The 72,089-nt window shown below is 36.6% G+C and overlaps 3 protein-coding genes across 3 annotated transcripts; all 3 read left to right on the forward strand.

Moving 5' to 3' along the window:
* Positions 1-18,317: 18,317 nt before the first annotated feature.
* LOC104227855 (uncharacterized) lies at positions 18,318-21,088 on the forward strand. The gene is made up of 3 exons (XM_009780211.2): positions 18,318-18,561; positions 18,693-18,756; positions 20,476-21,088. Exons 1-3 carry the CDS (start codon positions 18,488-18,490, stop codon positions 20,761-20,763), a joined length of 426 nt encoding a protein of 141 aa, XP_009778513.1. The 5' UTR covers positions 18,318-18,487; the 3' UTR covers positions 20,764-21,088.
* A 3,968-nt stretch (positions 21,089-25,056) lies between these two features.
* LOC104227856 (uncharacterized) lies at positions 25,057-29,980 on the forward strand. The gene is made up of 2 exons (XM_009780213.2): positions 25,057-25,128; positions 28,222-29,980. Exon 2 carries the CDS (start codon positions 28,224-28,226, stop codon positions 29,310-29,312), a length of 1,089 nt encoding a protein of 362 aa, XP_009778515.2. The 5' UTR covers positions 25,057-25,128; positions 28,222-28,223; the 3' UTR covers positions 29,313-29,980.
* A 455-nt stretch (positions 29,981-30,435) lies between these two features.
* LOC138878555 (uncharacterized) lies at positions 30,436-35,265 on the forward strand. The gene is made up of 5 exons (XM_070158244.1): positions 30,436-30,978; positions 31,078-31,611; positions 31,845-32,843; positions 32,949-33,450; positions 35,261-35,265. Exons 1-5 carry the CDS (start codon positions 30,436-30,438, stop codon positions 35,263-35,265), a joined length of 2,583 nt encoding a protein of 860 aa, XP_070014345.1.
* Positions 35,266-72,089: the final 36,824 nt, after the last annotated feature.

The following is a 72,089-nucleotide window of genomic DNA, read 5'->3' on the forward strand; positions in this document are numbered from 1 at the left end:
AAAAGTTTTTCTTTATTTCCAAAATATATATGTATATCTTTATTAGTTGCAAAAAATATTTGTCTTGCCAAAAGTCTAGAAAAGTTTTTTTTAGACCCCCAATTTTCAAAACAAAAAATCCAAAAATATTTTCCATTATTGACTTCTTTAGAAAGTTTTTTTTTAATTATTTAAAAAAAAAAAATAATAAAATAAAAAATCCGAAAATATTTTGATTATTCTTTCAAAATTGAAAAGAAAATTCAAAATTCAAAAAAATATTTTTAGAAGCATTTCTTTAATTAAAGGTAAAATTCCGAAAAATATTTTCTTTTTTCTTTAGAATAAGAAAAAAAAACAAATGAAAATTCAGAAAAAATATCTTAGAAGTCTTTCTTTAAAAAGAAAATAAAAAATAAAAAAAACTTCCTTTCTTCTTTTAAAGTAGTTCTTTCACAAAAAAAAAGAAGAAGAAGTTAGTTCATTTATTTATTCTTGATCTACCCGAACTACGCGGGTTTGATTCTCACCGGATGTGAGATACGTAGGCAACCCTCATCGGGTCCAACCCCCTTTATTGCTAAAATAGCCAAAAACCAATAAATAAATAAAAAATGTGTCAAAATTTTAATTTTTGTCATAAATACGTCGGGCGGTGTCCAACCTCCCCATTTGCTAAAAAATAGCCAAAAAAAATATATGTCAAATTTTAATTTCGTCATAAAGAAGTCGGGTGACGCTCTTTTATCAAGACATAACCGAATGTTCCCGAAAAGGACGCTGGAAGGCTGACTTTGCATAAACAACCACCTCTTGGGTCATGTTTAGGATTTTTGATCCAGTTGACCCACACAGCCTTAAAAATCTTCGTCCCCGAGGCGCTGAAGGGCCGTGTTTGCAACACCTGGTTTTTATTGCAATTTGAAAGAAAAAAAAGAGTCAACGGTCAGGTGAATACCGTTTGTTTTTTTTTAGTCAAAATAAGTCGAGCCAGCTTCGGTCGCGTCTTAAACCGTTCTTGCCAAAATAGCCTTAGAGTATCTTTCAGTTGTCGAAAGGCTATTTTCGTAAAAGAACAGACAAGTGTGTAAAGTGTCATAAAATAATCCTCTCCGGCCTCAAAATTTGGAAAGGGCCGCATTTGCAAAAATAACCGTTTGGTTGCATTTGTCAAACGGAGAAAGGAAGCTGGCCGTTTGTTTTTTGTAAAACTTTTGATTATAATATGTGGGTCATTTGATTTTCAAGTTTGTAGGTCATTTTTAAACCTTTGAAACCCAATATGAAAATTGAAAAAAAAATGATTAGTATTGCTTATCTTTTATTGGTCCGAACTACGCAAGGTCTGATTCATGCGGGGTCATGATACGTAGGCAATCTCTATAAGATTCGACCACCACTGAAAAAGAAAAAAAAGGGAAGAAAGAAAAATAAAGGAAAGCGCAAGTGCATCGCATTTCTGATAGAACAGTTTAACTGCTTAGGTGCATTGCATCTCTAATATATGATTATCTGTCAAATGCCCTGACACTAATGTGCTGGCTTCCTTTTGTTGTGTTCATATATAGAAAAGTGGTTGGTTGTGGTAACTCCTCCCTGCAAAGCAAATGACACAGAACATCAAAACAGGATGGGTCGGTACTGATGACCGACAACAATTGGTCGAACAGAACAACGGGTTGGTAGAAGAAGTGAAAATGCTTAGACAACATGTGGCAGACATGTATCAGGCATGGATAACTGGGAAAGCACCACCCCCACCACCGCCAAGCTTTTCAAACTCTGGCATTACCCATCCCCCATACTCTCCATCCCAACCCACTTATGACAGCTTTCCTAGCTACCCGAGTAGCTCCATCACTCGTCCACGCTACTCCCCTCCCCAATGCTACTTCTCTCCACGAGGTTCCCAAAGATGGGCTTCACTTTCCAAATACCCAGCTCCACAGAAGGCCTATCCACCCTCACAAGCCTACCGGAAGCCCCCTAGATCAGGTTTCCGGCCCAATCAAGCATTTAGGAACGAAAGGTTGCTGAAACGAGGAAAGGCTCTCACCCCTATCGGAGTATCTTATGCAAGTCTGTTTGAAAGGCTAAAGCATGCTGGCTTGATTGAGCCGCTCCCCGCATATACTCCAGATCCACATGCAAGAAACTTTGATCCGGCAGCGCAATGCGCGTACCACTCCAATGTCATAGGGCACAACATTGAGAGTTGTCGTAATTTGAAAAGGGAAGTAGAGAAAATGATCCAAGAAGGGCGGATTGTGATCGATAACAGTAACATGGAGCACTCAAACCCTATCGAGAACTTGTTGACGGAGGTTGATGATATGGAAGCTGATAATGGTCTTGGCAATACTAATGCAAAGCTTAGTGGCTAAGATGCCAATTTTGATAAAATGGGAGGACGCTCCGTTCCTTGGTTAGCAAGAGAGAAGCTGTTGGTGGTTTATTTTGTTGTCATTTCTGTTATCCGGATTATTCTTAGGGTTGTAATCCGAATATTGTCTTGTGTCAAACCTTCTTATCTTTCCATTTTTGTCGTATCAGTTTGTTTAAGTCTCGTTGATGTTGTGTTAAGATTTTATTCTGGTTGTTTTGTTTGTTTTTCTAACCATTTCGCCGGAAGTCTAATACAAAAGCCGGTCTTTTATTATTTCCAGTCATCTTTTTATTTAGTCCTTTTGTCATTTTCGTTCAATGCCGATTCTAGGGACATGACATGCGCACACAGTTTGGGCCTAGTCTTTAAAGTTAATCATAAAACCCTGGAGAGGTGATCAAAGCATTTAAGGGAAATAAGAACAGTTTGATATTATTTGAAACCCGAGCCATGTGGAACTGGGGCAAGTAAAACATAAAGAAAACCGTTAAATGCAAGATTCGCCAAATTGGCATGAGGGTCATGCATGAGAGTGAGAGTGTCGCCCAGCAGTGCTTTAGAAATGACAAATGAAAAAGCAAGTGTTTAACATAATTGTCAAGTCCAGCACCATCGGAAGAGACTATAAATCTATGTTCAATTGTGTTGTTTGCACTTGGCATGTTTTGAAGACTGGAATGACGAAGGCATTTTGTTCTGCTACCTAAACACTTTATCCTTCGTTACCCCTTTTGAGCCTTATTTATTTTCTTTCATACCCCTCGTTCGGAATCAATAGCAATGACTAGGAAATACGAGCCTGGAAGGTAAAGAAAAAATCAAAAAAAAAACGAAAAAGAAAAAGAAAAATGAAAAAAAAAATAAAAGAAAGTCAAATGAAAAGAGGAATTGGGAACTACGTTTGACCTGATTCCTCAAAGAGGATACGTAGGCGCTTCACAGCTCGGTCATAGGGTGCATAGTGCGCATAATGTGCGTAATATGCATAGTGTAACAAAAAAATTAAAAAATATATATAATAAATAAATAACCCCCAAGCAAGAAACTGGGGCAAGGGTTGCGCTTGTTATAAACAAATATGATTTCGAATGTTGTAATTTTGAACCCCAAATTGATTTGTTTTTTAGCCTTTAATACCCTTTCTTTCTAAGCCTATCCAAAAAACCCACATTACGGTCCAAAGAAAGACCTTCTGATCAGTCTGCAAAAGATGCCAAGTCAGACAAATGAGAATCTTACCGACGAACATAACATTCTGTTCCACAGCAGAAAGGACTCTAATCTCCAGCAGAGAGAGTCATACCGGCAACACTCCAAATCCCCAGCTGGAAAGTGATACAAATGAGAGAGTCTTATCGGTGAAAATTTTTACGGACACCATAAGGCGACGCAAGCTGAGAGAAAAACCAAAATGAGAGAGGCTTGATAGTGAAAACCCTTCGGGCACTACAGGTCGAATAAGATTGGGAATCAGATGGGGGATAGTCAAGGGAAGACCTCGAAAGACGATTGATGACGAAGGATAGGCCACATATGCATGTCATGACCATTAGAGTCAGTGTTTTCGTTTGATAGGTTTTTATTTATAGTTTCTTTTGTTAAAGAGTCATTTTTTTCCTTTGTCTTTTATTCTGTTCCCTTTTATCTTTTCCTTTCATAGAAATTTCCCCAGTAGAGTCTGTTTGGTCAAGACCAGTGGGAAATGACTTCAAAGTAGACCATCAGCTTTCCAAGATAAGATCTGACTAGTACATCCAAGTGATATAGTCAGGAAGGAACAAGCGCGAGGCCAGTGTCAAGAAAGATATCCCCAGCAAAAGGATTGACGAGTGTCAAGAGGGATATCCTTGCCGAAATCAAAGGTTATTAAACCTCAAGACCAGAGCCCGTGGACAAAACAAGAAAAACAATAAGCATGATTTGGGAAATTCATGCGAGACTAAAAGGTCGGGAAAATGCAAGTTTCCGAGCCATGCCACGAAAGAAGAGGGATATCCCCAGCAGAAAAGGATTATCCCCAGCAAATAATATCATCCCCAACAAGTTGTGGAACGCAGAGCAAGGAAGGGAAAAGGGAAAACCATCCCAGTGGGAGTATCACAACCAACCACCACGTTTTAAACTAACAAATTTTGTTTGATTTGAAACAGGTAAAGGGAATGGCATTGATGACAGAAATGCATGCCATAAGGGAGACTGTAAAACTGGGGCAGAAAATTTTCCTTTGGAAGTCAGGTACCCACTCGAGGAAGAATAAAGATAACACCAGTCTCAAGGGAAGTGGTCATTGAACCAGTGTTGCCCCCGACATAATAAGTTTCCAATGAAGGAAGTTGTTCCCCAGCAGACAGAACAAAGGGATGACATTTGTGCTCAGAAAAGCAAAAACCATTATCATCCCCAGCAGCTTCCAGAAGAATGAAGCATCGATTTGAAGGGATAAAATTCCCCAGCAGCATTATCCTCAACAACGTTATCCCAAGAAGATAACACTTTTATCCCCAGCAGTGTTGAGAGAAAAAAAAATTGAAGAAAAATAAAAAAAAATTTGAATTTGAAGGAGGGGAAGAAAGGAGACTCCCACAGTGGTATTATCCCCAGCAAGCAAGAACAAACCAGAGCGAAGGAAAAAGAAAAGAAAAGAAGAAGTCAGGCGTCCACCTGGAGAATGAGGATGAAAAAATTGAAGAAGAAATCAGGCGTCCACCTGGAGAATGAGGATGAGAATTAAGAAGAAATCAGGCGTCCACCTGGAGAATAAGGATGAATAATTAAAGAAGAAATCAGGAGCCCGCCTGAAGAGAGGAATGACGATTTATTTTCAAAGTTGTGGTTGAAGTCAGGAGCCCGCCTGAAGAGAGGAAAGGCATTTTTAAAAGTTGTTGAAATCTCGCCAACCTAAAGAAAGGAATGGCGATATATTGGTTGAAGTCAGGAGCCCGCCTGAAGAGAGGAATGGCGATTATTTTCAAAGTTGTTGTTGAAGTCAGGAGCCCGCCTGAAGAGAGGAAAGGCGTTATTAAAAGAGTTGTTGAAATCTTGCCAACCTAAAGAAAGGAATGGCGATGTATTGGTTGAAGTCAGGAGCCCGCCTGAAGAGAGGAAAGGCATTTTTAAAAAAATTGTTGAAATCTTGCCAACCTAAAGAAAGGAATGGCGATGTATGGTTTGAAGTCAGGAGCCCGCCTGAAGAGAGGAATGGCGATTATTTTCAAAGTTGTTGTTGAAGTCAGGATCCCGCCTGAAGAGAGGAATGGCGATTATTTTCAAAGTTGTTGTTGAAGTCAGGAGCCCGCCTGAAGAGAGGAAAGGTGTTTTTAAAAGTTGTTGAAATCTCGCCAACCTAAAGAAAAGGAATGGCGATGTATTGGTTGAAGTCAGGAGCCCGCCTGAAGAGAGGAATGACATTTAATTTTAAAGTTGTGTATTTGAAGTCAGGAGCCCGCCTGAAGAGAGGAATGGTAGTTTATTTTCAAAGTTATTGTTGAAGTCAGGAGCCCGCCTGAAGAGAGGAATGGCGATTTATTTTCAAAGTTGTGGTTGAAGTCAGGAGCCCGCCTGAAGAGAGGAAAGGCATTTTTAAAAGTCGTTGAAATCTCGCCAACATAAAGAAAGGAATGGCGATTTAGTGGTTGAAGTCAGGAGCCCGCCTGAAGAGAGGAAAGGCATTTTTAAAAGTTGTTGAAATCTTGCCAACCTAAAGAAAGGAATGGCGATTTATCGGTTGAAGTCAGGAGCCCGCCTGAAGAGAGGAATGACGATTATTTTCAAAGTTGTTGTTGAAGTCAGGAGCCCGCCTGAAGAGAGGAAAGGCATTTTTAAAAGTTGTTGAAATCTTGCCAACCTAAAGAAAGGAATGGCGATGTATTGGTTGAAGTCAGGAGCCCGCCTGAAGAGAGTAATGGCGATCATTTTCAAAGTTGTTGTTGAAGTCAGGAGCCCGCCTGAAGAGAGGAAAGGCGTTTTTAAAAGTTGTTGAAATTTTGCCAACCTAAAGAAAGGAAATGCGATGTATTGGTTGAAGTCAGGAGCCCGCCTGAAGAGAGGAATGACGATTATTTTCAAAGTTGTTGTTGAAGTCAGGAGCCCGCCTGAAGAGAGGAAAGGCGTTTTTAAAAGTTGTTGAAATCTTGCCAACCTAAAGAAAGGAATGGCGATGTATTGGTTGAAGTCAGGAGCCCGCCTGAAGAGAGGAATGGCGATTATTTTCAAAGTTGTTGTTGAAGTCAGGAGCCCGCCTGAAGAGAGGAAAGGCGTTTTTAAAAGTTGTTGAAATCTTGCCAACCTAAAGAAAGGAATGGCGATGTATTGGTTGAAGTCAGGAGCCCGCCTGAAGAGAGGAATGGCGATTATTTTCAAAGTTGTTGTTGAAGTCAGGAGCCCGCCTGAAGAGAGGAAAGGCGTTTTTAAAAGTTGTTGAAATCTCGCCAACCTAAAGAAAGGAATGGCGATGTATTGGTTGAAGTCAGGAGCCCGCCTGAAGAGAGGAATGTCGAATAGGATATTTGGGTTCATCCGCCCTCGAATAGGATATTTTGGGTTCATCCGCCCTCGAATAGGATATTTCGGGTTCATCCGCCCTCGAATAGGATTTTATTTTTTAAAGTTGTTGAAATCAGGAGCCCCCTCTGAAGAACAGAATGGCGATGTATTGGTTGAAGAGAGGAATGACATTCATTTTTAAAGTTGTTGTTGAAGTTGGGAGCCCGCCCATAGAACAGAGGCATACATTTCAGTCTTTAATTTTCAAGCATTGAACTTGGGAGCCCGCCCAGATAACAGAGGCATACATTTCAAGTCTTTAATTTTCAAGTATTAAAATTGGGAGCCCGCCCAGATAACAGAGGCATACATTTCAAAATCAAGTCAGAGGACAATAAAACAGAGGGTTACAATAGGAATCCCCAGCAGGAAACAATAAAATTCCCCGGCACCGGGAAACAGAAGGTTGCAACAAGAGGTCACAGTACAAACTCAAGTACATGTGTCAAAAGAAGAAAAGCACCGGAAGAAATGCAAGCAGACAAGGAAGCAAGGCAACAAAAACAAATTGTACTCTAGCCTAGCTTCTTGTTTTCTTTTAAGCATGGTGTAACAAGGAGATCGGTAAGCAGTGGTAATAGCATGCAACAACAGTAACAATGCAGTCCCACGGTAGTCCCAGCTACCAAAATTTCCCGAACTACATTGACCTGATTCCTGTTTAGCCCAGGATATGTAGGAAACCTTTGAAGCAAAGGTTCGGTCAAATCTTTTTCAAAAAATGCTTCAACGGAGTACTCGGATGGGCAAAAATCGCTCGCTTTATCTTTGCACGAAAACCCTTCGTGTCTCCGGGCAAAGAGGGGCAGCTGTAAGCACGTGATTTTTGCCCTATATGAGAATTACTCCCAAAAAATTCAAAAATAAAATGATTTTTCTTTGGTGTGCAATTTTGTGATATTTTGAATAATTATTTGTATTTGTCTGTGCGTGTTTATTTGCTAAATTAATAAAAAATACAAAAATATGTCGCATTTTGCATGTAGGATTTAATTCTACAATTGTTAGTAATTAAGTTTGTTTTACAAAAATTAAAAATTACAAAAATAGGCATCTTTTGCATTTTTAGCATTTAATGTCCAAATATACAATTTTATGCTTAATTATTACTTAATTGTGCGTTAATTGTTATTGGGAGTTAATTTGCGCTTTTATAACTTAATTTAGTTCTTAACAATAAGTTAAGTATTTTTATAATTTAGTTTTAGAGAAATAAAAGAAGAAAAGAGAGCAAAAATATAAGGAAAGTCGGAATTGGGCCTCTTCTTCGATTTCAAGCCACAGGCCCAAAAAATGGCCCAATCTTCCCTACGACCCAGTCCATTTCGAACTGGGTCGACCCAGTCCATAACCCAAAAGACCCAAACCCCCTTTGTCTTTCATTTTTTACAAAACAAAAACAAAACAAAAAAAATAAAAGAAGAAAACCCTAGACTAAGTCATCTGCCCCCACCCCTCCTATCTTCTTCTTCTTCCTCTCTTTCTCCTCCTACCCCAAGCTCCTCCCATGGCATCCCTTCCCCCTCACACCCCTGCCCCCTCACGTCAACACACACACAACACAACCACTCTCACCCCCACGACATCCCCTCGCTGCCATGACTGCGTTTTTCAAATTCGTCGAGCAACTTTTACGCCACCATTGTTGCCCGTAGTTGCTTCTCCTCCTGCTGTTGCGTTTTCTTCTTCTCCGACACTGCTGCTGCTTCAGAACCCCACGTTGCCAAACACCCCTCCGTCGAGAATCGTCTACTGTTTAAGTTTCCGGGCAGATTCGAGTCGATTTTGGTGCGATAATCGCTTCCGGGCAGATTTGTTTTGTTCAAGTTCATCGTTGATTCATCTCCGGTTAGTTGTTTTTGAGTTTTATTTTTGTCCATATCTTGTTCGTTGTTTTCGGATCCAAAATCGCTAAATATTTGATTCTTGTTTTGTTCGTTGTTCATCGTTAAAATAATTTTCTAGTTTGTTCATATGTTTTGTTGAATTAATTTTCAGATTTCAAATGGAAATTAATTAATTTGTATTTCATGTTTATTTCATGTTTGTTTTGTTGTTTAGGTAAATAGTTGTTAGTTTAATATTGGTTAAATACAAAATGAAGTTTAATTAATTTGTTTCATGTGTTCTCCGGAAATTGTTAATATTGTTAAGTTCAAGTTTAAATTCATAATTGTTTCTTCTTAGGTTTTGTTTTGTCATTTGCCTAAAAGAATTTAGTTGTAATAAGGGAAGTATGTTGGTTTTAATCATTTGAATCCGTCGTTTTTATTTTTAGATTTAATTCATGTTCATATTATGTTTGTTTGATCTTGAATCCGAAATGTGTATAGTTTGATTTCTTGTTTACCATTTATGATTATTTCTTGAATTGGTCTCATAATCTTGTTTAAAGTTTAATATAAGAATTGTTTGTTGTAATGTTGTTAGAGTTGATTTTAAGTTCAATATGATTGAATTTAGAAATCTAAATATACTTGTTTGTTGTTGTTGTTGAATCCGAAAATAGGATTGTTTGTTGCTAAAATATTGTTCAATCAAATTTTAGTTGTTCTTTGTTGTTCAATTTGTGTTCATGTGATTTGTTGTTGAAATGTTGAAGAAATCATGTTCATGTGATTTGTTGTTGAAATGTTGAAGAAATCATGTTCATGAAATTTGTTGTTTGAACATTGTTAGAAATTAATCATATTGTCTATATTTTGGTTAAGTTTGATTAATTGATGTGTTATAGCTGATGGGTAGTTTGGTAATTTATAGTACTTTCGGGGGTAAAATAGTAATTTGCAATAGGGTCGGAGGGGTAGTTTAGGAATTGTACATTTTGTAATTGTTTATATGAAGCATGAGGGACAAAATGTAATGGGGTGGGTTGTGATATAATTGTTTAATATAAAGGGGGGACAAGACAAAATTTAGTGGGAGGAATCTTGTATTATTTTATGTTAGGCATGGGGGACAAAATATAATGGGGTGGTGTGATATGTTTATTTAATGTAATGGGGATGAGTGAGAAGATAATAGGTTGGGTAGAGAAAAAGTATTGATTTTAATTAATTGAAAGATTTATGGGATGGGTTATAAGAAGTTTTGAAATCAGAATAGGGAGACAGACAAGAAAAAATACACATACAGATAGAGAGAAAAACGGACCGAGAATAGAAGAGAGAGAAAAAAAAAGAGCTGAACATTTAAGAGAAAGAAAAAATTCCGAAAAATATTTAAGCTTTCAAAATAAAAATAAAAACTAAAAAATCTTCTGCTTTCTTTCTTTGTTTGAAATTAGTATTAATGGTTGTTGTTTCATTCAAAGCTTAAAGCTTTTGTTTTTGGGATTACTACTCCACCGGTCTGTTACTAGGTTGTTACTGTTGCTGGGCAGTTGTTGCTGTTGTACTGTTATTACTATTGCTGATTCTCATCTTCATTTTCTTTTCCTTCCAATATCAGGTATATATCTATAAACTCATGTCATGCAAAGCTTTCTACATGACAAATAAATGAAGTCGAATTGTAATTTTGTCTTTTATTCATTTAATTTCGTTAGTTTAAATTTCAGCTTTGTTTCATGTTGGTTAACTAGTAGTGAGTTCGACACGATGGCTATAAGTTAATTGTCTTATTTTGAAATTCGTATAAAAGCTTTGTAATAATGTTATCCATTTCGAAATCTCATTAGTATAGTTATATTTGAATTGTCAAAATAGGGAACATGGCAGAAAGTTGGCCATTAATTTTATTTTGGGATGTCATTAGCTAAGTAAAGAATAGTGTAGAAATATCAAAAACTATATTATTAGCCTATTTTGTCAAATATCATATTTTGTTTAAGGCTAGATAATGTTAATGGTATTTCGTTCAGATACGGCATAATAACGGTTATATGAATAGCCATGGTAGAAATGTGAATTGATATAATCCGTCCCGTTTATGATTTTGGAATATGATGAATGGTTCGTCTTCTTCCATTACGTTGCATGTGATGTCATTTTATTGAATCGACTTGTAGAATAATTCTCTTTCTTACCAACAAAGGGTCCTCCTATTTTAATTCACTTCTTAAAAAATAATGTATAAAAATAATGTCAATAATTCTTACCAAAGGTACATTTAGTGACTATAAATAGCATGCGTAGGCCGAGAATAAAAATTGGTTTGATTTTATCTGTCATCATAAGCATATTAACCGAATAATTATAACTTTGGACTAAAAACAAGTAGATGAGAAGGAGATATAATTTCTTCGAAAACTGTTAGTTTGTTTATCAAATTAATTCTTTTTCCTAGTTTTATATGCAATTCACTTTTTGGGTATGCATATATTGTATTTACGGAAAAATGGTATTATTAATCCCACATTTATTTCTACCCTTTTAAATTTGAATGGCTTGGAGAAATATAATTCTTACGCAAAAAAAAAAAATATAATTTGCGGTCAACATTCAACAATTTGTGGAAAATCTATACTACTATTAAGAATATTTTGCGTGATTAGGGATGCGTTCGCGTAACCTGATTATATTTCTAAAAGCAATTCGGATTATGCGTTCGCGCAACTTCGAGCGAACATTTAATAAAAAGGGGGCTCATCGGAGAATATCAATATTAATTTCATATAACCCGAGATGTGCAGTTCACTATTTAATCATACAAGAGCGACAGACGTTCTTAATTTTATTTTAAGCACAATTTCGAACTTAAGTCTATTTTTATAAAAAAAAAAATCGAAAAAAATAATTATTATATTATCAATATCATTGTGTATATGTACGCGTGACACGATTTTTCACGTTAAAAAATATATAATATATAAAACGAATACACGTACGCGTGATTCGATTCGAAGAAGGGTCTTTAATTATAAACAATCTAAACAGAAGCAGTAACAAAATCATGCAATAAAAATGTAAAATCGAGATAATTAAGCCAAGAATAAAAACAGTTAAGCGACCGTGCTAGAACCACGGAATTCGGAAATGCCTAACACCTTCTTCCGGATTAACAGAATTCCTTACTCAGGATTTCTGGTTCGCAGAATAATAAACAGAGTCATATTCTTCTCGATTCAGGGATTAAAATTGGTGACTTGGGACGCCTTAAAAATCCCAAGTGGCGACTCTGAAACAAACAAACAAATCCCGTTTCGACTGTCCTGTAATTGGAGAAAACTCCCTACGCCCCTCGCGGGCGCGGAAAAAGGAGGTGCGACAATTCCTGTTTTTTTTAAACTCTTATCTTTAAGACCTTAAATGTGCTTGAGACATGCTAATTACATGTTTACTTGTGGAGGGATTTGTGAGCCACTTATTCGCCTTTGTATGATTCCTTTATGTGTAGTCCTATTTGTTATGTATGTCGCCTAGCATTTTGTCCTTTAAACCTAAGGGTTCAGCCTAGTCCTTACCTCGTAGGAATAGTGGTCCTAAATACCCTCTAGGACTTATAGGATGGGACATGTACAACACGCAATAAGCTTTTGTGATCCAATCACGCGTTTAAATAACCTTTACGGGATGGTAAGAGTAGAATATGGAGATGATGACCGATGCGTTAATATCACGTGCGACCCCTCTTTTGAGGAGTGATTGTTGGGTATTGCATTGAAGTGATCCATATTAATCACAAACCTAGGACCCCTTTCCCTTTACTTGTTAATCTTTAAGCTTTCTTTTAAAACTAATTTTCTATACTCTCTACTTCTTCAACTCTTAAACTTGTTTGCAAAACTATGTGAAGCCCTTTGCTTTATTTTTCTACTTGTCTTCTTAAAGTCACAATTGTAGCATGGCCGGGAACCACACTTGTGGATCCTGAGGGGTGCCTAACACCTTCCCCTCGGGATAATTTCTAGCCCTTACCCTAATCTCTGGTCTCTTCATCTCAAACTCTTCTAAAAAGTGTCCTAATGCACTATAATCATTAGGTGGTGACTCTTGAACTTCTAAACCCAATTCTCGAAAGGGAATAGAGTTGTCCTCTTAATATCGTATATTCGATTTCTGACCCCACGGTTAGAGAAAAAGGGGGCGTCGACACTCTACTGCCTCAGTGTCTGTAGCATGCATCACTCGAAATATCTTCTGAACCTCATCAATGAAGTTTTGCGGATCCTCATCCTTTTTGGACCCTGTGAAGACGGGAGGTTTCATGTTGAGGAATTCCCTAGACCTGGAACTACCTGTCTCATGAACATCACTTGTTCCTTGCCTTTGAGCCTGAGTAGCAACAATTTGGGTGAGCAATTGGATAGCTCCCCTGACATCCATGTCTGAAACACTAGGCACTGAGCCCGGTGCAACCCCCTGGGCCGGAGTGTCCTCCTCTTGAGCAGCATTAGTTGTGGGCCCCTGGCTAGTAGCTGAGGCCCTCCTGGTGTACTTTCTTTTAGCAGGCATTTTTCTGAAATACGCAATTCGCACGGGTTAGAAAGATTCCTAAAAGCATAGCTCTAACTGCACGATCTAGAGTATGAAAGAAATGGAACAATCCTAGATGTCTTGGTGGTCAACTATTTACATGCATGGCATGCACACACACATAAAAGAGACTCCACTGGACTCGACTTCATAGAATCCATAGGACTCTTGAACCTAGGGCTCAGATACCAAGCTTTGTCACGCCCCGAACCATGGTCTGGGCGTAACACGACACTCGGTGCCTGACTGCATATGACCGAGCGAACCAACTGCATGGCTGGATCAACATGTGGTATAACTATGAGCTAGAGGTAAATATAAAACATGGTAATCTACCAAGGAGTCTGACTGAAATACCATAGATGCGGAAAATACTGAAAGGTCTGCCAGTATAAACAAGTAGCCGACAAGGCTAACACATGAAAGCCTACTAATATCTGACTGACTGGGTTATAGTCTACGAAGCCTCTAAAGATATACTGAAAATACTAACTATTTATCGGGACAAGGTCCCCGGTATACCTTATTAACTGAAATACTATAATGACTAAAACAAAAGAGAGATAAGGCCTCAGAAGACTGGGGCTCATCAATAGCTGATACGATGTCCTAGCAAGCAGAATCGTCAACCTAAAAATCGTTACCTGCATCGCGAGATACAGGCCCCGGGCAAAAGGGACGTCAGTACATTTGAATTGTACTGGTATGTAAAATAGCTGAACAAAAGAACTGTAAATACTGAAACTGAAACTGAACTGCTGGCTGATAAAGTGATAACTGAATAAGGAAGTAAGGATGTGAATACTCCCTCTTCTGAATAATGAACAACCTGTTTAACTGAATATTAAACTGCGGCCTCAGGCCCAATATGTATATATATATATGCACAACTGCGGCCTCAGGCCCATGTATACATATGCATAACTGCGACCTCAGGTCCAAAATGCATAAAGCATAAACTGTGACCTCAGGCCCAAATACAGGTGTTCAACATTCAAGAATATAAAATCAGGAACTGAGAATCATATTACAATACATGATACTGAAATAATGAGCCATACCAAGTTACATGATACTGGATTAGTGATAGGATTGACTGAGATGAGTATTCATAATAAGTTGATTTATCATAACTAAAACTCATAGAATATCGAATGATTATGAGACTATGCCATCTAGAGAATAGAAGTTCTACTACTATTCAGGGAGCTGAGGCATAGTTATTTTCTGAGGAAACTGGTAATGGTCATAATGAATGGGACGTAGGGAGAATCATGGACATTCCCAAACGTAAAGAGTTAGCCTTACATACCTTAACTTCCTGCCCTTGAGCGTAATACAATATTTGTCAACCCTTTCAACTTTAATCCATAGCAATACAAGTCAAAGGGATTCCATATTAGCTATGATGCCCATGTTTTGGTCACTTAAGCATTTTATCAAATACTTGGTCAAAATAAAGCTTCATAGTCCTTATTAATGGTGTCTCTACACCCAACAACCCATTCTCTTATTCCTAGATAAATTTTAAAGTCTCAAATGATTATATCAACATTATTCTTCATCACCCATAATGTAAACAACACCCTTATCCAATAATCAACACTCAACACCCCAATCCTATAATCGTTCATGCTTTTCTATCAAACTCATCAACTCATATCTCATGAACTAGGGTTTATAATCATTAAACAAATGCTAGAATCAATTAGAGGGTGAAGACATTACCTTTTTGAAGTTCAAACCCTTTGAATTCGAGTTCTAGGCTACCTTCTCTCGACAATGATGTCCCAATAGAATATCTAATGATATGGAGGGTTTACCCATGTTAATAAGATGTTGGTAAATTAAAATTAACTTAGAATCACCATTAGAACTTACCTTGGGTGGTGGAAGGACCCTTAAGGAGTTAGGTTTTTGAGAGTTCCTCTTTCTAGAGCAAGTTTTTATGTTTTGGGGGTATGGGGGACGAAATATAGCTTTAAAACGACCCCCCCACTAGCACGCCCGTGTATCTGGAGGCCTGCCCGCGCTAAACGGCAGTAACACTGCCTCAAAATTAGCGCGGCCGCGCTACCGGCGCGCATATCACATACTGTTCTGTAGAACGCGTATAACTTTTTGCACAGAGATCCGTTCGGGCTCCATAATATATAGTTGGAAATCTATTTCAAAGGCCTACAACTTACATGCTCTAAGTTTTCCCAAATTCCTTACTTATTTTCACTAAAACCTGCTGGAATACGAACCTTCTGCAAACTTAGTCGATTTTGTCAAATCTTATGCACCTCACTTTCCATCTTGATTTTGAAATAACTATTTTCACCCATAATCATCCCGATGGGACCTTACATGTTCAAGGTATAACCTTACCACTCATTTAACACATTCACACCTAAGACGAATTAACGGGGTGTTACATTAGGTCTGCGTACACACTACCCTTTCCAGACCCCACTTGTGAAATTTTACTGGGTCGTTGTTGTTGTAATAGCCTGTTTGACTGTGCGAAAAGTGTTTCTCAAAAGTGCTTTTCAAAAAAGTACTTCTAGCGAGAAGCAGTTTGTTTTTGGCTAATCAATTTGAAAAATATTTTTAAGCAGCAATTAATGTTTGACCAAGCTTTTAAAATGTGCTTTTAAGTTTATTTCTTAAAAGTAATTTTTAAGAAAAATACTTTTTGGGACAATCTAATTTTTTGTGCTTCTTAAAAACTACTTTTGTTTCTATTCAAAAGAACTTTTTTCTTTAATCTTCTAAAAGCTTGATCAATCACTCTAACTTTGGGTAAAAATGCTTTTGGCCGAAAAAAATCTATACTATATTAAAAGCACAAAGGCCCTTAGCGAAATGTCGTTCGCTTTTTTTAACCTTTAAAAATAGAGTACACACTAGACAGAATAGTTATTTAACTATTTTTCTAATATTAAGGACTTCAAAATCACCTAAATTTTTTATATTATCTTTTTCCTTATTTAACTATATAATATACCATATATGTAAAAGAAATACTAGCAAAGTCAAAGTAGGAAGCTAGCGTGTACTTAGAAGTCGGACTCCTTTAATTCTTTAGAATTTTACTATTTTAGTAAAAATAAAGTGACATTAAATGGAAGGGAATAAGCAGGGGAAGCAAATAAAGTCTCCTGCCGTGAGAACTCCTTATTCTTTTTTTTTTTCTTAAATTCAAAATGTCACTCTTTCAGTGTAAATATTCCAAAGGTTATTCACTATCAACGACTTTACAACAAATAACTTAAAATAATTAAAGGGTACATGTACATTAAAATTTACCAATAAAAGAATAGATTTAATTTTAACTCAAAAACTATTGAAATTTTCTATACATCATAAATCAAACCTATAAATCATAAATCAAACCTATAGACGTAACATGACGAGCAAAATATATATCTATAAATAAGTTTACAAAAGACAGGAATACAATTTTCAAAATAATTATACTTATATTATAGTAATAATAAACGATAATGTATTTTAAATTTTTTGTTAAACTTATACATATCAAAGCACAAACCCAATAGATAATTAAAGCATAAATAAGATACCGAAATTTATATATCTAAATTAATAGTAATATATTGTATGTATTTCTTTATAAGAAATTTAAGGATAAAATAGTAGAAAATAAAGTATATTATAAATAAGTCATCATTTTTAATGTTTTCCTTTTCTGGCATTCAGTCAAATGAATGATAGCCTCACTATATTTTTTTATTAAACTATTTATCGCAAATACTAACCCAAACGTAAATATTTTTCAGACTTTGTAATTTCAAGTTCACAACTATTGAAGTCTCCTAATACATCGTAAATTAAAGCTATAAACATATTAGGACGAGTAAAAATATTATCTATAAATAAGTTTACAAATAATAAGAATACATTTGAAAATAATAGTTATAGTAATAATAACTATAATGTACTTTAATTTTTTGCCGAATTTTTACATGTTAAAGCACAAACCCAATCAGATAAGTGAGCAACAACAACGATCCAGTAAAATTCCACAAAATGGGGTCTGAAAATCAGATTAAATGAGCATAAATAAGATATTGAAATTTACATATCAAAATTATACTAATAAATCATATGTATTTTTGTAAGAATTTAAGGATGAAATAGTAGGGAAAAAATGTATTGTAAATAAGTTGTCATTTTTTCCTTTTCTTGCATTTAGTCCAACAAATGATGATGCCTCACTATATTTTTTTTTATATTAAATTATTTATTGTAAGATTAATTCAACGGTAGTCATTTTTAGACTTTATATTTTCAATATTAATTTTTTGGGAGCTATAAGACCAACTTTTTTATTCTCTTTTATATTTTGTTTTCAATATTAAGTCACTAAAATAACAATAATTTTCATAAGACCACATATTTCCTTATAAATCACCATAAAACATCTAAAAACTTATGTCGAACATGATTTCTTCATTTATTGAGCCAACGAAATGGGAATAACATTCAGCATTTTCTAGAATATTTCTTTAACTTTTATTATATAATTCATATTAGTCAAATATATAGTTTGATAATATTTATGTAATTTTTAAAAAATTATGTATTTATTAATATAGGTACACGCGCAACGCACGTATCACTCTAACTTTGGATAAAAATACTTTTGGCCGAAAAATATTTTACCAAAAAGAAGCACGACCTAACAAGCTATAGTTCTATCAAAAATAAGCACTTTTGATTTCCCAAAAACATGATCAAATAAGAAATTAGTGAACTTCTCTGATCTCTCTCTATGTATAAAATTTTATTTAAATTTTATCTACTTGACCCGAAAATAATAAATTGAGTTCAAACTTATTAAATCCAAAAAGAGTATTTAATGCAAGATATGTTACTTTAATTTTTAAGTACTAACATTAAATTGTGATAAATATTTACCTAAAATGGGACGGAGGTAAATATAGGGCCATGGAAATATATACTGTGAATCCTGGATTTTAATAATCTCAGGAAAATAGGCCATTTGCCATAATTGTAGGGAGAAAAATAATAGTAGCTGTTGTTTTCCTCTTTCCGGCGCCACCTTCAAGAGGTGATAGGGATTTCCCATTCCCTTGGTGCGGACTAAAATTGGGTTGTAGCCGACTCACGCCCACTGAATTGCGGCACTAATCCAATGAGTTCGCTCATTTGTCCCAAACCTCGTCGTCTTGGGGATCCCATTAGCCATTCTAACTGCCTTCCCTTGAGGTAATTATTTCTAATCCTTGTTAATCCCAATTTTTCAAGATTTTAATGACCCATTAATGTTCATGATCCTCTCTTTAATGGGTCTTTTTTTTGTTTTGTTTTTTTTTGTTTTTGGTTTGATGGTGGAAAAGAAATCAAGCTGAGACCTTTGTTTCAAAAGGTGGAGCTGAACTTATTGATCTCATTCTCAAAGAGGTATGTTTCCCTTCACATTTCTGTTTACCTTGTTCCTGTTTACGTATCTAGCCACAGTACAATGACGAGAATCTATGTGGATATTTTAATTACTTAAGATATTTTTTTTCTTCTTTATAAATGAATATGAGACCTGCTCAAATCAAAGCAAAAAGTGAGTATTTTTAAATGGGGAGGGTTGTGGTAGTGACAGAGGCAGTATTTTCACCAAAAGTATTTAAAAAATAAAAAGAGTAAACATGCGACAAAAGCCAAGGGGATTCAACATCTAATATATATATATATAAAAGAAAATTGACCTTGTGTACACAAGTATAATTTTCCGGCAAAGATTGGGATAGGTTAACAGAGAATGTAGGAATAGTCTTAACTACGATGAATCTTTGAATAATGAATCTGCCATGAGGTGCAGACCTTTAGATTCAACATGATATAGAACAGAATGGACACAGAGGATTCATGTAGCCGATACGCGACTAGTTTCGGGCTAAGTTGCTTGAGTAGAATTATATTGTTTCTATAGGAATTGGCTTAACTTCTCAAGGATGTAGCTTTTATGCATGTAGTGATGTCAACATTTTCTTGTTTGTCAAAGCTTCAGGATCTATGGCAATCTGTACATAAAAACAGCTGATGTATATTTAAAGCTACAAGTTTGGCCGAACCCAGTAGTTTTAGCGCTCAGACCCTTTTCATGTATCAAGAAATCTACTAAATATGTAGAAATATTAAATTTCGAACCCAGTAACTTAATGATTAGTGGGTTCAGTGGCATCCCAAACCCATAAACTTCATGCCTTCATGAAGGATGTTTATATTATAAATCTTGCACAGTGTTTGAGTTAGTTGGCTTTGCATTATCTTAGACGGTTCGCATACTGTCATTATGAAAATCATCCTCATCGCCGGCAGTGTGTGTAGAATTCCAAGCGACATAACACAATTTTACACTCTCAGCATGTTGCAATTTTGTCAATCTCATTTTGATGTTTTCATGAGACAAATTGAAAGTTGAGAGTAGTTGAAACTCCAATCAAATGATAATTGGTAAATGATTGCAATGCCCCTGTCGTTCTGTTTATCCCACTTTAATACATGCCAATATTCTATCAGCCAGCTAGGTCTGCCCCGATCATTCCATACATTATTTTACTTCATAATTGTTTTAACCATCTTGATATCAAAAGGTCCTTATGAGAATACTTAATGTGCCCTAGCAAATATTTCTAAAAGGGGCCGTATGGAAACACAATTATGATTTTGTGCATTTTCTAGCATAATTCAATCCCAAAGCACGATCTTTCTCCTAGCGCGTACCACGATTTAATCCCATGCCACATATTCTTGAATAGGCCCGATGAAAAAAATAGAAAGGTCAATAGATTCAAGTTAGCTTATGCCAATTGCAGAACGTAGAATTTTTTTAATTTGTTGGTTATTTGTTCTTTCTGTGTTGTTTAATGATATGTTGGAAATGCAATGTTGATAAATGCACTTAGCAAATTTGACTCCGGTGGAGCGGTATGATGCTCTTGTTAGTGTGTTGGTTTAACTGATTTGGGCTGTATATTAATTTGACCATTCTCCTGATCACATTCAACTGTCAATTTGTCTATGTGACCCATGTACACACATGGCTGTTTCTTTTGTTGCTTTATCTCAAAAATGTGCCACTGATTCAACCTGCCATTTTTTAAAATGATCTTCATGGTCTAACAGGATGGTGTGGCTGCAGCACAATACACATCTGATCTGTCATCATCCCCTCCTTTCTTCTCTGGTTCACCGCCTTGCAGGGCTATGAATCCATTAATCCGTGATGCTCATTTTACAAACGAAAAGCAACCCCGTTTTTCATCATCACCAAGATCATCTACTTCAGCTTCATCTTCACCTTCATCAAGTTGTAAAGGAAGGTGTTCAAGGGCAAGACTTGGGCAAACTCAATCACCAAATAGAATAGAGGGCTTCGACTGCCAAAACGCTCGCATGGCTGCCATGGCTTAAATCTTCCTTACTGAGCAGTATATAAAGTCGACAGTTCAACACTGTATATAGAATATCTGACTAGAAAACAACAACAAAATTTTGGAGTATAATTAGCGATTTGTTAGAGGGGAAAGTCCTGGTTTTTCGTTAATATTATTGTGCAACGATGTGGTTCCTGCACATTTATTTGAAATAAGGTGGTTGAGAGCTGATAATTTTGTTTTCGGGTCTAGTCTGTAAATGCTCTCAATTGATTTTGGTGCCACAAACTTTTTGACAATTTGAAAACTTGTAGTATTGTATATATGTGAAATTTGAATAGGAAGTGGTGATTTTCATTTCATTTCTTCCCTTATCTTGGATTCTTGGTGTTTTTAGTTTCTAAAGACTTGTGTAGAATGGTGAGAGGAAACGAGAGACAAAATCGATCAATTTTGTGTTCCACGAGTCTCGTGCTTGACTTGAAAATAATCTCGGTTTCATGCTAAGCCTCAATTCTAAGTAGATGTGTTACCAAAAACATGGTTAAAACATTCTCTGTTTGATGCTACGTCTCAATCCCAAGTTGATGTATGACCAGAAAGATGGTGTAGACTGTAGAAACAAAGCTTAAGAGCATACATGATGCTGCCCAGGGTTGAATTGGAGGACCTTTAGTGTGTAATACCAACATGATAATCATTACACCACAGCATCAGTAGCCAGGGGCGGATCTAGTGCAAACATTACGCGTCCATGTAAATCAGTAACTTTTGGTTTAGACCCTATATTTGTACTAAAATATTCATTAAATGTATAAGAATATTTAGTTTGAAATCCGGTTCATTGGTTCGATTATCATTGTATTTTAACTTGAGATCATTGTAGAACTCATAAATTTAAAATTCTAGATTCCCCTCTGCCAGTAGCTGAATTGAAAGTTCTGTTTTGTTAAACTCAAGTACAACTCTTAACTAAGATTAACACATTTCTTAAATACAAGCTACTAGATTATCTCCTTGTGTCTCAGAGTGTGAAATAAAGAAGATCGACGCCACGCTGCCCAGGATCAATCGCTTGTTTTTTTTCTTCTGATTTTTCATCCGGTGTGCGCGTGAATTCAGATCCACATCGAGAAGTCCTACATTGAAGGATATCGCATTTCCTAACAAATGTGACTTATTATCCGGAGCTCGAACCCGAGACCTCTGATTAAGGATGAATGATTACTTGCTACTTCACCACAATTCTTGTTGGTAATTACTTATTTTCGCAATAAATACCACTGTGCAAGCTAAAGAGAAATGAGACCCTTTGTGACAATTGCTGGAGTTTCATGAATTGGAGAGCTATTCTTCTTATTAGAGTCTATCAAACATGCAAGTCCAAGAACTTGTTGTTTTAGTTCTTTACCTATCTAGCCCTTCAAATTTCTTCTAGTTTGCATCACTTTAAATTTCTTTGGATAATGTGCTCAAGTAATATAATATTATATGAGTATTTGATTTGAAATTATTTGAATTCTTATCCTTTTTATCTGCAATTTCTACAATTGTACGTGGCCAAGAAAAGTTTAAGATATTTCAATAGTTAAATATATTGCCTCGAGACAGTTCCAAATTTGTCCTTTCTAAAGTATTGACATTATAATAAATATTTACACAATCAGGTCATTTAAAAAGTAATTAAAGTTTACTCTTCTTAATAACATTATTTAATAACCTAGAGCAAATGTTAAATCACATGTTATACTAAGTTAAATTACAGTACTTGTGCAAAAAATTCATTACATTATCTGTATATGTAACTTAAATTCTTGTAAAAAAGGAAATACTTAAAAATAGGGGTGTACATTCGATTTATCGATTATCGATTTTGATCCTTATCGATTATGGATTTGTACATATGCTTATCGTTATCGTTTCAATAAGGTTTCGATTTATCGATTTTTGGGGCTTATCGATTACATCAATAAGAAAATTTGCGGGATTTCACGGAAAATATATCGCTATAAACACGCCTAACTGATATGGACAAAAAGAAGCTAAAATAAGACGAACACCGTTTATAACATAAAAATTGTGTCAACAAGCACATGCAACGAAACTAAAGTAAGGGATCAAATGTATGCCACCAACACTCCAACGGTATAAAAAGGGAGAAACGTACTATTGAAGTCGCCGGAGTACGCCAGAGTACGCCGGAGTTCACTTTCTCTGCTGGGTTTGCAGTTCGCGGGAGAGAGGGAGAAAGTAAAAGCGGCGCTGAAGAATGGGTAGAAGACATAATAGGGTTTGGGACTTAGGGTAAAGGAAATGGTATTATAGAATAAGGGTATATTTGTCTTATTAGTATATCTTATTGGTTTATCGATAAACCGATAACCGAAGAGGACAAAATCGAAATCGAACTCGATAACTCGATAAGGAAAATTTCGAAATCAAAATCGACAAAAATCGATAAACCGATAACAAATTGAAAACACTTGATGGCATGTGAGCAAGGCATGTGGTAGATGGACCATTTCCCACAGGAGCATAACCTTGCAGATTCATTTACAGTATGTATATTATTACCCCGATTATTATGGATAGCGGCGCGAACTTCAAAAACACCTCTTTCGTTATCATACTGCAAATATGAATGCCAATGTGCTCGCCGTTTGTATTTCTCAAATCTCTTCATAGGCACTGGCATAAATTCAACACCCCTCTCCATCAATTCCGTTGCAGCTGCAGACCGTTCAACAAACCTCTCCGCCATCTGCTTGAACGACATCCGCACCATGGCTGTGACGGGCAATCCCTTTGCCGACTTCAATAACCCGTTGAAGGACTCTGACACGTTTGTAGTAAGAATTCCCCATCGTCTGTAGACATGTAATTTTTGAGTCGCACAGTTTTAAAGTTAGTTTTCGTATTTTTATCTTTTAAAATATCTACTTGAGTTATTATATAATTTTAGCCTATTTTATTTTTAATTTCAAATCAAATTTAAAAAAAAAAAGAGAAAAGAAAAAAAAGGAAAGTTTCAATTTATCTTATTAAATATGTTTGTTTTTGTTTTTATTTATTTAAGTTCGTTAGTATTTTTATAGTAGTATTATGCTAAGTTTGCCATAGTTTTTATATTTTTATTTTAGTATAATTCTTGAAAAATACAAAAAAAATTAAATTAATAAATATCTATATATAGTTTCATGTTTACCTTATTTCTATGTAGTTTAGGTTATTAAGATTTTTATATACATATATTTTCTTTTTACTATGATTTTCACTTTTATTTTTAATTTATATAAAATATGATATATTAAAAAATATATATAGTTTCATATTATCACATAGTTTATTTAATTGAAATTAGTTTAGTTTTAATTTAAGAAATTGAGTTTGTCCTTTAATGGACCTTTTAAAAATTGAAGGAATCCAAATTTAGAGGCCCAATTTGGACAAGTAGAAGCCCAAAATCGGGCACCCATTCCCTTCCTTAACCCAACCCTTTGACCCGCCGGATCGACCCAGAACCCGCCCCGTTTTAATTTTTAATCTCAGCCATTCATCCCTTTTAATCCTATGGACGAGATTAATCCCCACCCCCATGTAAAACCTAATATTTCACAAACCCTAAATCTAATATACCCACTGACCCACCCTTCTCCTACATGAAGCTCCCGCCGCACAACCATGTCCAACTTGCCCGAATCACACCCAAAATCGGGCGAATCGTCTCGCTGAGTTTGATGGTCCCCCCAACCTCTCTCTCTCTCTCTTCTCCATTTCATCCAAACCACGTGAAGAATATTCTCGAACTAATTTCTTTCTTCTTCGAGTATGTGATTGGACGAATGGGAAACGTGGGATTGATCTAAATCGATCCTAGCCTTCCATTCAACCGCGCGCTTACTTGGTTGAGAGATTTTTCGGTTCCTTGGAGATAAAGGCTAGAGGTTTCTAGGTTCGATATATAAGGGGTTCGTTTTCAGATTTGGGGAGGGATTTCTTGAGAGAAAAGCTAGGGTTTTGGGGTTTTGATTTTGAGTCCTCCTCTTAATCTAATTTTCAGTTTGTTCATAGATAAAAAAAAGGGTTCTGTTTCGTGTTGATAATCAGAAAATATTTTCAAAAAAAAAAGTTAGCTCTTTCTGGTTCTTGTTCATATTTTTAGAAGTCAGAAAAATCAAAAAAAAGAACAACACAAAATAAATATAGTTCATTTTTCCAGTTCTGATTTAAGCATGGAGTTTGATTGAACTCTGGTGGTGTTCGAATTATTGGAGTCGCCGCTATGTTTCGGGTCGTGGCTCGTGGTTTCTGTTCGAAGATCCTGCTGAGTTTCTCTGTTCCGGATTCGCTCGATCCAAGGTTGTAACTGCAGAAATTTTGTTAATTGAAGCTGCATTTTCAGGTTCATTTTAAACTTTTCTCTTCTCTACTTGAATATATGTGGAACAAAGTAATTGTTGCTTGGCTTAAGCCATTAGTAATTTCTGAAGCCTTGTTTAATTTCTCTCTGATTTAGTTTGCGTTGTGTTGAGTATGTGTTTGAGTCTTATCTTTCGGCGATACTTTCGTTCAGATGTGTTTAAGGTGCTTGCATCTTTGCCTTTGTGATTGTTCACGTACTTTTCCTTTACCAATATTGTTGAAATTCTATACGAAGCTTAGCAGTATGCCTGCTCTTATGATATTGAATGACTCAAAAAATGGAAATATGAAATTTGTACAGTGGGTCTGTTTTTACATAAATCGACACTTGTTTTTGTAGTTTTTCTTTTTAAAAGGGTTTATCTACATAGTGTCTAGCTAATATATCTTTAGCTTTTTTAGATTCTCCATTGGTTCCATATTACATCTGTTAAAAGAAATTTGGCAATCTGCTTAAAGTTTTGTTCGAACTTAGTGTCGTATTAGTTGGCTTTGTTTGAGTTTAGTATTCATTTAGAAGTTTTGTTCATCCTCTGCTGAATATCACAAATTTAGCGCATAGGAGAGTGAAATGGAATGGTGTTAGTTTGGGAATCGAGATGGTAAGGATATGGAAATTTTGAGGATTATGTCGTTAATTTTCCCCCTTTTTGCGCCTTTCTTTCTTAATTAGTTTTCTAAAGGTCAATTTCGTCTCTTTAGCTATATTGCCACTTTAAGGATCAAGTTTGCAGTATTTCATATGGTGACATCATTTGATTGCTTTAGATATGATATTATTATCAGTAGTCTGTTTAGTGTGCCTTCCAAGACTCACGACTCTAACCCATTGTTCTTCGCCTATTTGTCGTTACTCTTTTAGTTTTTCATTAGTTTCTATATTTTTTAAATATTTGTCTGTCATGCCTGTGGAATGTGAAATTGAACATGGTGGAGGAATTGGACCTTAAATATCTTATTACTCTTGTTTATTCCTTTATCACTCGCTAGGAGCATGCTTAGGCCGACAACATTCGAGTAGGCAATATTAGAATTTTTCTATTTGTTTGCTTTTAATTTCGTGGCAAGAGGTCATTCCCCTAATTGAATTTATCCAGGGAATGCCCCGATGGGTTTGTATATATTATTATCCGGGGTATGCCCCGAAGAACTATGTAAATATTCTGGAGGCCTTGACGAGCATGGTGGAGAAGTCGTAGTATAGGTTAGCCTAAGATTTTTCTTTTCCTTTCCTTTTTATTTTCTTTTATTAGGCGGGGACGACCTCAAGACTTGTGTGTGTTTATTCTGCTTTTCTGTGATTTTACCTTAACTAGAATATTCTAAAAGGCAACTAGATTGGATACGCAACCGTACTAGTTACGGGACTTGGGGAGTGTCTAACACCTTCTCCCCGAGTCAAATGAACCCCCTTACCCAAACCTCTGGTGCGGACTTAGCTTTGAGTCCAAGTGTTTTAAAGGAAAAATATTTTCTAAAAAACCGGTGGCCTAGCACACCGAAATCAAATGCCAGCTGGCGACTCTGAGTTTTCCTTTTGAATACAATCTTTGTCACTTTCAGAAATTGAAAATCTTTTTCAGCTTTACTACAATCTTTTTATTTATTTAAGGGGGTTTAGTAAGGTTGGTTAAAAAGGGGTGTGACATCTCTGGCGACTCTGCTGGGGACAAGTAGGTTCGAGCTAGTACTTGATTTTGTTGGTTTTTAGGATATTCAGTTGAGGTTTTTATGTGTTTCGTTTGCTTTTTATTTTGTTTATGTCGTGTTTATTTGCTAGTTGTTTATTTGTTTACAGTTTTTCCTTTATGTGTTACTGCTTTATAAATTGTCATCATTTGCATAACCATGAGTCTTCTTTCTGTAACAAATCTTTCGGAGTACGTTTGTGCATACACGGCCTTTTTGTGAGTCACCCGTATCTATAGGGGGGTGGCGTAGGAGTGTGGGGTGGGCGGACAGCTAGAGCAGCCGTCATCGACCACACGCCGCCCCGAATTGCCTTGTCTAGTGAACCCCAACCGTAGGTCAGCCTTTAGGTCATACTTATGTGCATCATATCATTCAAACCTAGCCGGGTTCGGTCCCAGGCACCGTGTCCCGTTGTAGGAGGCCTACCCAAATTATGTCAAAATGGGCTATGGCCCAAAAAGACATTTAATCATCCCTATGTGCTACATGTTGCATCTCTTTAGGGATAAAATGGTTATTTGGCGGACCAAGGATATTTGAGGGTGAAATATAAAATGAAGTAGGTGATTTTACACTTTTCCATTATTTTCCAAAAAAAAAAGACAAAAAAATTGAAAATAGAAAATCCAAAAGATTTTACACTTTTCCATTATTTTCCAAAAAAACAAATTCAAAAAAAGGGAGAAAAAGAAAATCCCAAATAGATTTTACATCTTTTATCATTTTCCAAAAAAAATCAAAAAAAAAAAGAAAAATAAGTCCAAAAATATTTTACATTTTCCATCATTTCTCAAAAGACAAAAAAAAAATGGTTTTCCAAATTAGTTGCATTTTTTGAAGGCTTTATCCCATGTTCAATCTTCCCGAACTAGACGAACCTGATTCTCATCTTTCGAGATGTGATACGTAGGCAACCCACATAGGGTCCAGTCTTCCTAGTATCTTAGGTTCTTGGCTTTGCGGGGTCTTAGCCATATCTTGCATTTCTAGCCACTTTCGGCCATTCTTGCAAATTGGGGTCATTTTCACAAAGGTGGTTCAATAACCCATGTCTTAGGATCTTGAGTCCACAACTAGGTGTCATATTATTTTAAGGTCCGTCCTTTTCAAGTTTGCATCTTTAGCCACTTCTGGCCATATCGGCTGTTTTTGCAAAACGGGTAATTTCTGCAAATTAATTTTGGGTCATGATTATTAAGAGTTAGAATTCATATAAGCTTTAGTGAGGTATTCCCATGTCTTTGAGGTCACCTTTCTTGAGCTTGCATTTAGCCACTTTTGGCCCCTCAGGCCATTTTGCATAAATAGCCCAACCGTCCCCTAGGAAATGTCGTGGTGTCACATAATGTCTTGAGTCATTAACCATGTTTTTCTCATTCAGGTATGGATCCACTCACCAATGCTAGAGTATCAATGGTGGTCAAAGTCCCTAGAAGGCTAGTAAAATGGTGGAACATGTTCACATTATTTGAGCAATATGATTTGAGGGGTAAATTAGGGACTCTTATTTCTTTGATGGACATCACTCCCCGTCCCGACCTTGTAGAAGCAATGTTGACATTTTGGAACCCACAGGGAATGGTATTCAAGTTTGGTGATCTTGAGATGACACCCACCTTAGATGAGATAGCCGGGTTAACCTGCCTGCCATACCTAGACAAGGATTTAATTTACACAAGGGCTCATTCAAGCACCAAGTTCCTTAAGATCATAGGGATGGATTTGGAAACTCGCATGGGATGTATAGATCAATCTTGGGTACCTTTGGACTTTTTATTCGAGAGGTTTGCTCGTCCTACGGGGTATGAGACCTTCATAGATGAATTTTCCATATCATATGATTCTTGGAAGAAGAGGCGTCCTATGGTCTTCGCTATTGCATTGTTGGGTCTCATGGTATTTCCTTTGGAGGGTGGACATATTAGCATGCGTCTGGGGTCAATAGACTTTGAATTCTTCCATGATAAACACAGTGGTAAGGTCACCGTGGTTCCGACAATTTTGGCAGAGATCTATCGTGCTTTGACCAGGATTCGAGAAGGTGGGAGGTTCTTTGAGGGAAGCAACTTGTTGCTACAGCTGTGGATGATAGAACACTTACATCCTGCCACCATGTTTGAGAAAGATGTGATTGATCGTTGTCTGAGAGATCGAATGAAGTGCATCGAGCATAGGATGACGTTCGATAAGTTTGCCTTACCACTCGGAGTTCAGGATTGGGTTGATTATTTAGGATCCTTGACTGAAGAGAAGATTTTGTGGTCATACCTATGGATTGATTTGGACGTGATCTTAGCAGGGTCTCGCATGCAAGACTTCTTGGTACTGATCGGACTTTGGTGTACTAGACCATATACCCCTGCTAGAGTGATGCGTCAGTTAGGGAGGCGGCAAAAAGTCCCCTACATTCTTGATTCTCGTGACTTCATTAAGGAATTTGACACTATGCTGCATATGGAGGTCGACATCTAGACCTATTGGCATCGTGCAATGAAGATGGGTAGGTATACTTTAGCTGCTGACCAACATTCACCTAGGTATACCTATGAGTACTTCATATGGCTACAGTCTACTCAGCGGGGGGTTAACAGGCCATTGCCCCGACGTGTTAGAGGAGTATTTGATGAGGAGTCCACCTCATGGATATTGCCTAGATAGTTGATGGATCGATTACCCAGGCGGAGGAGGCCTATGCAGTAGAAAGGGTTGGGGTTTGAGCTACACTTCAGTCACTGAGATCACAGTTGGCAAGGTTGGTAAAGAACATGGGATAGCACCGTGAGTACCTTACGAGAGTCAGCCTTCTAGATGTAGGCACGCATTCCAGGATTCCTATTCCCAGCATCGAGGTGTCCTTGCAGGGTATAATACAAACCTTAGATTTGATAGGATTGACGGGGCCATCCGGATCTTCATCGGACCCATCCCAGCTAAAACCGTCGCATTCAGGAGCAGCTTGAGGAGTCATTCTATTTAGATGTTTTGGAGATTGTCTTATGTTGTCTTTTACTTTCGTGACTTGTCTAGGAGTACTGGATCCTTTAGGTAGTGTCAGAGTCTGTCATAGTGTAGTCGAGTCTGTCATGTCTTTCATTATCGTACTTCCCATTGTATTTTAATATCGAAAAGTTTTTAAATGAAAAAATCCCAAAAAGTTTTTAGTTTTAATTTATTTTCTATCACTTTTCCATAACTACGCTTGGTCTGATTCATGAGGGACATGATACGTAGGCAACCTACAGTGGGTTCAGTCAAATCATTTTTGGTTCAAAAAAAGAGATAGAGAGAGAGAGAAGAGATAAAAGAGAAAAAGGGATAAGAGGTGTTGGAAAAGAAAGAGAAGGAAGGATCAAAATGAGCAAATCGGGATGATGCCCTATGACCCTACGACCCTCAAAGCCATTTTAGAACCGTTAATTGTTGCTAGGTACATTGAACATAATGTGATATTATTATTTGATAAATGCCCTAACGCTAACGTGGTGGTTTTGTGTTGTAGTCCTCTGTTATCTTTATTTAATAATAGAAAGGTGGTTAGTTTGTTGGCATCCTGGCAAGTCATCCATACAACACCCGATCAAAGCGCCAAACAGTCATGGCTAGCAAGGAAAAAGACATTGGAGTTGTAGACCCACCAAGGGAGATTGTTGAGTCGGAATCAGAATTGCAAGAGGAGGTCTGGAGGTTGAAGCACCAGATGGCGGAAATGTATCAGGCCTGGATTAAGGGACACCCTCCACCCTCGTTCCCTACCAACTACACAGAAAACCCTACTTCCATTCCACCACTCTCTCAATCCCAGATTCCCAATACCATTGATCTTTCCCCACAACACGCACCTAGTTTTACCCCTTACTACAACTACCCCGGCACTTCAGCCCAAATTGTTCATGCTCCGCCAGCCAAAACAACCTCGTACCCTGCTACGACATCTGCTCCTATTTTTGTACCCCCTCCACAAGCTACCCTCTACCGATCCTATAGTGAGCCCGCATTCCCCGCTACAGATGCCCACTACTATGCACCGGAGCCCACCTTCAAAGTCCCAGATTCTTACTCTTACACTCCCCAATTTGAGCCTCATGTTGAAACTGACAAACCACCCAAGAACGCAGAGCAAGAAGAGATATTTAGGAAGGTACAGAGTCTGGAAAAATCATTGAGAAATATGTAAGGGTTGGAAAACCAGGTGAGTGTGGCCTATAAGGATTTGTGTTTGTTCCCCGATGTCCAACAGCCTGTCGGGTTCAAGATGCCCAAGTTTGACTTGTATGACGGACATGGGGACCCTGTAGCTCATTTGAGGGGTTATTGCAGTAAAATGAGGGGCGCTGGGGGAAAAGACAAATTGCTAATAGCATACTTCAGCCAAAGTCTGAATGGGGCATCTTTAGAATGGTACACCCGCCAGGACGCTAGCAGGTGGTACACATGGGACAATATGGCTCAGGCCTTCGCCCGGCACTTTCAGTACGATATAGACATTGTTCTAGACCGCCCATATTTGACCAAGGTGGAAAAGAAACCTAGTGAAAGCTTTAGAGAATATGGGTTCCGAAGGAGGGAGCAAGTTACACGAGTCAATCCTCCGATGGAAGAAGATGAGATGGTTAAATACTTTCTTCAAGCCCTGGAGCCCACTTACTATAGCCACTTGATCTTAGCCATTGGTAAGTCTTTCAATGATGTGGTAAAGATGGGAGAAATGGTGGAAGAGGGGCTCAAGTCGAGTAAGATCATGAGCTATTCTGCTATAAAAGCAACCACCCAGGCAATCCAAAGAGGACCGGAAGTTTGCTAGGCAAGAAGAAGAAGGAAGATGTCGTTATGGTTGTCTCCGGATCATGGCATGGCCAGACGAGTTCACCTCATCAGTACACCCATCCTCGACCCCGACCTCAAACCTACGCCCCAGCTCCGTATAATCCACCTCAACATTACTTTTCCCCGCAAAACCCCCAACACTCAGTCAGGCCATCCCAATACCTTATTCACCATGCACAGGCATATGATCAACCCCCTCCTTACCCAGAATGGCGTGCCCTAGTCCCACAGAATACCTACCCAGCTCCACAAAATGCCTATCCACCTCCACAACCTTACCAAAACCCTAATGGTTCAAATTTTCGAACAAGGCCAGAGTATAGAAGAGAGAGACAGCAGCGAAAACAAACTTTTACCCCGCTTGGAGAATCCTATGCTAGTCTTTTTCAAAGGTTAAGACAGTTAGACGTCTTGAGGCCGGTTGAGTCAAAGATACCAAATCCTCCTCCAAAGAACCTCGATTATTCCTTGAGGTGCGCCTATTGTTCTGATGCTCCAGGGCATGACATAGAGAAGTGCTGGCATTTGAAAAGGGCAACCCAGGAGCTCATTGATACAAACCAAATTGTAGTCCAAAGCCCAGACGTGCCAAACATCAACCAAAACCCTTTGCCAGCCCATGGAGAGACACATATGATTGAAATAGTTCACAGGGATGGGGAGCCCAAGAAGTCTTCTAAGTCCATCATGATAATTCGGGCCAGTGAAAGTAATTTGGTTAAAGCTCCAGACTCTACCAAAGCAATGCCCTTGATAGTTGAAGGGGTGGCAGAAAAGCCGAGCTCACTCAATTCGAAACCACCAGTGTTGGTCGTGAAAGGGTTGTCGAAAGATATCGGGGCAAGTCCGGAAAGTTCAAAAGTGGTAGTACCAGGGATTCCAAGTAAGCCTGTCATAGTTGTGAAGGGGACTCCTATTACCCCTATCATTATTAAACTGGTAACCCAGCTGCCAGTGGTGGAAGCCAAGGCTGTTCTGTGGAATTATAAACAAGTGATAGTGGCATACAAAGGAAAACAAATAGAGGAAAAAGTTAATGAAACTGGAGGATTGACTCGTTCTAGGAGATGTTTCACCACAGAAGAATTAAGGAAAGTCAGGCCATTCAAGGATAGCCAAATGCCAATAAAGAAATCGATCATCGAGGAAGAGGCTGAGGAGTTCCTGAAAAAGATGAAAGTGCAGGATTATTCCATTATGGAGCAGTTAAGGAAAACACCAGCTTAGATTTCTCTTTTGTCTTTGCTGATACATTCAGATGAACATCGCAGGGTCTTGATGAAGATTTTGAATGAGACACATGTTCCTGATAAGATCACAGTGAACCACTTGGAAAAGATAGCTGGCAAGATCTTCGAAGAAATTAGGATCACTTTCTCGGACGATGAACTTCCTGTGGAGGGTACAGAACACAATCGAGATTTTTATCTCACGGTAAAGTGCGAAGATTCTGTTGTCTCAGGAGTTTTGGTTGACAATGGTTCCAGTGCAAATATTTGTCCCCTGTCTACTCTGCAAAAACTGAAGATTGGCACCGAAAGAATCCACTTGAACAGTGTGTTTGTTCGAGGCTTTGATGGGGGAGGTAAAGATTCTGTTGGAGATATAATGCTCGAATTGTCGATAGGGCCAGTTGAGTTTACCATGGAATTCCAAGTGTTAGATGTGGCTGTCTACAACAATCTGTTGTTGGGCAGGCCCTGGATACATGCTGCTAAGCCAGTCCCGTCTTCTCTGCACCAAATGGTGAAGTTTGAATGGGATAGACAGAAAATAGTTGTGCATGGTGATGAGGACTGTCACACCTCCTTTTTCCAACCCCGCGAGGGTACAAGGGAGTTTTTCCAATTAAAGGGCAATCGAAACGGGATTTATTTATTTATTTCAGAGTCGCCACTTGGGAGATTTAGGGTGTCCCAAGTCACCAATTTTAATCCCGAATCGAGGAAAAGAATGACTCCATATTACAGTCTGCGTACCAGAAATCCGGATAAGGAATTCTGTTAACCCGGGAGAAGGTGTTAGGCATTCCCGAGTTCCGTGGTTCTAGCACGGTCGCTCAATTGTCATATTTAACTTATTTATCTGATTTTAATACAATTGTGAACCGATGTGCCAATCTTAACTTTTTACCACTTTATTATTATAATTATTATTTTTAAAAAAAAATTAAAATTAAAAATTTTGAACATCGTTTAAAACATGTCTTTGGATTACGTCACATGAAATGCACCCGCAATCCGGAACATATTTTATTCAATGTTTTAGGATTTAGATTTGGGTCGCATGAAATGCGCATCCGAGTTTAAGAAGGTAAAATTAATTAAATCGCGCCTAAAGAGTCTAGCGCGTCATTATCTTTGGGGAAGGAAGTGAAATTCACTAAACAATCCATCCCAAATTCTAAGTAATTTTTTTTAAAATAATTAAATAAATAAATGAGATTAGAGAATTATGTAAATTTGTATTATTTACATCTATTTATTTTTAGCGAAATCCTTCCTTATTTTAAGAATATCCTTTAATGACTACCTTTTTATTATTACTAAGTTTGTCTATAAATATAAAATCAATATCTACATTCTTGAAAATAACATATTAAATAGAAGAGAAAAACAAATATTAACAGAAAGTAATAAAAATTATAATCATAAATACAACATGGAATTATCGAAAAATAAAATAAAAAAAATAAAAAAAACTAATTATCCCATAGTTTGATTAAAATTTAAATTGTTAGTAAGACTTAAGCTTATTGAAACTAATTATTTATAAATACTGAAAATTGAAAGAAAGAAAAAAAACTTGATTACTAAACCATATTTCTAAAAAATTTAAACAATTTAACCTTAACTAACTTTGTTTTAATTCACATCATGTCCTAATACTTGTTCGCAAACTAATTCATGTTTTAACTGAAATTGACTACATGATTCCGATTAACTTATCGTTGACGAAAAACCTTATGAATAAGGAACTTAGTTAACTTTTGCCAAACTGATTCAATAACGCCATTTTTTACGTTATTTCTTCTATATTTTTTTTATTAAACAGTTTTAATTAATAATCAGGTTTAAATATATTTCCTAATAATCTGGTTAAGGCGTTATTTAATATGTCGCTATAATATGCCTAGTTATGACAAATGACAGTGATTTACAGAATAATAATACATGAATAACCTAAATACAATACAAAGACTAAATTAAAAATTTAACACTCCATTCTTCATTTCAGTTTACAAAATGCCAAAATTACAGTTGTGTACCTGATATTGTCAATATAAGAAGAAGAAAGTCAGCAACGTAATACGTAACACAACAGCAACAATAACCAGCAATAACCAGTCAACGAAAATCCCAGTGACAGCTTTGAAAAATTCAAAAATAAAATCCAGGAATGCCGAAAATAACGGACAGAAACCAAGGGAAATTTTCAGATTTTTGAAAATCTAGTTAATCTTCAACCCTTAATTTCTACACCTGTATTCCAGAATATTTATCAGGTGTGTACTACTTCCTCTTCTAATTTTCAACTTTTTTTTTCTTTTTCTTTGTATGTTTTTCTTTTCTTGAGAGTTTCAATGTTTTTTTCAGAATAAATGTTCAGCTCTTTTTTTTTTCTCTAATCTCTTTTTTTTTTCTGTCCCCCTTTTATTCTGATTTCCAGACCTCTTATAACTCATCCCATAAATCTTTTAATCAATTAAAATCAACCCATTTTCTCTACCAAACCCATTATCTTCCCACTCATCCCCATTATATTAAATAAACATATCACACCACCCCATTTCATTTTGTCCCCCATGCTTCTTTTAAAATAATGCAAGATTCCCCTTTAAATTAAATCTTGTCCCCCCTTTATATTAAATAATAATATCACAACCCACCCCATTTCATTTTGTCCCCCATGCTTCAAATAAACAATTACAAAATGTACAATTCCTAAACTACCCCTTCCGACCTTACTGAAATTACCAAACTACCCCTGAACGTATTACAAATTTACCAAACTACCCATCAGCTATAACACATCAATTAATCAAACTTAACCAAAATATAGACAATATGATCAATTTCTAACAATGTTCAAACAACAATATGAACACGGATGAACATCATAACAACAATATCACATGAACATGATTTTAACAACATTTCAACAACAAATCACATGAACACAAATTGAACAACAAAGAACAACTAAAATTTGATTGAACAATATTTTAGCAACAAACAATCCTATTTTCGGATTCAACACCAACAACAAACAAAGTATGAAGATTTCTAAATTCAATCATATTGAACTTAAAATCAACTCTAACAACATTACAACAAACAATTCTTATATTAAACTTTAAACAAGATTATGAGAACAATTCAAGCAATAATCATAAATGGTAAACAAGAAATCAAACTATACAAAATTCGGATTCAAGAACAATCAAACAAAGTATGAACATGGATGAATCTATTTTAAGACAACAAACATGACGGATTAAACGATTAAAACAATATATTCCTTTAATACAACTAAATTCTTTAAACAAATAACAAGATCGACGAAGAAACAATTATGAACTTAAACTTGAACTTAACAATATTAACAATTTCTAACAATACATAAACACATGAAACAAATTGAAGAAATAGTTGATTAAATTTCAATTTGAATCTAACAAACATCAAACTAACAAATACTTACTTAAACAATAATACAAACATGAAATAAACATGAAAACAACTAATTAAACTTCTATTTTGAAATCTGAAAATTAATTTAACGAAACATATGAACAAACTAAAATTATTTCAACTACGGACAAACAAAACAAACATTGAATCATTTATCGATTTTGAATCCGAAAAACAACGAACAACAAAAAAATATGGACGAATTTTGAAAACATAAACCAACTAACCGATTCGAAACAACGACGAATAAACGAAGAAGATGGAGAGGAAGGAGCAGCAGTCCGCAGATGGCCATGGCAGCATCAAAGCTTGCTCGTCCATGGCGGAAACGTGAGCAGCAGCAGTTGCTGCGTGATCTTGGCCGCGATGGAGATGAAGAAGAACAACGCAGCAGCAACAAATGGAGAAGCAACTACGGCAACCATTGATTCAATGTTTGTTCCTGAAGAAGCTGGACGCGGAGCTGCTCACGTTGATTCAAATGGAGAAACTGCCGCGAAACAGCAACGTCGGGGAACTGGACGCGGCGAGAAGCAGTAACAGGCCGGAACGCAGCAGCAGCGGTGGAAACGGGCAGCAATGGCGCGTTTGAACGATGAGGAAGTAGCTACGGCGAGCAAAAGGAGTTGAAGAAGAAGCCGCGATAGTAGCGGCGTGGCGCAGGCAGGTTGTTTGTTCGCCGTTGGTGCTCGCGACTGTGGTCGGAGCTCGTGACTATGGTCGCGCTGGCTGGGGTTCGATGACGAGGAACGCAGCCATGGCTGCTAGAGAAGCAGTGGTCGTCCATGGATGTCGAGCTCAAGCTTGAGCTCGACGAAGAAGATGAAAGCAAACGCGGGCAGCCATGGCGCAAAAACAAAAACGACAATGGTGAAGCTTGAGGGCAGCCATGGTTATGTGGTGAAGGAGTGGTTGTGGTGGAGATGGTGAAGTAGCCATTGATGTAGCTTTGCTTAAGGAAGAAGAAGAAGAAGAAAGATAGAAAGGGGGGGGGCGGGTGAGTTTTGGTCACTTTTAGGGTTTTCCTTTTATTTTTTGTTTTGGTTTGTGTCTTTGAAATGCAAGATAGGGGTATTGGGTCTTTTGGGTTATGGAATGGGTCGACCCAGTTCGAAATGGACTGGGTCGTAGGGAAGATTGGGCCATTTTTTGGGCCTGTGGCTTGAAATTGAATAAGAGGCCCAATTCCGACTTTCTTTATATTTTCGCTCTCTTTTCTTCTTTTATTTATCTAAAACTAAATTATAAAAATACTTAAACTATTATTAAGAACTAAATTAAGTTATAAAAGCGCAAATTAACTCCCAATAAAAATTAACGCACAATTAAGTATTAATTAAGCATAAAATTGTATATTTGAACATTAAATGCTAAAAATGCAAACGATGCCTATTTTTGTAATTTTTTTATTTTTGTAAAACAAATTTAATTATTATCAATTATAGAATTAAATCCTACATGCAAAATGCGACATATTTTTGTATTTTTTATTAATTTAGCAAATAAACACGCACAGACAACTACAAATAATTATTCAAAATATCACAAAATTGCACACCAAAGAAAAATCATTTTATTTTTGAATTTTTGGGAGTAATTCTCATATAGGGCAAAAATCACGTGCTTACAAGGACTTGTCAGCTTGCAATGACACAATTGTTCCGCTTATTGAAGCTAAAGATAATAAGGGACCTTGGGTCTATCAGACTTTCGAAACAGTGTCTGTCGAGAAAATTCCTGAAGGAAAATGCATTCCGGGTCCTAAGCTATCCTCCGTGTCCATCATGGTTGCGAATGAAAAGTTGAAGAATGGTTTTGTGTCGGGCAAGGGTCTAGGCTCATCTCCACAGGGTATTGTGCATCCAGTGCGCCCCAATGGGAATCCTGGTATGTTTGGTTTGGGATTCACGCCCATAGAGAAGGACGTGAAAAGGGTTAAAAATCTGAAACAGAAGGTATGGTCGCTCTCCAAGCCCGTCCCACACATCTCTAAGTCTTTTGTCAAGACAGGGGCCGAAAAACCTCCAACCTACTCAATCCCAAAACCTATGGTAGATGTTGATGAAGAGTTGATCAAGAGGTTCCAAAGTCTGTTCGATGAGGTCAATATGGTAGGAGTTGGTGAAGGCTCTAGTAAGGCAGATGTGCAGCTCGTTGGCTCAAATGTGAAGCTTAGCAATTGGGAAACTACTCCTCTCCCCACCAGGAAAGAGTTTTGGTAGTTATTTCCTTTCTGTTATTTGGGTTATTCCAGGGTTGTAATCCAGATTTTTAGTTTTTGCTTGTTTTGATGTTCAAACCCTTCTATCCTTTTATTTTCAATGAAATAAAATTTCCCGTTTTCCGTTATTCTTAATAGTGTTTTATTTTGTTCCTTTTTTCTTTTGTACAGTTCTTTTTATGCTGGTTGCAGTGACATGACTTGCATGAAGAATTTTCAGCCGAGTCTTAAAAGTCAATCTAATTCAGAAATAACAATCCAAGAAGTATAATATGATGATGAAATAGAACATGATGAAGAAGCAGCATTTGAAGAAATCAGTAAAGAGCTAAAACAAAAAAACCAAAGCTAATTTGAGTGAAACCGAAACAATCAATTTAGGGGACCAGGATGATGTTAGGAAAACCAAGATAAGTGTACATTTAGAACCGCAAGTTAAGGAGGAGATAATTAAAAAACTGTTTGAGTACAAAAATGTCTTTGCATGGTCATATGACGATATTCGGGCCTGAGCACTGATCTGGTAGTTCATAAATTGCCAATAATCCAGCATTCCCTCCTGTCAAGCAAAAGTTGTGAAAGTTCAAGACTGACATGAGTGTGAAGATCAAAGAAGAAATCACAAAGCAGCTTACTGCAAAGGTCATTCGGGTCACTCGATATCCCACTTGGTTAGCCAACGTTGTGCCAGTACCAAAGAAGGATGGTAAGACCAGGGTCTGTGTTGATTACTGTGATCTTAACAAAGCACGCCCAAAGGATTATTTTCCATTGCCGAACATTCACATTCTGATCAATAATTGTGCCAAGCATGAGATTGGGTCTTTTGTGGACTGTTACACTGGATATCACCAGATCTTGATGGATGAGGAAGATGCAAAAAAGACAGCATTCATCACGCCATGGGGAACATACTGTTATCAGGTAATGCCATTTCGTTTGAAGAATTCTGGGGCAACTTACATGAGGGCGATGAACACCATATTTTATGACATGATACATAGGGAGATCGAGGTTTATGTAGATGATGTGATCATAAAGTCAAAGAAGCAGTCTGATCATGTCAAAGACCTTAGGAAGTTTTTCCAAAGGCTCCGCAGGTACAACCTCAAGCTCAATCCAGCGAAATGTGCATTTGGTGTCCCGTCTGGGAAACTACTGGGATTCATGGTTAGTAGATGCGGTATTGAGTTGGATCCGTCGAAGATCAAAGTCATTCAAGAGTTACCGCTACCAAAGAACAAAACAGAGGTGATGAGTTTGCTTGGAAGGTTAAATTACATCAACAAGTTTATTGCTCAACTCACGACAACCTGTGAGCCCATCTTTAAGCTGCTAAAGAAGAATGTTGCAGTTAAGTGGACTGACGAGTGTCAAGAAACATTTGATAAGATTAAGAGGTACCTGTCGAATCCACCTGTGCTGGTCCCACCAGAGCCTGGAAGACCTTTAATTCTCTATTTGACAGTCTTAGATAATTCTTTTGGTTGTGTATTGGGTCAACATGACATCACAGGAAAGAAGGAGCAAGCAATCTATTATCTCAGTAAGAAGTTCACTCCCTATGAGGTTAAGTACACTCTACTTGAAAGGACATGTTGCGCTCTGACGTGGGTGGCACAAAAGTTGAAGCATTATATTTTGTCCTACACTATTTACCTCATTTATCGCATGGATCCTCTAAAGTACATCTTTCAGAAGCCTATGCCTACGAGAAGACTTGCAAAATGGCAGATTTTACTTACAAAGTTTGACATCATCTATGTGACTCGGACCGCGATGAAAGCCCAAGCCTTGGCCAACCACTTGGCCGAGAATCCGGTGGATGATGAATATGAGCCACTGAAGACTTATTTTCCTGATGAAGAGGTCATGTGTGTTGACGAGGTTGACCACGATGAAAAGCCAGGTTGGAAACTCTTCTTCGATGGAGCTACTAACATGAAAGGTGTCGGGATAGGGGCTGTACTTATCTCTGAAACAGGGCAACACTACCTTGTGACAGCCCAACTTCGATTTCATTGCACCAACAATTTGGCCAAGTATGAAGCATGCATTTTGGGTTTGAGGTTAGCTGTAGACATGGGAGTCCAAGAAATACTGGTTCTGGGATATTCAGATTTGTTGGTTCACCAGATTCAAGGAGAATGAGAGACTCGAGATTTGAAGCTCATACCATACCGACAGTGCCTGCATGATCTGTGTCAACGATTCAGGTCGGTTGAATTTAGACATATTCCCAAGATTCATAATGAGATTGCTGATGCCTTGGCTACTCTGGCGTCAATGTTACATCATCCAGATAAGGCTTATGTCGACCCCGTGCATATCCAAGTTCGTGATCAACATGCTTATTGTAATGTGGTAGAAGAGGAAATTGATGGCGAACCTTGGTTCCATGATATCAAGGAATACATCAGGTCGGGGGTATATCCACTACATGTTACAGGTGACCAAAAGAGAACCATTCGATGTTTGGCTAGTAGATATTTCTTGAGTGGAGGAATCTTGTACAAGAGGACTCCGAATTTAGGACTGCTGAGGTGCATAGATGCTAAAGAAGCTTCAACTATCATGGCCGAAGTGCATTCCGGAGTTTACGGGCCGCATATGAACGGGTATGTCTTGGCAAAGAAGATACTTCGAGCAGGTTATTATTGGCTCACCATGGAACGGGATTGTATCAGTTTTGTTCGCAAGTGTCATCAATGCCAGGTACACGGTGATTTGATTCATTCTTCCCCATCTGAGTTACACACAATGTCTGCACCTTGGCCCTTTGTTGCTTGGGGCATGGACGTTATTGGACCAATTGAGCCGGCAGCATCAAACGGGCATAGGTTTATCCTGGTGGCCATTGATTACTTTACCAAGTGGGTCGAAGCTGTAACTTTGAAGTCCGTGACCAAGAATGTAGTGGTGGATTTTGTGCATTCAAACATCATTTTTTGGTTCGGAATTCCCAAGGTGATCATCACAGACAATGCTGCTAATCTCAATAGTCATTTGATGAAAGAGGTATGCCAACAGTTCAAGATCATGCATCGAAACTTCACTCCGTATCGCCCCAAGGCAAATGGAGCTGTTGAGGCCGCTAACAAGAACATAAAGAAGATACTTCGTAAGATGGTGCAAGGTTCTAGGCAATTGCATGAAAAGTTGCCTTTTGCCTTACTGGGTTATCGAACTACTATTCGCACTTCAGTAGGTGCAACTCCTTATTCGCTAGTATATGGAACTGAGGCAGTTATACCTGCAGAAGTTAAGATTTCATCCCATTGGATCGTTGCAGAAGCTGAAATTGATGATGATAAATGGGTCAAAACCCAGCTTGAGTAGTTGAGTTTGATTTATGAGAAAAGATTGGCTGCAGTACGTCATGGTCAATTGTATCATAAGAGAAATGGCAAGAGCATACAACAAAAAAGTGCGTCCTCGGAAATTCGAAGTGGGCCAGATGGTATTGAAACGCATCCTTCCTTACCAGGTGGAAGCTAAAGGCAAGTTCGCCCCAAACTGGCAGGGGCCATTCATTGTGACAAGAGTGTTGCCCAATGGTGCTTTGTATTTAACAGACATAGAAGGCAAATGTGTAGATATGGCTATCAACTCTGATGTAGTTAAGAGGTATGTATGATTTCTTTGCTTACCTTCAATTGTACTTTGTACTTGGCATGTTCAAAATTGAAATGACGAAGGCGTTTTGTTCCGCTACCCAAACACTTTCATCCTTTGCTACCCCTTTTGAGCTTTATTTATTTTCTTTTATACCCCTCTTTTGGAATCAGTAGCAGAAGTAGAGAGTGAAAAAATGATGATGATGAATGAGTGAAAATAAGAAAAATGGAAGGAAAAAAAAGAAGAAAAAATAAAAGATAAAGAAAAAACAAGAAAGAAAAAGAAGAAAAAGAAGAAAAGAAAAGTAAAAGCAACAAAAACAAACAACTTTCTTTTGAACTACGTTCGACCTGATTCCCTTTTAAGGATACGTAGGCAGCCTTACGGTTCGGTCTCATCAAAATAAAAATTAAATTTCCCCTGACCCAAAAATTAAATTGACCCTTTTTTTATCTTAAATTAGTTTGAGCCTTCATGCCACCCTTTCTTTATAACCCTATCCAAAAACCTACATTGCGGTCCAAAGAAAGACCTTCCGATCAATCTTTAAGGATGCCAGGTTAAGCAAGATAGAGGTATGATTTACATCATGGGTAACACTTCGTTCATGGGCACAAGAAAAAAATAAATAAAATGAGAGAGTCTTATTGGTGAAAACCCTCATAGGCACCGTAAGGCGATGGTGAGCTGAGAGGAAATTTAAAATGAGAGAGTCTTATTGGTGAAAACCCTTGCGGGCACCGTAAAGCGCTGGTGAGATGAGAGATAAACAAATGAGAGAGGCTTGTTGGTGAAAACCCTTTATGGCACTACAAGTCGAATGAGGCTCATGACTTTACAGAGAAATTGGATCAGTGAAAGCCCGGTTTTTCAAGTATGAAGACATGACATGAACTGAAAATATGATTGGTTGGACAGATTAGGCTGATCAGTCCGAAATGCGTGTCATGATCATTGGAGCTGGATGCTTCCTTCAGATAAGTCTTCTTTTTCTCATTCTTTTTCATATAGCCATCTTTGTTCAAAATTTTCCTTTGTTCCTTTTGTCGAAAATCATTTCACTTTGCTCTTTGAGTTTATCCTTATGAGTCTCTTTTGAGTTAGCCATTGTTGAACAAGCAGGAAAGGATTTCAAAGCCTACTATCAGCTTCTAAATTGCACTAAGCAGAGTGCGTCCAGGCACATCACAATTGACTTGATTTAGAATAAGCAGTATGGTGATAACTGAGGTTCAGGCAATCAAGCGAATCTTGAATTTTGAGAAAATACAAGGATTCAGCAACTTTCAAAATGGAAACACAATGCAACAAGTGAGCGTGACAGATTTAGGTCATGCAAAGGTTTTGTGGTCCAGTTCCAATCAAAAGGTTAAACAACTCCTTGCTAGCCCGAAGCAGCTAATCAGAACGAAGCATGGCAGTGGCGGAAGCAGACGCTCAGCAATGATATCACAAACTAACCACCACGTTTTCAAACTAACAAGATTTTATTTGTCTGAAACAGGGGCAAGAGAAATTTTTTAATCCACAGGGACCTCCCATGGAAAAGCATGGTTCACGGAGCAAGAAATTCTATTCAGAATCCTCCAAGAAGAGAGCATGGCTCAGGTAAGTTCATTCTTAATCTCAGGACCCTCTTGGATAATGGGACTTAATTTTAAAAAGTTTTCAGGACCCTCCTGGATAATGGGATTTAATTTTAAGTTTTCAGGACCCTCCTGGATAATAAGATTTAATTTTAAGTTTTCAGGACCCTCCTGGATAATTGGATTTAATTTAAAAAAGTTTTCAGGACCCTCCTGGATAATGGGATTTAATTTTAAAAGTTCTCAGGACCCTCCTGGATAATGGGATTTAAATTTAAAAGTTTTCAGAACCCTCCTGAATAATGGGATTTAATTTTAAGTTTTCAGGACCCTCCTGGATAATGGGATTTAATTTTCGACATTGCAGGACCCTCCGGGATAATGGAATTTAATTTTCAAGTTTGCAGGACCCTCTTGGATAATGGGATTTAATTTTAAGTTTTCAGGACCCTCCTAGACAATGGGATTTAATTTTCAAGTTTGCAGGACCCTCCTGGATAATGGGATTTAATTTTTAAAGTTCTCAGGACCTTCCTGGATAATGGGATTTAATTTAAAATTTTCAGGACCCTCCTGGATAATGAGATTTAGTTTTTAAATTTTCAGGACCTTCCTGGATAATGAGATTTAATTTAAAGTTTTCAGGGCCCTCCTGGATAATGAGATTTATTACTTTAGAAAATATAATTTAGCTTTAAAGTTATCACTCTTAAGATGAGATTTAATTTAAAGTTTTCAAGGCCCTCCTGGATAATGGAATTTAGCTTTTAAATTCTTAGAGCTCTGTAGGTAACATGATCCGATTAACACTCACAAATATGCCCAGATCCCAAACTGGGCAGAAAAATTTCTCTTGTTTTGTTTGTTTTTTTGCAATATCAGGCACCCACCGGGATAACGAGGGAATACAGATTCAAGTTTTGGTAATCAGCCGCCCACCTGGATAATGAGGGAATACATTTCAAGTTTTAGCAATCAGGCACCCACCTGGATAATGAGGGAATACAGATTCAAGTTTTGGTAATCAGGCACCCACCTGGATAACGAGGGAATACAATTCAAGTTTTAGCAATCAGGCGCCCACCTGGATAACGAGGGAATACAATTTCAAGTTTTAGCAATCAGGCGCCCACTTGGATAACGAGGAAATACAGATTCAAGTTTTGGTAATCAGGCACCCACCTGGATAACGAGGGAATACGTTTCAAGTTTTAGTAATCAGGCGCCCACCTGGATAACAAGGGAATACAGTTTCAAGTTTTAGCAATCATGCGCTCACCTGGATAACGAGGGAATACGTTTCAAGTTTTAGCAATCAGACGTCCACCTAGATAACGAGGGAATACAATTCAAGTTTTTGGTAATTAGGTGCCCACCTGGATAACAAGGGAATACAGTTCACGTTGTTGATAATGAGGCACCCACCTAGATAACGAGGGAATACAGTTCAAGTTGTTGGTAATCAGGCACCCACCTGGATAACGAGGGAATACAATTCAAGTTGTTGGTAATCAGGTGCCCACCTGGAGAACGAGGGAATCCATTTCAGAATTATTATGATTTTCAAGTCAGGAACAGGCACCCACCTGGAGAATGAGGGAAGTCATCTCAAGTTTCAAGTTTTAATGGAAGGCGCCCACCTGGATAACGAGGGAATACAATTCAAGTTTTGGTAATCAGGCACTCACATGGATAACGAGGGAATACAATTCAAGTTGTTGGTAATCAGGCACCCACCTAGATAACGAGGGAATACATTTCAAGTTGTTTGTAATCAGGTACCCACCTGGATAACGAGGGAATACAATTCAAGTTGTTGGTAATCAGGCGCCCACCTGGAGAACGAGGGAATCCATTTTTAGAGTTACTTCACTTCGCAAATTTAAGAAGCATCAGGAGCCCTCCTGAAGAACAGGGTCCATTTTTCAGTTTCATATTAAAGATCAAGTAGAGATTCGCAGAAGATTCGAGACAAGAAGTAGATAGGATATTGTATTTTTCTTTTACTTTTGCTGTAATTTTTTCCTTTTATTTTTTATGTAATGGCAGGAACCGCGGACCGGAACCACGGCAGCACTTCACTCGGCTCTCCACCTCGGTATACTCCATCGCTCTTCTCATTCCGAACTACACGTGGCCTGATTCCTTTATAACCAAGGATATGTAGGCAGCTCAGATACCAGGGCTCGGTCACATTCTCTTTTCTTGAGTTTTGTCTCTCTAAATAAGGATTGAGTCAAAAAACATGTCTTGTTGTTCTTTGTCCGAAAACACTTTGTGTTTTCCATTAAAGAGGGGCAGTTGTAGACATGTAATTTTTGACTCGCACAGTTTTAAAGTTAGTTTTCGTATTTTTATGTTTTAAAATATCTACTTGAGTTATTATGTAATTTTAACCTATTTTATTTTTAATTTCAATTCAAATTGAAAAAAAGAGAGAAAAGAAAAAAAGGAAAGTTTCAATTTATCTTATTAGATATGTTTGTTTTTGTTTTTATTTATTTAAGTTCATTAGTATTTTTATAGTAGTATTATGCTAAGTTTGCCATGGTTTTTATATTTTTATTTTAGTATAATCCTTGAAAAATACAAAAAAAATAATAAATATTTATATATAGTTTCATGTTTACCTTATTTCTATGTAGTTTAGGTTATTAAGATTTTTATAGCCATATATTTTGTTTTTACTATGATTTTCACTTTTACTTTTAATTTATATAAAACATGATATATTAAAATATATATATATATATATATAGTTTCATTTATCACTTAGTTTATTTAATTGAAATTAGTTTAGTTTAATTTAAGAAATTGAGTTTGTCCTTTAATGGACCTTTTAAAAATTGAAGGAATCCAAATTTAGAGGCCCAATTTGGACAAGTAGAAGCCCAAAATCAGGCAGCCCATTCCCTTCCTTAACCCAACCCTTTGACCCGTCGGATCGACCCAGAACCCGCCCCGTTTTAATTTTTAATCTCAGCCATTCATCCCTTTTAATCCTATGGACGAGATTAATCCCCACCCCCATGTAAAACCTAACATTTCACAAACCCTAAATCTAAGATACCCACTGACCCACCCTTCTCCTACATGAAGCTGTCGCCGCACAACCATGTCCAACTCGCCCGAATCACACCCAAAATCGAGCGAATCGACTCACCCAAAATTGAGTTTGTTGGTCCCCCCAACCTCTCTCTCTCTCCTCTCCACTTCATCTAAACCACGTGAAGAATATTCTCGAACTAATTTCTTTTTTCTCACTCATTTTTTGCACGCCCGACAGAGAATCTCTTCGAGTATGTGATTGGACGAATGGGAAGCGTAGGATTGATCTAAATCGATCCTAGCCTTCCATTCAACCATGCGCTTACTTGGTTGAGAGATTTTTCTGTTCCTTGGAGAGAAAGGCTGGAGGTTTCTAGGTTCGATATATAAGGGGTTCGTTTTCAGATTTGGGGAGGGATTTCTTGAGAGAAAAGCTAGGGTTTTGGGGTTTTGATTTTGAGTCCTTCTTCATCTAATTTTCAATTTGTTCATAGATAAAAAAGGGTTCTGTTTCGTGTTGATAATCAGAAAATATTTTCAAAAAAAAAAAGTTAGCTCTTTCTGGTTCTTGTTTATATTTTTAGAAGTCAGAAAAATCAAAAAAAGAACAACACAAAAAAAATATAGTTCATTTTTTCTCTTGAATGCCAGTTTCTGATTTAAGCATGGAGTTTGATTGAACTCTGGTGGTGTTCGAATTTTTGGAGTCGCCGCTATGTTTTGGGTCGTGGCTCGTGGTTTCTGTTCGAAGATCCTGCTGAGTTTCTCTGTTCCGGATTCACTCGATCCAAGGTTGTAACTGCAGAAATTTTGTTAATTGAAGCTGCATTTTCAGGTTCATTTTAAACTTTTCTCTTCTTTACTTGAATAAATGTGGAACTAAGTAATTGTTGCTTGGCTTAAGCCATTAGTAATTTCTGAAGCCTTGTTTAATTTCTCTCTGATTTAGTTTGCGTTGTGTTGAGTGTGTGTTTGAGTCTTATCTTCCGGCGACACTTTCGTTCAGATGTGTTTAAGGTGCTTGCATCTTTACCTTTGTGATGTTCAGTACTTTTCCTTTAGCAATATTGTTGAAATTCTATACGAAGCTTAGCAGTATGCCTGCTCTTATGCTATTGAATGACTCAAAAATGGAAATATGAAGTTTGTACAGTGGGTCTGTTTTTACATAAATCGACACTTATTTTTGTAGTTTTTCTTTTTAAAAGGGTTTATCTACATAGTTTCTAGCTAATATATCTTTAGCTCTTTTAGATTCTCCATTGGTTTCATATTACATCTGTTAAAAGAAATTTGGCAATCTGCTTAAAGTTTTGTTCGGACTTGGCGTCGTGTTAGTTGGCTTTGTTTGAGTTTAGTAAACATTTAGAAGTTTTGTTCATCCTCTGCTGAATATCACAAGTTTAGCGCATAGGAGAGTAAAATGGAATGGTGTTAGTTTGGGAATATAGATGGTAAGGATATGGAAATTTTGAGGATTATGTCGTTAATTTCCCCCCTTATTGCGCCTTTCTTTCTTAATTAGTTTTCTAAATTAGTTTTCTTTAGGTCAATTCCCTCTCTTTAGCTATATTGCCACTTTAAGGATCAAGTTTGTAGTATTTCATATGGTGACATCATTTGATTGCTTTAGATATGATATTATTATCAGTAGTGTGTTTGGTGTGCCTTCCAAGACTCACTACTCTAACCCATTTTTCTTCGCCTATTTGTTGTTACTCTTTTAGTTTTTCATTAGTTTCTATCTTCTCTAAATATTTGTTTGTCATGCCCGTGGAATGCGAAATTGAACATGGGAGAAGAATTGGACCTTAAATATCTTATTACTCTTGTTTATTGCTTTATTACTCGTTAGGAGCATGCTTAGGCCGACAACATTCGAGTAGGCAATATTAGGATTTTTCTATTTGTTTGCTTTTAATTTCGTGGCAAGAGGTCGTTCCCCTAGTTGAATTTATTCGGGGAATTTCCCGAGGGGTTTGTATATATTATTATCCGGGGTATGCCCCGAAGAACTATGTAAATATTCTGGAGGCCTTGACGAGCATGGTGGAGAAGTCGTAGTATATATTAGCCTAGGATTTTTCTTTTCCTTTTTATTTTCTTTTATTAGGCGGGGACGACCTCAAGCCTTGTGTGTGTTTATTCTGCTTTCCTATGATTTTACCTTAACTTGAATATTCTAAAAGCCAACTAGATTGGATACGCAATCGTACTAGTTACGGGACTTGGGGAGTGCCTAACACCTTCTCCCCGAGTCAAATGAACCCCCTTACCCAAACCTCTGGTGCGGACTTAGCTTTGAGTCCAAGTGTTTTAAAGAAAAAATATTTTCTAAAAACCCGGTGGCCTAGCACACCGAAATCAAATGCCAGGTGGCGACTCTGAGTTTTCCTTTTGAATACAATCTTTGTCACTTTCAGAAATTGAAAATCCTTTTCAGCTTTACTACAATCTTTTTATTTATTTAAGAGGGTTTAGTAAGGCTGGTTAAAAAGGGGTGTGACATCGTTTGCCACCATCCGCATGCAACGTCCACTTTTCAGGGTCATGTCGCATTAACCAATGATAGGCTGCATCGTCTTCTTGCCTGATAGAATCCATACACCTCCGAATTTATGATGTTGGTGGTTTGTTGCTGCCATCCACATCAAATCATGTAGATCCTTGTTGGGATGTGCCTTCTGGAAATTGGCCTTCAAGTGCCTCACGCAGTAATGGTGGTATGCATAAGGTTCTTTCTATGCAGGCAAGTTCTCCACAGAACCTAATATACCACCGTGTCGATCAGATATTAGACAAATACCTGAACGTTGTTTGACAACGTGCTCTTTCAGGTGGTTCAAAAATAGTGTCCACATCTTTGTGCTTTCATTGGCACAAACAACAAAAGCTAGAGGAAATATTTGTCCATTAGCATCCACTGCCACTGCTATCAATAGCTAAATATCGTATTTTCTATAGACATGAGTTCCGTCTATAGATATTACGGGCCGGCAATGCAAAAAACCATCAATTGCCTGCTTAAATGCCCAGAACACGTAATTGAATATATATATTCTAGTTTACCTGGAATCCGCTCAAGCTTCCATTCAACAACCGTCCCGGGGTTAAACTGATGCAGTGCAGCCATGTACCTAGGCAGATCTGCAAATGACGTATTTCAGTTACCATAGACTATTTCAAATGCTCTTTTGTGCCCGAGATATGCCTTTCTTTTAGTAATTGTATGGCCATGTTCCTGGTGGACTGCTGTAATGCACTCTTTGATTTTATACCTTATGGACGCTTCGAGGTGCGGAATAAGTACACGAGAAATCAAGTCAATATCCAAGTTGAAGTGATTCCCGTTGAATGTGTCCATTTCTCATGTGTGGGTGGGAATGTATTTACCCACTTTCCACATACCTGTCTTCTTCTTGGGCGCACGCAATATCCAATTACATCGCCAAAACCACCTGCAACAAACAGCCTTGTAGAATATCGGACTTGACTCTCATACCTGCATCTCACGACACTCTTTTACGTTGTGCATTTTACAAGCCCTGCTTAAGCGCGCTTTATCAGGAAAAACATCTCCTTTGCAAGCACTGTTGGTCTAGACTCATCCCACATTGATGTCCGGATTTCATCAAAATCCCTTGTGAGAGCTTCCACATCCGGCACGGTTGGCAAGTTATCAATGTAAGGAATCTCCCTTGAATGAAACGACACTTCGGACTCGTACACTCTTCGTCTAGGGGGTCTCTCTTCAAATCAGGTCCTTCCTCCTCATCCTGCTCATCACCATCCTCACGAGGAAAGGGTGTCTCGTCTCCGGATTCATCGGCATTGTTATCGTAATCACTGTTTTGTTCCTCACTCTGTGCATCTGCCAGATCCCGATGTAATACGTCGTTTTCGGTCAATTGAGTGAGTACGGGTAGTTCAACTTGCTTGTTTTCACTGCACAACCAACAAAAATATAAGCTATTAAATTAATAAATGCTTTCCATGTGGCTATATCACTTCACTTACAAGTCGTAATGTGATGAAATTCCATGATGGACATTTTCAATTCGGTGATGACTACCGGATGGGCCACTTGTAAAATTCATATCCAGCCGGTACCCCCTATTAAATATATGAGCGTTAATACATATTCAATACGCCAAAAATATACATAATTAACACAAATGAAAATTGAAGTTTACCACTCGTCTTGTGAATTATGGAAAGTAGGGTATAAATTATTTTCTCGCTGCTCATTCGTCGGCGGTGATGAGTTTAAATCAAGAAAAACTCTTTCATCCGGAACCTGTCCGGCAAAAACTGCTCCAGAATAACCACTCGATGACTGAGGGTCATCTCTACTACGCACAACCTCGTTTTTTGGAACATCTTCGACCTTCACGTACATCTCCAACATTGTGATTACAAGATATTTCCGGCATTCGTCTGGAGTCCTCAGAAAATCACTCAAAGTTTCATCATCGTCGATGTTAAACTCCGAGTAAAAAGCAACCACTTGCGGAGTGACGGAATACGGATATCTTCCGGTTATTTTAAGTATCACTGAACGTTTCCTCACACTCATTTTTTTGCATAACAACGATATCAGTTTATCGTACTCCATTGTAAGTGGCAATTTAACATGACACCGAGCAGGTAAACTGTAGCCCACAGAGTTATTCTCCATCACAACCTCACCCTCCCCCCCCAATATAATGAAACTCTTATTCTACACTTTTTAAACATAATGAAAAAATGCTGGAGAATTTAACAACAATAAACGTTTCAACAAGAGTTAAAAAAAAATTTGAATGAATTTCTATACAATCCTAACCTCTTTATATAGGAAATGGCTAGCCGGAATTTGTTTTTATATATATAGCGCCCAAAAAGTGGGCACTATACGCTTTTGAATTATTGAAGTCAGGAATTATTGGTGGGGCCAGGAAAAAGGAGTATAGAGCCAAAATACTGGACGCTATACCTGGGCATGTCAGCTTTTTATATATAGCGTCGAGTATTTTGGCGCTACACCTGGGCGTGTCAGCTTTTTCAGTATAGTGCCAAAATACTTGGCGCTATACATTAACGGCACAGTTAACGTTAATGTATAGCGCCAAGAATTTTGGTACTATATATAAAAATGTCATTTTTTCCCCACTTATTTATGTATTTTGAGTCCAAAAGAACCACAATTGGATTCCGGACTCCTCCCATTTAGAGGATTCTCTCTCTTTTTTCTAGGTTATTATCCAATTGAGTTCAAGTTCTACGTAGTCATGGTATTTAAATTATTTACACTATCCAATTATTTATAAGGTAACTACAAATAAATTTTTATTAGAAGTATCCATTAATAATATAGTAAAAAGAGTAACTAACCTACAATCACATATTAAATTAAATTGATTACGTAAAAAAGTAAAATGAATTACTCTGGCAGTGTCAACTTCTAACTTAAAATCTACTTCCTCTGGTTCTTTTATTATTTTTGTACACCCCTGAATCGAAAAAGTATTTATCTAAACTACCTTTTTCTTTCCCTAAAAAATCTCGCTCAATTAAACTTCGCTAATTGAAGCACTAAGAGTACAGCAACAACAACAACAACAACAACAACAACAACAACCTAGTGAGTTCCCACAAGTAAAGTCTGGGGAGGGTAGAGTGTACGCAGACCCTCGGCTCAGAAAAACGAAAAGAGACAAGAGAGATAAGAGAGAGACAAAATGTTAGTATCAACAACAGAACCATATGAGTAATAACAACAACATAAAAACCAGAAAATAGATGAGAAATAATAACAAAAACAGTGAATAAAGCCCCATATTATGAAAAACGAAAGAATAGTGTGGACACAACAATAATCGGTAGCAGCTTAGGACCCAACCTTATCAGACCAGCCTCCCCCACGGACAAACCTTATCAACTACCTCTTATTCTAACACCCTAATGCTCGACCTCCCACACCTTCCTATCAAGGGTCATGTCCTTGGAAATCTGAAGCCACGCCATGTCCTGCCTGATCACTTCTCTCTAATACTTCTTAGGCCGCACTCTCCTTCTTCTCGAACCCGCCAAGGCTAACCGCTCACACCTCCTAACCGAGGCATCTGGGATTCTCCTTCACACGTGCCCGGACCATCTAAATCTCGCTTTCCGCATATTGTCATCCACAGGGGCCACACCCACCTTCTCCCGAATATCATCATCTTAATCTTATACATCCTAGTGTGCTTGCACATCCACCTCAACATCCTCATCTCCACTACTTTAATCTTCTGGATATGTGAGTTCTAACTGGCCAACACTCTGCCCCAGACAACATAGCCGGTCTGACCACCGCTCTAAACTTACCTTTGAGTATCAGTGGCATTTTCTTGTCACACAAGACTCCAGATGCTAACCTCCATTTCATCCACCCTACCCCTAACCCGAGTCTTAGCTCAATCATACATATCCTTAATCGCCCTAACTTAGGCAACCAGCACACATTTTGCCTCCAAGCATCTCTAAAGAACCCCCCCCCCCCTAGGGACCTTGTTATACGCTTTCTCCAGGTCAATAAACACTATGTGTAGATCCTTCTTTCTATCCCTGTACTTTTCCGTAACCTCCTAATAAGGTGGATCGCTTCCGTAGTCGAACGACCCAGCATGAATCTGAACTGGTTGTCGGATATAGACACTATCTTCCTCACCCTCACTTCCACCACCTTCTACCATACTTTCATAGTATGGCTTAGTAACTTAATACCCCTATAGTTGTTGCACCTCTGGATATCACCTTTGTTATTGTACAACAGTACCACCATACTCCACCTCCACTCATCCGACATCCTCTTCATCCTGAAAATAATATTAAACAGCCCGGTCAGCCACTCCAAGCTTGCTCTACCCACATACTTCTAGAATTCTATCAGAATTTCATCTAGTCCGGTAGTTCTGCCCCTGCTCATCTTACGCATAGCCCGACTACCTTATCAACCTTAATACGCATACACTACCCAAAATCTCGAGGGACCCTCAGAAGCACTAAGAGTAAATTTATTTATTTATTTCTAAAATGTCAAACGTTGTGGCAAAATTCAGTTTTCTAAAATGACAAACTTTTAGGACCGGAAATAGTATATATTTTCAGTTATTGTTATTTCACGTTTTCAGAATCTCGTGAACTTATCTTCTTTTTTTGAGTAGTAAACTGGAAATTTATATAATACTTACTAGATAAAGTCTTACATATTGCATGTCATAGTCACATCGGGGCTAGATATGCCCTCGGGCAAACAACTGGTATCACTTGTAATGTTTTGATTCCCTAATGATCTAAACATATTACATAAAGAGGTAGGTAATTTTTTTGTAGGTAATTTGTTTGAAGATAATCTATCCCTGCTCATATCCTTTGTTAGCAGTTGTTGTACAAAAAACGGTGGTTCAACAAGCACTTTAGTCCCTCTGGGTTAAATTTACTGTTTTTTTTTGTTTTTTGCTTCCTTGGCTAGTGCATCAACTATTGCATTCCCTTCCCTAAAATTATATCATAGTAAAAGGCCCTTCCCTTAGAGCATTAATAACTTGCATGAAAGAATCAGATTAGTAAGAACTGAATGTCCATTGTTTATCGCATTGATTACTTCAGTTGAGTCTGTTTCCACTTCCAATGGGTAAAGATCAAACTTTGAAGCCATCTGAAGTCCCTCCAGGAGTGCCTGTAATTTCATGTGTAGAGGAAATAAAGCATTATAGTATTTATGGAAGCCTAGAATCCACTTTTCCGTATTGTTTCTAAATACTCCCCCTATTCCACCATCTATTTTGTTGCATGCCCCATCTATGTTGAGCTTAATCCAACCTTTTGGTGGAGCATGCCATTTAACTTGGATTACTCTGGTGGCCTGCGATGGAGTGCTTTTGGTAGTGAAGAAGTGATATTCAATCGCATGATTATAAATATTCTTTAAGGAGGGTTTAATATTGGTGTTATTAGTGTTGTTGTGGTTGCGATTAATCCAAATTCCCCAGATTAGAAAGGGAAGGAGGTCAAACCATTCCAGGTGAGGGGATTAGAGTTTAGGGGTCTGATTTTTATTGTGGATGAGCCAGTGGTGGTTAATTATTGATGGAGGGTTAATGATACCAAGCTTATCCCATAAGTGATGCACTAGGGGGCAGTTAATGAAGATGTGCTCTATAGATGTTTCTTCATTGTGGCACATCGGGCACTTATTGTCTATATTTATCCCAATATGTTGACGATATTTCCTGCATGGTAGTCTGTTGTGCAGACATTGCCAAAGGAGGTATTTGATTTTACTAGGGCAATTTAGTTTCCATATCCACATGAAGTCATATTGGGGCTTTATGGTAGGTTTAATAATTGTAAGGCAGGATTTGCTGGTGAAATAGCCATTAGTGTTCATATTCCAGATAGGAGTATCTTTATTGTCTTCATTTAAGGGGATAGGTATTTGATGAATTTTTTCAATAATATTGGTAGACAATTCAAAAGATAATTTTGAAGGATCACATCAGCCATTTAAAAAGATTTCCTTAACTTTAGTAGATAATTCATGTTTATTGAGAGGACCCTCGATGCATTCCCTTAAGGGTTGGAGGTTTGGTATCCAATTGGATAGCCAAAGATTTTGATTAAAATTCTTGCAATGTTGCCAAGTGATGCCCTTAGTGCAGATTGACCACCCTTTAAGGATATTTTTCCAGATGAAGGAGGTGGAGATTGGAGTTTTATTTCTCGCATATTTGGATCTGAGAACTTTGCACCATAAGGCTGTGGGTGTGGTAATAATACTCCAGGCCAGGTTGCTGAGTGCTATTAAATTTTTTGTATTAGCATCTTTTATGTCACGCCCTCCTTCTTCTTTACTTTTAGTAATGGTATTCCAATTGACATAGTGAACTTTCTTGGCCTCATTAATGGAACCCCGGATGAAGTTATGTTGAATATGGTCAATTTGGTTTAATATTTTGGTGGGGAGATGGGTGTATTATATTACATGACTAGGGATAGCATTAAGAGTTGATATTGCTAGGGTGGTTCGACCCGCTATGTTTAGAAAATCGGCTTTCCAGGAAGACAATTTCCTTTGCATATTGTCAATAATAAATTGGTAATCCCTAGGGTTAGGATGATTTTGAAGAATTGAAAATCACAGGAATTTGCCAAAGATGTTGCTAATGCTGATATTAAAATCTTTAGCAACTTATTTAGAGATAGTTGTGGGAAATTTTTTGGAGAAGATTATTTTTAATTTTTGCAGGTTGATGTTTTGCCCTGACAAGGAGCAGAAGATTGAAATGCTCCTTTTAATAGTGCTACAAGATTTCTTGTTTACCTTACCCATAAGGGTAAGGTCATCCGCAAAAAATAAATATGAAATACCGGGATCATTTGGTCTAAGGTGTATGGGATCCCAGTTATGGATATCTACTTGATGGGAAATTAAGCGTGAAAACATTTCCATGCATAGAATGAAAATATAAAGGGATAGGGGGCATCCTTGCCTGATACCCCTACTAGGACTAAAAAAGGATGTAGTTGATCCATTAACGAGAATGGCAATGTTACTAGTTGTTATACGATGAATGATTTGTTTGGATATAGAGGGTGAAAAATTGAAGAATCTGAGCATACGATAGATGAATGACCATTCAAGACAGTCAAAGGCTTTTTCTAAATCAAGCTTAAGCATCATATTATACTTTCTCCCTTTGGTCTTTTTGAATTGGTTCATGATTTCTTGGACAATTATAGCATTGTCACTTGATCTTCTTTCCTTGATGAAGCTTGATTAAAAGGGACTGATCAGATTATTTAGGAAAGACTTAAGTCTATTTACAATTATTTTGGTAATAATTTTATAGATCGTATTGCAGAGACCAATAGGGAATTTTTTTTTAAGTTATTAGCATTATCAATTTTTGGAATTAGGCAGATATAAGTATTGTTAGAGCCCGATGGAAGAGTGTTGGTGTGAAAAACTTGAAGATAAAATCGTATAACTAAAGGACACGCCATTTTCCAATATTTTTGATAAAAGAAATGGGTGAATTCCATCTTGCCCTGGAGCCTTGAAAGTTTTGAACGAAAATACAGCATTGATTATTTCATAGGGGATTAGAGGGGGTTTCAAGGGAATTTAGGTTCACCTTGCTAAAGCTAGTCGGACTATTGGTAATGTCAAGTCAGTTGGTGTATTGGTGGGAGGTTGTGAAAGCATTGAGGAAAAATTGATAGAGGTGATTTAAGATTTCAGTTGGTTCATTGATCCAAACACCTGCCTCATTTTTGTAATGAGTGGTCTTATTCCTCCTTCTTTTATTAGTGGCCATGATATTGAAAAATTTAGTGTTGGCATTTCCGTCCTGAATCAGGAGATTCTAGCTCTCAGTTTCCAATAGTCATCTTCTATTTTCAGGAAATTGTTATAATCAGATTGCAATTCTTTTTCGAGATTTTGAAGTAAGATATTGTGTGGGAAGTGATTAGAATTTTGAATTCCTTTAAGTCTAGCCAAAATTATTTTTTTCTTCCTAAATATATCTCCAAAATTTTATTTTTCCAATCCTTAACATTATTAAGAAAGGAGTTTGAAGCTTATTGGTAATTTGGACCTATCCATGAATTGGTAAATAATTTGTTAAAATCAAGGTTCCTACACCAAAATATTTCTAGTCTAAAAGGCTTTTGAAGGGCTAAGTTAGATTTTGGAATTATTTCAAGTAATAGAGGATTATGATCGGAGTGAGTTTTGGGGAGATGGGATACAGTAGCGTTAGGGAACCAATTAATTCATTCACTATTAGCATAGATTTTGTCAAGTCTTTCCATGATTAGGTTATTTTTTTCCTACAGTTGGTCCAAGTAAACTTGCACCCCTTATAACCTAGGTCTATGAGGCCACATTTATTGATGCAATTCCAGAGATAATTAGCCCGGTTCCTGTTAATAGAATTTCTACCGAATTTTTCATTAGAGCTAAGGACATCATTAAAATCTCCCTCTACTAACCACGGACCATTAAAAGATTTATGCATGTTAATGAGATTGTCCCATAGTTGATTTCTATTATTTATATTAGTACTAGCATAGATAGATGTAAATAACCAAGATTTATGGGTGGGGATTACCTCAATAGTTGCAGTGATTTCTTGATCTTTACGCATGAAACTGTGAACATTGACTAGGGTGTGATCCCACAAGATAACCATTTCACCCGATTGACCCTGAGTCGGAAATTTAATCATATCAGAAAACCCAAAAGGGTTAAGAAGAGCCATATGGTTGTCCATTCTTGTTTCCAAGAGTGTTACCATGCAGGGATGATGAGTGTTAACCATATCTCTAAATTTTAACCTAAAGTTATCGTTGTTTCCACCTCTAATGTTCCATATAATGAAATTGATAGGTCTATTCATCATGATGTTCCAGTTGTGAAGGTCTCTATTCTCCAGCACTCTTGGTGTATGTATTGGGTTCCTTCTTTGGAAGGGAACCAAGATCATTGCATGTTGCCCTGGTCGGATCTGCCGGTGGCCTTATATCTATTATACACTTGTAGAGAGCCATTGGGCATTTAAGTATCTGCCTCTGCTCTTGCATCTCCATGAAGATGAACACCTTTACCTCGCCGAGATTTGAATCCTTGAGTATTGATTCTAGGATTGAGTTGTGTTCCACTGCTTCCCCCATTATTTCTGTTTGTGGAATGTTTGGTGGTGTGTTTGAGTGAGTTTGTGGGTGGGATGGTCCTGGTTGGTGAAACTGGGCTGCATGATGAATATTTGGAGTTTGACCTTGGTTTGCATGTGCATCCCAGGGTGTGAATACTGGGTTGATGTTGGTCATCACTTCCGGAGTGAAGAATGGAAGATCCATCAGTGGGTTTGCATTTTGTACTGGGACAAAATATGGTGGAAGACTCCACTGTCCCATCATCATTTGAGTTAAGTTGGGTGATATATTTGGGGTTATTGGGTGAAGAATGTTGTTCACCCACACATGGTTCATGAAGTTGTTCATTGTCATCCGGATTCCTTCCGAGATTAGCTGGGGCTAGGTAGTGGAGTTTTGTATCACTATTATTGTCTTCCTTCCATTTAACATTATGTTGAAGGATATGTCATAGCCCACTAGATCCAACTTCACCCATAATAGAGGTTGGTGGTTCTCTGGAAGTAGAGGTTGGATGAATATGGTGGGGGTGTTTGTTGTTGGAGTATTGGTGGGATGTTGATTTTCCATATTCAGAGGTCTTTGTTGGTGTAGGATCTGGATGAGGCGATATCGCCTTCTGCTGGGAAAGGGAAGCCTTGGCATTATTTGTTGGAGGATTATTACTTATAAGATGTGTTAGGACTGTATTAGATCCTTGAGAATGCACATGATCTTTGCCAATGATTGTATGCTCGGTTTGCATGGCGTTTGGAAGGAGTAGCGTACTGGATTTATCAAGTAAGGAAGGGGATTGGGCTTGGTTTACGTGTTGGAAAGTATTGGCCATTTGGAGGAGGGTAGCCTGTTTTTGAAACAAGTGTACAATATCACCAGTGACATGCAACACAAAATTATTAGGATGTATTGGTTGATTTGGGGAGGTGGCTGATTTAGTACATATTTTATAAGTATTATTAGAAGAGCTATTAGTGTTATGTGACATGTGTCCTATATATGTGTCAATAATGTGAGTGGTATTAGAGTTTAATTTATTTTTTGTGTCAACCTCCGATGAGTGGTTTGTGGTTTTATCCAAAACCATGTTCTGCTCCATTAGAGCAATAAAGTGATTATATATGTGACTCTGTTAGTAGCATTAGAGTTCTTCTTTTTTTTGTTGAAGATAACTGTCTTCCATTCTTCCTTTTTTTGGGGAAATGTTCTTGCTCCTGACCACTCTGTTTCTTTACGCTACTGTTTTTAGATGATGAGGTTGCTGGACTTTGTATCTTGATATTGCACTGTCTAGCTGTATGACCTAGATGACCACAGCTTTTATAGAGAAGATTTTCTCCTTCGTAGAGGATTTGTTGTTGGTGAGTGCCTATCCACACGTTGGATTTTACTGGTTTATCTAGAGATAGCTCTACGCAAAGCTTAGCATAACGACCCCTTAAAGCCGCTGATGTGCAAGCATCCGCTTTGAGTAATCTGCCTACTGTGTTCCCTACTTTTTTCAGAATTTCTTCATCATAGAATTTTGTGGGAAGATGAGGTAGGCGGATCCAAATTGCAGTAAAAATTTGTTTGGCAGTAACGGGAACAAAATTTGGTTCCGAACATTGTACTGAAAGGAAGTGGCCAAAGACAAACCATGGCTCTTTTTGTAATATGTTCTCCAAGTTCTCCTCTTTGTTGAATTTTACTATGTAATATTGTTCACCAACATTGATTAGGGAGAAAGCTTTAGTTGGTTTCCAAAGATCTATTAGTTTGCATTTGAGAACTTGGTGGAGGATTTTTTTGCCTAGTAGTTTTATTATAATTGAGAATCTCCAAGGGTAGTAAATACGTAGTTTGTCTTTCCCACTTACGGGAACTTTAAATTCTCCTTCAGGATCCTCAGAAGCCTTTTCATCTTCTTCCTCGTTTGTGTCTATTGCCATAGGTGATAAGTATGTCGGTGGCGTTACTATTGAGAAGGTTTCCTTCTAATCATTGGATAGTAATTTGTCTTTAAAAGAGACGGATCTAGGATTGATTAATTGTGGGGAATTATATTTTTATTTTTATTTTCCACACAATGTTTGTGCTCAATTATATTGATACTCGATTTAGTGTCCCAATTTATCGTAATTCGCATAGAGTTAGGCTCATTGGAAGGGATTCATTTCCTACCAAGAATTTTTTCTACTCCCAAAGTTCGAACTTGATTAAATATTATTCACACTTACCTTTTTGGTGGAAAGAGGTGTTTTAAATTGTTAATCCAAAAACAAAAAGAGGCAGGGCAATAAACTCTTAGCTAGAACCACAAAAGCATCCACATTACTACATACCATGTCTTTGGATCTAGGACATCTGACAGGGACTCGTGTAGGAATCTTTTAATTCTCAAAATTTTAAAATAAAATAAAATAAAATAAAATAAAATAAAATAAAATAATATATATATATATATATATATATATATATATATATATATAAAAAATAATATATATAGAGAGAGATAGAAATTTTTTGAATAATGGAAAGTCTTTACAAGGATAAAACAAAAATACCTAAGTGGATGAGCATGTGCTTAAAGCTTTGCAGACTGTAGAAGACCTTTGAATTCCGCATAATTAGCTCTCTCTTGCTTTTAAGTATGGAGAGAATCTTTATTTCTTCTTAGACTTACTTAGTAAGGGATATTTGTAGGAAAGACCAAATAAGGGAAATATGATCAAAATCCTTCTTTATGCATATATCCCTTTAGGCTTTTGAATAGGCATAAAAATTTTCCAATCCATCATAATCTCTAGGTTAAATGGACTGGAATTAAGCCTTAAACAAATATTAACAGGAGAATGGTGTGTTTGCGTGGTAGGCCAATGGAGCTTAGATTAAGAAAAAGTCGTACGTTACCAAGATTATGGCTCAAATTAAGGCGTAAATTATGGATTGTTCAATTCAAAAGTTTTGGAAAAACTTAAAAGAATTGATTATTCAATTAGGATAGGATGCACAACTTACGAGCTAATTGTTTAACCAAAAAGTGAAATTTCACTCAAAGCGTTAATTTAGAAGAACACGGATTACTAATAATCAAAACTGAATAAAGAAAATTGATTTTGCTAACAATAAGATAGACCAAAAAAAACAAAGTAAACCAGTATATTCAGATTATCTTTCGTGTCCTTACAAATGATCCATTCTATCCTTTTTATAGTTATCTTAAAGATATACGTTTTGCCTTTATTATAATTAAGCCATTATAGACAATTAAAAGCATTAAATGTTACGTTACATAATCATTGTAATTTAATACATATTCTCTAACGTTTTCATTATTTACTGCTTATTAAATACTGTATCTGTACTCTCTTATGCTGTCAGATTCATTCTCCTTGAGTTTTGAGTATAAATAGGTATGAGTGTTGAGTCTTTTGAATAGCTGCTCGTGCCTCTACTTGTACCTTCTGCTCGTATCTATTGCAACTCGTGTCTCTTTGCCAATCATCACTCTTTGACTAGCCTTCGTGTCATGACAGGTCATCTTCCAATCACTTCAATATGTAAACTCGATTTTCCCAATACACTAATAAGAATTTGGGGTAAGTATTACTTCATCCTTAACCAGAAGTTTGGGTTCGAGTTCGGGTATGGAATCGCTTTTGATCGGAAGCACTTTACCCCCTAATGTTGGACTTTCCGATGCGAATCTTAATCTAGTCGGGCTTCAATACAGATACCAAATAACAAGTGGGAACAAAAAAAAAGAATTTGCAACTAGGGCAAAATGGGCTCAAAGTCAGAGGAAAAATGGCCAAAAAAAATATACTCGTGATATAGTAATGGGAAGTGGAGAGGGAAACATGGAAAGAGACTGTTTTCCATATTACAGACACAAATAGCTGGTTTACGTCACATACAAATGCAATACAACTTGGAAATATGAGAAATGAACAAAAGGATTAGCTCAACACATTATTATTATTATTATTATTATTATTATTATTATTATTAAGGGAGAGAGTGTTTAAGGATGATCCCATATCCCAATTAATTAAGGAAGTAAATGACGTACATTAACACTTGGAATATGGTTCTATTGGATTATTCATTGGTAAAAGTAAATGAGCAGAATGCCATTTTAAATCAAGCCATCAGGTTTGAATCATGTATTTAGCTCGCTTATGACATGTGGATATTAGGATAACAAGTCAATTTAGATTACTATGGCCAGCAAATTCACCTCTTTTTAAAATTATTTTATAATTGTCAGGGCGGCTCGACATAAAATTGGGCCTTAATGCGAAAATAAAAAGTGAGGCCTTAAATTTTTTTAATTAATTTTTTACTCTTGTAATATACCGAAATCTAAAGAAGTTATAATCAACAACAACAACAATAACCCAGTATAATCCCACTTAGTGGGGTCTGGGGAGGGTAGTGTGTACGCAGACCTTACCCCTACCCTAGGGTAGAGAGACTGTTTCCAAATAGACCCCCGGCATCCTTCCCTCCAAGAACTTCCCACCTTGCTCTTGGGGAGACTCGAACTCACAACCTCTCGGTTGGAAGTGGGGTATTATTGTCAGTTTTTATTATTGTCAATGTCTAACCAATTTGCTTAATCTCCTGTGTTATCATGTTGAACTTTATTGATTTAGTTTTGAAATATTTTTTTCAACCGAGGCAACTGATATAAAAATTATTAATGGTAATTGAATTAACACTTATTACTTGATTGAGTATTTGAGTTTGCCAATTAGAGTATTCTTCTATTTATACAGTTTCTCTTAGCACTTTTAATTCTAAATATAAGTTAAAACAAATAATACTGGAGTTATAACTACTATATTTCAAGAGTCATTCAATGTTAAGGACGAATTTTAATAGTTACTTATCAAAGTAGCTCGAAAAATGTCTACAGAGGCACTCAAAGAATTAAGATAAATTATTTTAAACTAACATCGTAAAAATAACTAGTAACTACAATTTAAAACGTGTAAAACTTTTAGCTATAACTATTTTAACCAAATGATTTAAAAATTCTATTAATATTGCATAATTATTAAATATTATATATATTATTTATAGATTTTGGGGCCCTAAGTATTTTAGAGGCCTAAGGTCATTGCCTTAGCGGCCTTAGGCTCCAGCCGGCCCTGATAATCGTGGTATCCGGATCAAGTTGCACGTACCTCAATCAATTTTACTATATAATTAGTTTGAATTAGTTTGGAACTTGCAAGATTACATACCAAAATATCAGTACTATACAGAGATATAAGAAAGGAAGAGGAGCCTTGGAGCAACAATAAAGTATTTTCCGTGTGACCTATTCACTGGTTCGAGTCGTGAAATCGACTACTGATTCTTGCATCAAGGTAGGCTGCCCATCACATCCTTTGAGGTGCGGCTATTCCCCCGACCCTACGTGAATGCGGGATGTTTCGTGTATCGGGTTACTTTATTTTATTTTTTATTTTTTTATAAAGAGATATAGGAAGTGAAGGAAATTACATATAGAAAGGCTCCTCAAAAGATTTAGCATCTCCTATACCTTTGCAGATTTGTTTAGCATCCCTTGGTCTTGGAAATACTATGATTAGTGGAATGTCATGTGTGTTTTAGTGGCATAGGAGCTGTACATAGAGCTGGGCATTTAGAAGAAACAGTAAATTAAATGGGCAAAATGTACGGACTAAATAAGATAAAAACAATAACTTAGTCTATAATTAAATGAGGACCACTAAAGCATAAAACTTTCTTTTGAATAAAAAAGAAGGAAAAGAAGTGGTGCCAAGTTATTATGACTGTGTCACATGATAAAGATACCTTTGATATCAAATGTAGTACTGATTAAAATGTTAAACAAATAGAATTAAGGAACATAATTATGGGGATGATTCTTATTTGCCAAGAACTAGGTGTTTTGATCCAATCTTTATTAGGTGTTAGCTATTAAAATCCCAAGTTTCAAGATGGGAAACAGGACCTTGACTTGTCGGGATAAACATGACACCAATTAATTAGCATAAATGAAACCAAATTAACGTTAAACAAATCATCAAAGCATGTGAAATGGAATCATGTCCACGCCATGCGCATCTTCTTCAAAGTTCAATCTTTTTCATTATATATATATATATATATAAGATTTAGCGTATACTCCCTCCGGCGGTCTACTTTAATTACTTTCTTAACCTTTATTTTTGTGGTCCATAATATTTGAAATTTTATATCTCAAAAAGAAATTAATTTATTTTTTCCAAAGTTACCTTTGGATTGTCTTTTATATTTTCACAAATTAAAGAGATAGAAAAAGTTAGTATGATTAATTTTATTGTTAATTAATGTTAAAAAGTGAGTTCTTTAATATGTGTGAAAATAACTAAAAAATCAACGACTGAAGGAAGTATATATTAACGATATTAGAACTTTTTACGTTCTCAATGCAGTTCAACTTTTTACGGGTTCGAGTCGTGAAATCAGCCTCTTGCAGAAATGCAGGGTAAGATTGCGTACGATATACCCTTGTGATCTGGTCCTTCCCCGGACCCTATAGCGGAGGCTTAATACACCGAGCTATCCGTTATAATGCTATTCTAACTTAATATAGGAGGTTGCTTACTTCTATGTTCATGTTATTGACTCAACTTATTATTAATAATTACATAAAAATATTTTTTGATGAGTTAATAGTCCCAAAATTCTTTTACATTATCACTATTTAGAAGTTAAACAGAAAATATGAAGACATCATAACTTAAAAAGAATATCCCACTTTGAAGGAATCTCCCCCTTACTCTCTCTCACTTCATCCTTATCCTTTCTAACAAACCTTTAGATATACTTTAATCCTTGTTGACCTTATAGAAATAGCTACATCTAGCAAACTATTTCAACCCTAAGGATTCTTTACCTTCCTGCTTAAGATAACTCCAACTTGAATAAGAAATTACTGTTTCCTAGACATATACAGCCTCATTAGCCACTTTTTATAGCTTTAGCAAATCAATGCATGATTAATTTACACGGGGAAAAGGCCTATTTAAAGGAAATGTTCCACTGCTACAGACTTTAAAGAGTGCAGTGGTTATAATTGCAAGATTTTTGATTTAAAAATTTGAAGCATAGTCTCTCTATCCCAATATCAAACAACCTAAGTTTCTCCTAAAAATAGGAGACAATGACAAAAGATGATCCTTTATATTTGATATGCTCAATATCGTCCTTTAAGTGTATTTTTGAGTGACTTTGGTTCTTTAGGTTTGCCAAAAATGAGTAATAGATACTCTACCTCTAAAAGTTGCACTTGACTCCAGAAATAAATTAAAACTAGAAGAAAGTAAAAGCTGCACCTTCAAATGTGAGTTCATATTAAATCCTTCTCTTTCATAGTTTCTATTAAATCTAACAACTAGAATTTATTAAATTTAATGAAGATCAAAAGTGCTCACTTTAATTTTGATAAACTTAAAGAGCTAAAACCGCTCATAATTATTTTAAAGGACAATTTTAGACCTACAGTATAATAAGGACAATTATTGTTATTTTCTCCTTAAAGTAGTCCCACTAATTTTAAGAGTGCCGCAAGCAGAATTTTATATAAGAAAGTTTAAACAATTGCTGGATATCATAGTTGGCTTTGAAGCTATGACCAAAGACAACTTTTAAACTCCTTTACTATTACACTTCATTTTTTCTTCATGTCAAAAAGATTCAAAGCTTATATACAACCCAAATTTTTACTTTAATTGTATAATATAATTTTTGATGAAGGAGATTCAATTGAACCCTTAGTTCCGCCACTGAATATCATTATTCTTTAATTTACTAGTTTTAGTGTACGTGCATTGTACGTGTGTATCGCGTCAATATATAAAAAATATACGAGAAGAATAAATATGTGGTAACATAAAGCGTTGTTGCAACAAAATACTTGCAATATTTTTTTAAACAATGCAAATTAATGTTATTACATACTTAATTGACAAAGTTGACAAATTAAATATCTTCAAGATGATGTATTTATTTAAATTATTTATGTGATATTTATAATTATAGTAATTACATTGAAATCCCATAGATAAAATTGCGTGCTTGATTCCTAGAGTTAATAATTTTAGTCTAGGATTTCCTCATAATAATTGACATTATCCTAAGTAAATTAGTATTGCATCACAAATAAAAGTCTGAAACCGAATTCATATCATATTATCATACTTTAGAGTGTCAAAAGTAGTCAACAAAATAAGTTCACAAGATATGATAAAACTCAATTCGAAGAAAATATATAAAGGCTTTCCTTTGAGATTGGCCTATGGTTTTCTATTCTTTGTAAAAATTGTGCGAAAAATATAATAAATTTCTTACTAACAACTGAATAATCCAAAACACCTTTGCTTAGCCTTTTTTTTTCTTTCTAAGAAGCTATAGAATTATCATTTTTAAAGAGAATTATAGATATTAGCCATTAACGAAGCAACTTGCCAACTTTACATACTGTGTGATTTATATTTTATAAGTTAGAAAAGTATTATGCACCCAAAATATCCAACTGAATGAAGAAAAAAAAAACACTATCTCATTAAAGGTCCATACAAGTCTTTCAAATTTTACTTATATTATAAAAAGAAGTTAGAAAGAAACCATATTCCACAATTTCTTTTAGCAAAATTGTTGGTTCGTCTCTGTAATATTAGAGAAAAAAGAGTGGAGAAAACTAATATTCTCTATTAGGGATCTACCACAACTATTATTATCCTTGGTAGTAAATTAACTTTGTTTTTATATAATTTTATGTTAAGATTATTGCAAGTAGAGGGTTTAATAATCAATGATAAATATTTTGAAGTTGCTTTTGACTATCAGCTTCATTGATTGGCCTTATGCATTATGCCTAAAGGTAGGTGTATGTGTATATATAAAGATGTACCAATAAATATATGTATATTAATAGATCTCCAAAGATTAAAACCATATTAGCAGCACGAAGCAAAACATTTGTGGCATGAATCATTGTGTCATGAATCAACAAAACTATAGAAAAATAAGAAAATAATTAGATCATTAATCTCATATCAATCAACTATGTGCAACCTTAACCTATGTAAATTATCAAAAAAATTATAACTTAAAAAGAACATAATTTGAAAACTATCGAGCATGGTCTTAAGGAGTTTTTTTTTTTTCGTACATTGGTGAATTCTTTTATAGACAGGTGCACTTTAACCCTAATATGATTTTATTTGCCACCAAAACTCTATTTCTTACAAATAACAAATGAATATAAGGAAATAATTAAATTAATTTATGACTCTTCACGTTAGAATTGTTATTTATCTATGACGCTAGCTTCACCATATATTAAATTAAATACTTAATAAAGTTGCCAATAAATGATAGGAATAGGAGTCCTGTCGTGGATGAAAAGTAATTAAAAGTCTATTTTTCTTATTATGTTGTGGATTTAAATGATCGAAAGATTATATGAGGAATGTCAAAGTGGCATGATCATAACTCACTTCAGAATTCTAATAATATTAGTTTACGCAGATTTGTAATTTTTTATTTTATTTCAAAGCTTTAATTATTAGAATATTGTAATTGATTTCAAATCCTAAATATTTGAAAAATAACTTAAATTACTAATTTGTCTAATGTAAACTTCTATTTTTAAAGGATAAAAAAGGCGAACGATATTTCGCTAAGGACCTCCGTGCTTTTAATATAATATAGATAGAATACCTCCGTGCTTTTAATATAATATAGATAGATTAGTAAATTCTGCCTCTATTATATATGTTGTTCTTTGTTTTTTGTGCTTAATGACATCTTTGTCATGTTTGGTTTATTAAACAAAATCGTTTCTTTCACTATACAACTTTGTATTAAATTAAAACCCTAATGGAATAAAAGAATGAGCATCCCTTCAAACACCACGTGTCAATAAAATGTTGAACCTTCTAGAAGGAAATGCTATCCCCTGCAAAGTCTAGATAAGGTGACAAAAAACCTTTGTAGAAAGTGAACCTCATATGACCATGCATGTTCGGGATTATCGAACATGAATGCCCATTAATTGTGCCCATCTTCTTTCCACTAGTCCCGTCTTTTCGTTGAAATAGGATAGTGTACGTACGGTTACCTACAAATTGTTTTGCATGAACTAATCCTATTGTATTGGTTGGCACCTCAGTATGTGTCAAAATATTTAAAAAAATAGATATGCCGAAAAGTTAAAGAATCAACGTATAATAAATATACATAAAATAAAATAAGTTATCTATCAATACAGTGTAATTTTTCGGTGAATGAGTATCGATTAACACCCCTTGGTTGAATGTGGCTCCGGCGCTGCATCATACATTCATATAGATTAAGGAAACACAATTTGATATACAAGGCATTTCGTGTTTATATAGTTCGGGAAAGGGCTGCACCCCAACAATCTATTCTAAGCAAGCATTAATGACTGCTTCTACGATTCGAACATGTGACATATAGGTCGTACGAAGATAACTTCACTATTACTCCAAAGTACTCCAAAGTTCTCCTTCGTACATTCATATAGATTTCTAGTTCTTTTTTTGCCATATAATGTAAACAATGTGGGCCGGGTTCTCTGCCATAGACACTGTTAAAGTCATGTGTGCGGCTATTATTAAGCAAGTTTGATGGTTTCTCCAGCCAGGCATAATGTGATCGGTTTCATAATCATTTATAAATATTATATTATTGTAGTTGTATAGCCTCATTTATAATAGCCGATAAAATATACTAAACTGTTTGTTTTTTATGCATAAGTAATTCCAATCAAAATAAGTAATATGTTAAGGTGAGCTCTTACCTAGAACTCACTCTCGAAAAGGACTAAGAAGGGAGCAACCAAAAAAGGATGATTCATTTTTATATTTGGAGAGTTAGGTTGCAGACCATGTGCCTTTCCTTGTCGCAGTTGTAATATAGTTTGTTATTGGCAAGTTGGATGTGGGATTCTTCCCACATCGGAAGAAAGAAGTTCTGTGCCTGTCATGTGAAACACTCCCCGGACCGACCTTACTTGTACCGTGCCTGTTAGCCTCGGAACTGATCATTATGAAATAGCACATAACAGGTACGAGATTGTCTCAACAGGCACGAGACTGACTCAACAGGCACGAAATTGACTCAACAGGCACGAGATCCTAAAGTTAATTATTTTTTAACAGAAAAATCAAATTTATTTGAATTTTAAATTCAAAATTCGAATAAATAGTCGTGTTTGTTTGTGAAACAAGACATCTTTTCTGAAAAGGTCTGTTGGTTGCCTATAAATACACAAGAATTCCAACGAAATGATATAGAAAATCACAAGTATTATCGTAGGCTTTGTTGTATCCTGAAGAGAATCGTTTTGTATTTCTCTAAATTAGTATACAGGCGATAACTCTTTAAGGACAGTCAATTTTCACGCCTCAAAGCCAATTTTGTTTATTTTATTTTCTAACAATCTTAAAGAGTTATCCTGCTATGGAGAAATTGATGTCTGTTGTTGAGAATCCGAAGGAGTTCATCAAACTTGATCGCTTTGATGGAACGAACTTTACCCGTTGGAGAGACAAGATGATATTCTTGTTGTCCGCTCTCAATATCTACTATGTTCTTGATTCTGCCTTACCTCCTATGCCTGAGCCCACAGCAGAAGATTCTGACGTAGTCAAGGAAGAAAGGAAGAAACGAGAACATGATGAACTGTTGTGTCGCGGCTATATTCTGAATACTTTGACAGATCGACTCTATGATCTTTACTGAAATCTGAAGTCGCCAAGAGAGCTTTGGACTGCTCTACAAACTGCATACCAGAATGAAAAACGAGGTATTGACAAATTTCTGGCTCTGCAGTACTTTGAATTTAAAATATTTGATACTAGGCCTATAATGGATCAGATTCATGAACTGCAAATCTTAGTATCAAAATTAAGTGATCTTGAAGTTAAAATTCCTGATGCACTTCAAATAGGTGTCATTCTTTCGAAATTGCCTTCCTCTTGGAATGACTATAGAAAGAAAGTCCTACATTCTATGGATAAAATGACTGTGGAACAATTTCGTACTCACATTCAAATTGAAAGTGAGACTCGTGCTCGTGATGCTATTAGTCAGCTTTCGAGTTCCGCAGTCAATTTTGTTAGTCAGAATGATTCAGGAAGTGGGAACAAACATCTGAAAGTTTCCAAAAAGTCTTCTTTTAAAAAGAGAAAGAACTTTAGTTGTCATCACTGTGGAAAGAAAGTCCATATGATTCGGGACTGCAGATATAGAAAGGCAGGAATAAATTTCAATGCAGGCAATACCGAAAAGTCTGGAAAGATTAAAAAATTTGGAAATTTTGAAAAGGCAAACGTAGTGGAAAATTCTGCCCAAGGACTGGTTGCCATGGTTTCCGCAATGCAAATTGGTATGGTCACAGAGTTGAATGTGGCTACCGCTGCTACAAATACTCAAGACTGGTGGCTAGATTCGGGTGCTACTATTCATGTCTGTTATGACAAGAAGATGTTCAAGACATATGCAGAAGTGCAGGATTCTGAACAAGTCTTGATGGGAAACCATGTTGCGGCAGATGTTGCTGGAAAAGGAAGTATTGAGATTAACTTCACATCTGGCCAGAAGTTGACGTTACTGAATGTGTATCATGTTCCTGATATGAAGAAAAACTTAATGTCCACTGCTTTGCTGTCAAAGAAAGGCTTCAAGATAGTTATTGAGTCTGATCATGTAATAGTGTCTAAGAATGGAGTTTTTGTTGGAAAAGGCTATAACTGTAACGGCATGTTCAAATTGAGTATTAATGAAATAAATTATGTTTCTGCTTACATCGTTGAGTCTGATTCTTGTTTATGGCATGCTAGACTAGGACATTTAAATTTTGGCTCCTTGAATTATATGTCCAAAAATGGTTATATCTCATGTAAAACTCAACATATAAAATGTGAAATTTGCATACAAGCAAAGATGACTAAGAAACCATTTCGTAAAGTTGAAAGATCCACAGAACTATTAGATTTAATACATTCAGACTTGTGTGAATTAAATGGAAAATTAACTAGAGGAGGCAAAAAATATTTTATTACTTTTATAGACGACTTCTCTAGATTTACATATGTTTACCTACTTAGAACTAAGGACGAAGCTTTTCAAAAGTTTAAAGAATACAAGTCTGTTGTAGAAAATCAAAGGAGTAAGAAAATTAAAATTATTCGAAGTGATAGAGGCGGAGAATATTTTCCTAACGAATTTAATAAGTTTTGTGAAGAGCATGGCCTAATACATCAAATGAGTTCCCCTTATACTCCTCAACAAAATGGGTTAGCGGAAAGAAAAAATAGAACTTTGGTGGATATGGTTAATGCTATGTTACTTAATGCACATCTGCCACATAATTTATGGGGTGAAGCACTACTAACTGCATGTTATATTTTAAATAAGTACCTTCAAAAAGTATGCATATTTCGCCTTATGAGCTTTGGAATGGTAGAAAACCAAATTTAAATTATTTTAAAGTGTGGGGGTGTATATCCTATTATAGAGTACCTGACCATCAAAGAACAAAATT

Source organism: Nicotiana sylvestris, chromosome 9, assembly GCF_000393655.2.
Source record: "Nicotiana sylvestris chromosome 9, ASM39365v2, whole genome shotgun sequence".
In the NCBI taxonomy this organism is placed as follows: Eukaryota; Viridiplantae; Streptophyta; class Magnoliopsida; order Solanales; family Solanaceae; genus Nicotiana; species Nicotiana sylvestris.

Bases quoted from the DNA above. Each gene is read 5' to 3' on its own strand.
- LOC104227855 (XM_009780211.2), top strand. From the start codon at position 18,488: ATGAGTTCGCTCATTTGTCCCAAACCTCGTCGTCTTGGGGATCCCATT. The intron at 18,562-18,692 runs GTAATTATTTCT...ATGGTGGAAAAG, and splicing joins TCTAACTGCCTTCCCTTGAG to AAATCAAGCTGAGACCTTTG. The intron at 18,757-20,475 runs GTATGTTTCCCT...ATGGTCTAACAG, and splicing joins TTGATCTCATTCTCAAAGAG to GATGGTGTGGCTGCAGCACA.
- LOC104227856 (XM_009780213.2), top strand. From the start codon at position 28,224: ATGGATCCACTCACCAATGCTAGAGTATCAATGGTGGTCAAAGTCCCT.
- LOC138878555 (XM_070158244.1), top strand. From the start codon at position 30,436: ATGGCTAGCAAGGAAAAAGACATTGGAGTTGTAGACCCACCAAGGGAG. The intron at 30,979-31,077 runs GTACAGAGTCTG...GATGTCCAACAG, and splicing joins AAGAAGAGATATTTAGGAAG to CCTGTCGGGTTCAAGATGCC. The intron at 32,844-32,948 runs GTGCAGGATTAT...GTCTTGATGAAG, and splicing joins AGTTCCTGAAAAAGATGAAA to ATTTTGAATGAGACACATGT.